Source organism: Galendromus occidentalis, unplaced genomic scaffold (assembly GCF_000255335.2).
Source record: "Galendromus occidentalis unplaced genomic scaffold, Mocc_1.1 scf7180000077446, whole genome shotgun sequence".
Classification (NCBI taxonomy): Eukaryota; Metazoa; Arthropoda; class Arachnida; order Mesostigmata; family Phytoseiidae; genus Galendromus; species Galendromus occidentalis.
In genome coordinates this window covers 1,036,262-1,108,193 of record NW_003805434.1, presented here as the reverse complement: position 1 = coordinate 1,108,193, position 71,932 = coordinate 1,036,262, and the positions used below count along the sequence as shown (strand labels likewise).

The window sequence follows — 71,932 nt, the reverse complement described above, 5'->3', positions numbered from 1 at the left end:
TTCGGCAGAAGCCGCCGCCCAAGCTCACGATCTCGGAGCTCGTTCCGCATCGAGCCTCTGGAGAGATCATCGAGTGTGGAGGAAGTCATACGGTCAGAGCGACAAAAACACTTTACACCGGACCAGACTCGAAAGAATGTTGACTCATTAGTAGTAAGAAGGTGGTGGTCGGAAGCTCTGTTTTTGCTCTCGTGAACCTTGAACTTGGATTGGAAACCCTGTCTACGATCTGTCTGAGCCTTTGAATGTTTGTTTGGGTGCTCTTGTTTGTCGCCTAATCTATCCATCAGTCCACCGCGAATAAGACCGTGTGGTTCGAGTGCGTTCGAGCGCCGGCCGATGGGGACTGCTTGTCTTCTCCTCGAGGTGGGTGACAAGTATCCCGCTCGACGAGCGATCATGCAGCCAGTCGAACATCAGCTGCTCTACTGGTTGTCGCTGTTTCGTCGTGGTCGTCGTCGTCGACGCCGCTGCTGCTGCTGCTGCTCAAGGAGTTCCCCGCACCGCGCGCGTGATGTGCTTACTGCTGATTCTACACCTGTTTTTACTCTCTTTGTAGTAATGGCTCCGCCTGTCCACTCATCCATCCATTCATTCATTCTCTTCTCTCATTCGTAGGTCCAGACGATCTGGGCGTCAATTACACACCGCACACACGGGCCGGTACCCCAGACACGGAATCGCGCAGGTTGTGTTTACCGCGGTAATTCTCAAATTTGCTCCATCTGAGCCTTCTGGACAGGCGGCAGCAAATTTGAAAGCGGACACCCGAACCGTTATGTCATTGACTCGACACAGGCCTTCCTCGGGATTGTCGCTATCGGCTCCAGGAGTACCGGAGTCGATGGACAAGATGCCCGTCGGCTCGCCGGCCTGCCTGCCCGAGCGCCTGCCGATCGAAGCTCCCGATTCTTTGCCTCCGGATGTCAATCACCCGGACGATGCCAGGCTCGGACTTCCCTCGGAGCTCTCAACCTCGGAATGATGATCGTCCGCTAAGTTGATCCATTCTCGCGATTCGGAAATTCTGTCCTGGCCGCGGTGATTTCTTGTTTTCCGTAATTCGATTGGCCGCCGTGAATATTTCCCGTCGACCCCCCTCGCAAATCTTCAAGGTAAGAGTTCATCGGGATTTGTGCAACTCGGAACGAGTGAAGCAACGTTGGACAACACGCAGGGGAGGAAGATAGTCAAGCGAGCCGCACCGTCGTTGCCAGGACAGTTGTTGCTGCACCAAAGCTAAGCTATGAACGCATTTTTCAGTCGAACCAGCGGGTCGGCGGCAACAACTTCAGTTGAGTTGCCTGCCGGTATCTCCTCCTATTCAGTTGCTCAGCGTCGCTTCGTTTCAGAGCAACGAAAGGCAAGTTAGCGGTAAGCCAAAGGCAACTTGGTCGTTTGGCAAGCGGACGAAGGAGCGAGCGAGCGAGGAGAATATCTTCTATCGTCTTCTGCACCAGCAGCGAGCAACCCGCAAGGCAGCAGCAGGCAGGGACTTCATCATCATCTTCGTCGTTGTCGGAAAGAACGTCCGTCCGACGGCGTTCGCTGACTTGACAGCGGCGAGCTTCTTGGCCAACCGGTTGCCATAGGGACGACGGCGGCGGCGTTCTTCGCCGTTCGGTTCTGCTGCCGTCACCGCCGTTGTTGTTGGCGTTGTTGCAGCCGTAGCCCACGTGATATGGAAGATACGAGCAGCCGAGCGACCGACCGACCGTCCGTCCAACAAGTTGGCCAGCCAGCCAGCCGGCCTGCCTCCCGACCGTCCGTCCGTCCGAGAGAGGGGTAGACGAAGACAACCAAAGCGAACCGAATACCAACCGAAGCGGCCGGAGCAGCGGCAAGCAGACCGATGGATCGGCGGACACACGGACAGACGGACGAACGGACCACGTCGGACAAACCGACGGTCGGCTTGGGCCGCTCGCTGCCACGCCGTTGCCTTCGTTTTCCCGTCGCGGCAAGCGACCAAGCAAGCCAGCGAGCTACCGGCCGGTCGGCCGACAATCCAAGAAACCAAGCAACGTTGCTTTCGTTTCCTCCATCGTCTTGCGGGAATTGTTCCGCGTAGTCATTGCGAGCTAGCGGACTGACTCAGTGGACTGACGGATGGACCGATGGCAAAGCGGACGGTGGCAACCTGCCTCAGCCGCCTCTCTCGCAGGTATTCCTCGCTCCGGTTGGAAGGTGGCTCGGAGTGAGCCAGGTCGGTCGGTCGCTCGCCCTGTTTAGGGGCAGGCGGGCAGAAGGGCAACCACGCGGGCAGGCAAAGCAAAACGATGCAAGTCGCCATCCGACATGAAAGCAAGCCGGAGCGATTCAAGGTTTCGCCGCTTTATCCATATACAGCAGGCGACCGCTGTTGCAGCAGCAGCTCCGGCACAAGGTTGAGCACGAATGCTCGCTCCTTCGGTCGGCCAGTCAGTCAGTCAGTCAGCCGGACCGTTCGCTTGGTACGTCGGGCAGTCGTGCTGCGTCAATCATCGAACACGCACACAAACCCACCAGCGGCTGATCAATCAACGGTCTCTCGTTCGGCCGCGCGAACCGACAACAATGAAAATGCCGCAATCTTTTTTTTTTTTGTCGGCCATACAGTTCAGTCAGCGACGAGTGGAACGCGTTTACATCATCATCCCAATCCGGTGGGATTTATGCTCTGGCACTCATTTATCCCTACCGGTATCTCCCTGTCATATCCATGAGCTGGATCTATCCGGTTCGGGGTGCCGGGGAATTTTTGGAAAAATCTAGAATTTTTTCCGGCTGATCGCCCCTACGAGCCGGAATCTGAGGAATATTCTAAAGAAGTGGTCGCCATGATGTTTATCGAGGTGGGAGGATGAACGTAGCGATGGAGAAATGATTAAGTGATTGATGTAGCCACACGATCGGAAGTAGTGGAGATTATAATCGTCATCGGAAAGAAAGTCGGAGGGAAGTAAAATCGAAGCAAACCAGAAGCAGGATAAGCACGGGGAGGGCAAGAGAACTCGGAAGAGGAAGATGGGGTTCGGTCGACGCCGAAGACGAAGAAGCGCGCCGGCCGGTCGGGGCCCTTTTGGCCCTTTGCCGCTACCGCTGGTAGCGGACGAACGAACAGACCGACCGACCGAGGGACCGACGGTTGGACGAACGAACGAACCATCGGAGAGACAGACAGAAGCACCGACAGACAGATCGACAGAGTGGCAGACAGACAGACCGACCGACAGACGTACGAACGAACGGGCTGAGTTACAGCGGGGTAGCGATGGAGCAGAGTGGAGCAACCAGACAGGGAGAGCGAGTCCCCCCTCCCTGCCCCCCACCTCCCCCCGCTTCGTCCTCCACTCACTCGGCTGCTAGCCTGCCTGCCTGCCGACTGGCTGGCTCGGTCGCGAGCTCGCTTGGTCGGTCGTTCGGTGGAGCAGCGAAGGCACACGGACCGACATAGGAGCCGAGCGACCGACCGAGGGACCGACCGACTGACTGACGACCGAAAGACCGACCGTCAGACCGTCTCTCGGTCGCTTGGGCGGTCGTTACGTCTCTCTTCCTCTCGCTCGATCTCTCTCTCTCTCTCTGCTATGTACCCTCCACATTCTCCTGTCTCTAAGGAAGAGGAACGAAGTACGCAGCCAGCCAGGCTGGACGACGGCGCCAAAGGGCCTGAGTGAGGGCCTGCTGGCGAACCGGAATAGCGACGGTGGGAGGCTTACGAAACCCGCGAACGTCGCGCCCTCTAGCAGCCGGATCAATGCGAATGGAAAGGCTCCCTCGACGGCAGGACGGCAAGCAGGCAGGCGAGAGCCAGCCAGGACGACAGGCCGGCAGGGTGGGTGGGTGTATTGTATGAGGATGTGTGGAGCGAGTGTATGGCGGAAGGCAGAGCCGTGTGCTGCCGCTGTCGAGTGGAAAGGGGCTCCAGCACTCTTTGAGTCCCCTCGTGGGGGTCTCGTTTTGAGCGCCTGCTCATTCGTTCGCCCACTCGCCCGCCTGCCCGCCCGCCTGAGCTAGCTGGCAGGCAGGCTGCCGGCAAGCGAGCGGAGCCTGCCGGCACGCTTGCTCATCCGCTCTCCATACCATCTAGGAAATTACTATGGAACCGAGTGAGCCAGCGAACGAACGAGCGAGCTCTGCGAACAGCCGACCGAGGAGGCAAAGAAGCAGATGAAAGCATGCTTGTGGGGAAAGCCGGCAAGAAACGAAGGAGAGTGCAACCGGCGGTCCTCAACCCCAACGCCACCAACTTCGGTGGCGGGAAAAAGAGTCAGCACCGACTCGGTCGGACAGACTCAGCATCGCGGCTCCAGAAGAACCAGGGCGCAGAGCCCGAGCCGAATAGGTATACGAGCGACCGAGGCATCTGAGCCGCCTGTACCGCGGCCTCGGTGAGAATCTTACGCGGACAGCCTCGGGGACCCGTGGCCCGAGCCGGGTATCCGCGAAAAACGCCGGCGTATCGCGCCGAGATTCGCTCCGCCGAAACTTGTTGAAGAGCCAATCCCGGAAACGTCGGGAAGCGGTCGATTCATTGATGGATACGTAGTCGGTCCGGGAAAGGTTCCGGATAGGGTCGGATTTTCCCATTCCTTTGTTTTGTCGACGCCTATCCACTATGTGGACGAGAAGCCGCCTTCGTTCCCCTAGTCGTTCATCGCGACCGAGGTCCATCAGAGGAATAGAGCGCGGGAGCGCCAACAGAAGTCTACAGATTGACAGCCTGTTGAATCCTCATCCGCGCTGCTCCATCGAATGAAGATGCTCATCCCGTTCACCTTAGGTCTCTTTCCTGAAGATAGCCTCTTTCCCTCCTCACAGTATATTTCCGCCGAACAAGCGAACCTAAGCAGACCACAGTGAGCTGCTGATTGCGAGCCATGGCTCGCCATATGACGAAGACAACAACATTGGAGCACGTGGCGAGCCGAGCGAGTCAGTGAGGCAGGCAGTCACTCACTCACTCAGGCAGTCAGATAGCGCGGCGGAATCGCGGGGAAAGCCCAACCAGCCACTTTCCCGATAGCTGCCCTTCTCTTCATCCACTCCGCACTGTAGGAACGCACTCTACGGAAGAAAGAATTGTCGTCACTCAAATGCTGACGTATGAAGAAAGCCCTTCCTTCTTCCCTGCCGCCGCTACTCTGTGACTTCGACTCGAGCGCTACCGGATTCGTATTAGTTTGTTGCCCGCCACGTCCTTGCTCCGAAACCCTCCCACCGGACTCCCGACCCCGATAGTCCGAGCCGCAAGCGTTTTCTTCGGTATCTAGAATTCTGAAACATCTCGGCGACTAGGATACGAGCATCATTCGATGGGCATATTCCCCCTCGACGTTAATCCCGGCTGGGCTCCTCGAACAAATTAAGGAAAAATTATGTTTTCCTCTCCGGAACTTATGAAGGCTCAACGACCTCGACCAGGGCGAGCTCCAATCGCTCCACGTAAGGTTCAAATGCTCTGAGGGCCAGCATTGTTGCGGGTGGCCGACAGCCTGCCTGCCCGCCCACCCACAACAGGAGCAGACAACAGACCGAAAGGCAGGCGGCGCGTGGGCCACGCGGTTGTACTCTTCCTCCTCGTCTCCCTCATCCTTCAGCTTCTCCTTCGCTTGTGTTGTTCTCCTGTTGGCGGGAGTTTCAGCCATGTGCTCCGGAGCCTGTCCACCTGAATATTCTAAGCCGCCAACGCGCGCGTTCGGATTCTATACCAAGTCCGGAAAGGCTTAAGTTTTCGATTCCCTCTTCCGTCCAATCCAATTGATTGAATGATGTATGGCACCTGCGGAGAGGATGGTCAGAGAAATCTGCCAGAATCAGGTACAATTATTCGGGGAACTCCAGAGAGTGGATCCGATCCGGGGACCGGTGGGAGTTCGATCGGGCGTTCACTTTTCTCTATTTGATCGGATAGAATACTCTCATAGTCGACTCCGCATCATTGCTCAACGAGACCGGATAAACAAACTCAGAAACGGGAACGATTGTACGGAATAGGGCCACGACATCATCTACGACGAAGACCACTGCGAGGCCGCAGGAACTCAGTTGGAGCGGCTACGTTCGTTATCGATCGATGTCTCGAAACTCGCACAGCCCTACTCGTGCCAGTCGGCCTATCTGCGCGATTCAGGTCTAGGGTGGATTCAGACGACCGTGATCATCCGGATTTTCGCGTGGAGTGCGTTTCAGGCCTGCGCATCATTAGGCGCGGTCGAGGCGGAAGATGTCATATGACGAGCTCGATTTGAAAAATTGTATTATTTCGGGATCCTCATCGTCGTCGCTCGGACCCATCGAATATCCGACGCTGGTCTGCTCGGGATACTTCGAGTACGGAGCTGTGAAAATCAGAAGCTTCCATTGTCTTTTCCCCGCCGATAAATGTGCCGATCTGGCTCACCGGGAACTTCAACTATCAGACATAAGGAAACGCGAATGGGGAATTGGGGTCAACCAAACCCGAGAGACCGACCCGAAGGAAATATCCGGGAACGCTACTACCTTCTTCCATCTCCACCTATAATGGGGATCCTCACCGGGGCTCTCGGGAAAACTGAGAGAAGTCTCATCTCCGTAGAAAATACCAACATCAGATACGACTCAAGAATTCCGGTGAGCCCAGTGCGAGATGGGGCTGTGGAATCAATTCATTCAACGACAGGATGCCGTCGTGAATGCAAATCCAGCCACGCTCTTCCGTAATTCCGTCGGAAGAACGGAAAGCCGGCTGGTTGTTTTGTCTCATTGCTTCGTCTTCGTCATCTGCCGGAGTCTACTCAAAACGTTCGATCCGTTCTCCGAGAGTCGTCCTGCTCCAGGAGTTGTCGAACGAGTAGTGGAAGAGGCAGACAAGCTCGCTCGTCTGCCTGGCGATGGAGGAAAGAAGGACGACAGGCAGGCAGGAAGGGAAAAGGAAACTGCTCGTCGCTGTGTGTGAATCCACCGACAGACCAACGAACGAACGAACCAAGCAACCATTCCTCTAGCGAGCGAGCCCACCGAGCAACGAGATAGAGAGTTCCCTTCTCCTCTGGAGCGTCAGCCATGCAGGATGGGAGGCTCGGGTACGAGAGCGGTTTTTCTCCCCGCCTGCCCGTCTGTCTGCCTGCCTGCCCGAAAGTCCCCGTTCCTCTGCTTCGAGGAGAAGTTGCTCCCTTCCTATCAGCCTCCACTCTCCGAGTCTCGCTTTTCGTCTCTTCCCTTATCCTCCGCTCCTCTTCCAGTCGTGAGTAAGCGGAGTTCTGCGCGGGGCCCAAGCTCTCGATTGGGGTTGAGACCGCAGTTCCGCACAGAGCCGAGGGAGAGGGATCGGAGAGGAGTTTTCGAGGGAAGTGCGTCGGCGGTTCGTTCTATGAAAATGGCTGTAAGGGGACCAGGCTCGTCGGTGCAAGCGGCGGCGGTACCACCAGCAGCCGAGCTTCCCTCCTCTGCCCCCCGGGGAACCCACGCCCCCCCTCGTCCTGGCGCCACAGAGAGGGGCGCTCTATCTCCATGCCTTTATATATTAGAGTGCTCCCTGCCTAGCTCTCCGCCCGTCCCTTACTCACTCGCTCGTCCGTCCGCCCGCGCGCCCGCTCGATCCCTCGCTCGGTCGCTTCCCCGGCACTGCAGCTTCCCTCGTCTTTCCCCCCAACGCCCCCCAGCCTGCTCTTCTTCCTCGTCGTCGTCGTCGTCGTATTGAGCTCTCTACCCGGCTGGGCACAGGCAGACGGGCTCGAGCGCTGAAGGCAGCCGCTCTGGCAGTTCGCCATCCAAGCAACCCCTCCCGAGCGACCGACGAAAGCCTCAGGAAACGAACGAGCCGGTCTTCGTTCAGGGTTCCGTTCAGGACAGCTCTTTTCCGATTTCCCTTCTCCTCCGCTCAGGCTGTTTGCCTCGGAGGAAGCAACGCCACCATCCAACCGACCGACCGGCGGGCCCACCAACCATCACTTCCACCACCGACTACCAGTACGACTACGACTACAACGAGGACACGGCTCTTGCTCGCTGCAGCCGACCGAGCGGCGGGCAGTTTCGTTCTCCTGTTCCCCGTTGAACGAAGCGACGAGAACGGTGGCGGTAGCGGCGAGGACAAATGTCGGGGTCTCCTTGAATTGCGCAGCATGTCTTGCGCGCTGGCTAGCGGGCGAACGGGCGCCCGCCCGCCCGGTAAACATCGACCAGACGACATTCAGCTGCAAACTGCGCCGGCCCGCGAAAATTGGTCTCGCATGAGCAAGGAGAGTATGAGACGACCGACAAATAGTAAACACATCAACAAAGCGGGTACTCCCGCCGGACGAACTCGAGGTATAAACATCTGCTGGAACAACTCCCGTCTGTCGGGGGAACTTCCAGTTCCGTCTGAAGGTCCCAATGAAGGAATTAGACCGAGGTTGGCACGGGGGTGATTTTTTCCCATGAAAGCTCTACAATCTAGATATTCGAGTCGAAAGAAGCGGTAAGCGGCCGAGATGATTCCAGATGATATCTGGCCTTTGCTCGCCCTGCGGAAGCGTGGCCAGGGTCCCGTGAATGCCATCCGTGTGCCTAGCCCCGAGCTCGGACGACGGAACATCCGCTTCCCCCCCGACATCATTCCTCCACTCGAGGACGTCGACGGTACCGTGATAGCAAAATACGAATTCCTCGATCGACCTTCCTGAGTTTGAGACAACAATGTACCCGCACAGGTGGTTGTCGGAGGATGAGCTCAGCTGACTTAGAAGGGAGGGGGGGGAGCGGCTGGTTCCATATGATTTTTGTGCACTGCAACATTTCGTCTCATTCATTTCTCACGTCATTGATAACATCTGTTCTCGCATCATTCCAAAGGTCAACCTTGGGTAAACGACCTGTAGGTGCGAAACTAAAGTACTCTTTTAATTATTCACCGCCGAAAAGTTTTGGGAAAACAGCTGATCGACCATTCCCGGCGCGTCGTCGTATCTCGTCTGCTTCAAAAAGAGCGGCGCTTTCTCCTCCAAGCAGCAGCGAGTACGCCTGCGAGAGCAAAACCTACCGGAGTCTTTGGGCACTATCGACAGGGACAATCATCTCCAGAAACAATTTTTCGCTGAAACTCTCCTGCTTCCCTTCGACTCCGCACCGGAACTCATTGCAGAGCCGAATATTCCCCGAAATCAATTTTATCAAACCAAAGCGAGAAAATCTCTTTCGTAGAAATTCATGGAAAAAACCAAGTCCAGTCGGGTGAAATCCCAACACGCATGCGCAACACCGACGTTCTTCGTGTCTACGCTACGAGCCAGCAGCCCGTGTGTTCAACGAGGGGAGCTCTCGGAGATTCCAGATATGCACCGGCGTTCTACGATACAACCAGCTGATCGAGCCGGTCCGAGCAGGGACCGTCTTGCCATGGCGATTATATGACCCATACAATTTTTTGCAAATCCTCAACGGAACCTATTCGATATGGTATTCATAATGAACGGCACGCGTAAGGGAGCGAGTGCAACAGTCGGAAGGTCGTCGTCTCTCTATTCGAGTTCGCGCCGTGATGTTGTTGAGGAGTGCAAGCAATCGCCGTGCTTTTCGCGGAGAACAGCTAAGCAGACGGTCTGACAGCAAGCCGAGCGGTGTGTTGTGGCAGCAGCAAAAGTTTCCCGCCGCGCTCTCTTCGGTGCCCGCTCCACCCTCAACGTCGTCCCGTTCAAATCCGCCCATCACACACACAGAGCAGTGGCGGCGGCCGTCGGTGCAGCAGCCAGCCAGGGTATAGCAGGCGGCAGCAGCAGGGTATGAGGTGCTGCCGCTACAGCCGCTAGCTGACTCGTTCGTTGGTTCGCCGCTTACTAAGAATTGAGTTCTTTGAAAGAGGCCGTCCGATCGAGCAGTCGAGACAGACGGTTAGGAGGTTGCTTGCTCGCTCGGAGAATTCTTCTCGTGTATTTTCAATATGAGAGGGCCTCCTCACCACTGTCGAGCTCGTCGTCGTCGTCGTCGAAAGAAGAAGACCTCTGCTGGCCGGCCGGTCGAGCGAGCGAGCAAGGAGACTGTGTTAGCTTGTCGTCCGCCTCATGCGCGAAGCTGACTGACTACCACTGTCTGACTGCCAGACGGAGACTGCCTGAGCCGGTTGGTAAGCGAGCGAGTGTGCGACCGAGCGAGCTCTATGTATACCCTCGGCTCCGCCAGAATCGAGCGAGCGGGATCGTTTCGCGCCAAACTTTCGAAAAACATCAGCTGATAGACACGAAAGAAAAACATTCCGCGCTCTCTCGGCGCTCTCTGAAAGACTTCGGTGAAGTCGCGCGGTGTGTTTTCGGCGGCGGGGACTCCCCCGCCCCCGCGTCTTAACGAGCAAAAAGCGGTATATTCAGAGGGATGGACTCTTTTTCCGGCGCCGGACGGCGTGTGTCGTCCGAGTGGAATTCGAATGTCGGACGGACCGATATGCCGACTCAGACGCACGCACAGATTTGCGCCAGCCGCAGAAGACGCCAAAGCAGTTCGCGCGCGTGTGCTGGCGGTGTGTAACTATACGGACGACTGTGTGTTGCTTGCTGTTGGCTGCGCAAGAGCTTCGCAGTCAGCAAAATAGAACGTGGCCTATTTCGACGACTACGGCAGCAGCAGCAGCAACAACGACGACGGCTGTGGAGCAGCAGCGTCAACGAACGTCGCTAGCCAGCAAGCGACTGGCAAATTCAGCTGACTGAGTGACTGACAGCTGCTTGCTTGCGGCGGCCCGCTCGCCCGGCGTTCGGGCAGGCAGCGGTATCCGTCAGGCCGCGCGCTGCCTTGCTTTCCGAACAGCAGCACCATCGCCAGCCACTACAGCGTGGCTGCCGCTATAGCGGCAACGCACGGCCCTGACGCTGCGGAACGAGTGCGTTCAAGAACCGTCGTATCGTCCCACGGTTGAAACGACTGCAGCGCCCCCTCTCCACTTTGTTAGCCAACTTGGTTCCTTGGCAAGCAGGCAGGCAGGACGGCTCGCTGGTAGGTTGGCTGGCTGGCTGGTTGCCGCTGCTGCTGGCTCACCACTGCTGCCGGCAGAGACCGAGCGAGCAAGCGACCGACCGACCACAGCAACCAGCAAGCAGCGACGACTGCCTTCCGTAGTCAGCCGAGTAATAGAAGACCGGCTGCACCACTGGTTCGTGGGCCTGTTGGTTTGCTCACTGGCACTAGCGAACTGGATTTTAGCCGTGGGCCCTTCCCGTAGAGGACGTCGGTTACGCGGCGGCGAGGCCTGTCGGAGCGCATTGACTGCCGCTGCTGCCGGATGCCGACGACAACAGCAAAGCAGAGCACAGTGGCCGATGGAATCGATGAATGAACGCGTTTTCAGCATAAATAAGCCGCTAATATCACGTTTGCTCGACCGTCTGCTCGCGCAGATCCGATCAAATATATCACGGGGCATTCTTGAGATCGACCAAGAAATCGATCGGATCCATGAGTGAGAGTCGTCTTTTGAATATGGACGGGGGTCATCGGATACACAGGATCTCGATGAAGCATAGTTCCGGAAAATAACCGCTCCGGAGTTCAACCGAAGGCGCTGGAGGCGGCATATTTTTCCCGGAAGGGATTTTCATTTGACGTAGGTATTATCCTTGGCCTATCCTTGAATTTCGAATATCTCGGCTCCGAGAGCGCACAAGATCGTCTCGATCCCACGGGATTCAGACCGCTCTTCGCCTCTGGATGGAAACTCTCTTCATGCTTCTGGTTCCGTTAGAAATCAGTTTGAGCATGCGTGAGACTTCGATGATCCGCGCGTTTTCTCTGACACGATCGCGCGAGAATCAGCGGATCAATCGAGGAATCATCGCTCTACGCGGATATTTATGCCCGGTCCAAATCCACCTCCATTGATAGGAGAAAGCCTCATGAGCTTGATCGCATGGCATGTAATCTTCTCTATCTTGAGCCAAGACTTTAGAATGGAGCGATTTGAATTTTCGCGCCTCAGCGCTCATCTAAGGCGAACATTGAGCGCCGATTTTATATGTAGCTCGCTGTAGTAGTACCTCAAACGGGCTAGATAGCGCGGATCCCTGGCGAAATCGACACCGAGGACTCCGAATAAACACAACATAACGGAGGGGTGCGCGGCCGCGGCGAATCGGAATGCCTTTCCTCAATCGAGAGCCGTTGGTCGTCTTTATTAATTCATACTTACGGACCTGAATGGGGTAATCAGCGGCGCGGCGCTCACTCCTCTCGCTCGGGTGTCTCGGATACACACCAGACATGCGGACTCGTGAACAGATGGATCCATGGATGTGGTTAACAGGTTGTCGTCGTGATTACTGTCGTCGTGTACTACTACCCGTTTTTGTTGTTATTGTGGTAGAGCTGTCGGAGGCGGCGATCGAGACGACGATTATAAATTTCGGGGAGGGTATCATCATTAGCTTTGTCGGCTTCCGCGCGACTCGATTCGAATTTCATCGGCCTTTCCTAATGGGCTTCTCTCCCGCCATTCTTCACTCGCGCTCGACACGCTTTTCCCCCTTGTTTGTAGTACTTCATTTCTACACCCTTGTTCCGCGCGGGCATATATACCACAAATCTCCGCGGTGTCCGAGCGGTGGGTGAGTGAGATAAGATTGTTAGAGATTGTTAGGGTGTCGATTTGTTTTGAAACGCTTTGCGCTCTGCGCTCATTAACAACCAGTTGATCTACGGCCGAGCGGATGAACACCGGAGAGTTTCTCGAGGGGACGGGCCAGAGGTGTCGCGCGCCCTCAATTTGTTTTGTGTGAACAGCGTTCCATTGAGCGATCGCAACTTGTCGTCGGATGACCGGTGCATGATAGACAGTGAAAATCATTCATCGGTTATGAAATCACGACAGCGAGCTCCGGAAACTCCGTCGATCCCACATCGGAGAGGGATGCTCGGCATCGTCAGGTCAGGCGGCAGGAATCGAAATGGACGGGGGGGGGGGGAATTACTCCCCCTTCGTGAATTACTCGCAGAGCCTTCACGACGTCCGTATCAGTTGAAAGCCGCGCGTTCGAAATCAACGTCTGGAATGCCAACCTCGAAAGGCCATGCGCAAGTGTTGGCCAGCTGTGTCAAGCAAGCGACTACCATCCAACAACAAGAAGCAAGCGAGCGAGCGCGCAAGAATCTAGGCAAGGGACCAATGACGAAGGTTATCCGGAGGGAAGCTTGTGTACGCCGAACGCAGAAGAGAAATACGCGTTTTGAACGAGTAAACAGGAAAATGTCAGTCTGCTGAACGGAGAATTGGGCTGGATTCCCCTGGATTCCGTGTTGGACCGACGGCGCATTCCTAGATTAAAACTCAAAGGTTTGAGTGACCGATGACTTGATATTCCGTTGTGGATCGCTTTCTGGCGGCGGCACTGACTGTGGCAGTGGCACCACTGTAAGTACCGTCGCCAGTGGTGGTTCTTGCCACTGCAACGGTAACGTCGCCGATGGCGGATAACCTTCGGCGAGCGGCTGTTCAAACTGTGACTCTGTGGAATCGTCCTCTATCACTAGCGGTTTGACTGGCGAGCGACCGGACCCATAGACGGACGCATCACCGAATCGATTTGACGTCGGGATTTTTCCCAACGATGGCTTTTCCCGATCCTCGGGGCCGGGCTTGGGTATTGTCGAGATTCAGAAAACTGGGAACGGAGCCCGGGCGAAGCAGGAACGAGCCACGGTCCGACTGGATGGGGGTCTTACCTCCCCGACCGGGCAGGCAGGCTCCCCGAGCGGCAGGCAGAAAGCTCTCATACCCTGGTCCCCAGGCCGTCTAGCGATGGAGGTGGGGAACGCGGGGTCCGGTGGTACCGAGTTACCCTGAGCTCCCTATTTTCTCTACCCCAGCGTTTCTCGCTTCTCTCCTCCGCCTCTCCCGCTTACCATCCGAGCAGGATAGTGGATGGGAAGGCGACCCGCCATACAGTCACCTCGAACCACCCCTTGTCTGAAGAAGGAATAGGTTCTCGGCGGAGGTTCGAGTCTCGGATTGTCTGATAGAGTTATTTCCCGTCCGTAGAGATACACGATCTTCCTCCTAGAACCGAACGACCGTCCTCTGTCGGGAGAACCAGGTACGTCGAAGCGCTTCTCTCTTCGAGCGTATACCGACTTTTTCGGGGGAAGGAGGAGCGAAGGAATACGCTTCTGAGCGACCACGCTCATCCATGGACAGTCGCAATGTGACGTCACGTGACGGATTTCTCTAGGCATTCCCCGAATGGCACGGCTCGGGGGCAGGGGCGACGGACGCGATTTTCGTCGCGAATGTTGGCGTTTCGCTGAACCCTGGGCCTGAGTCTTTGTGTGGAGGAACCAGCTTCGGACTTACTTCGCGCGAGAAGCGAAAACTTATGACGATGGCAGTGCTCCTGGAATGGAGAGCTCCCGACGAGATTGAAGTCGTCGAATGTTCCAAACGGGATTCCTCTGAACTAATTCCTGGTGTCCCTACAACACGAATCCAGGTGAGACAGAGTATTGTATGAGCGTCATCATTTTTCCGGCAGGAATCGATGTCGTTTCTGCGGCAAACCCGATGTTTTCCTTGTTTTTCAAAACCGAGAGGAACGGACGGAAAGTCGTAGAACTCCAGAAGAGTTTCGACGAAGTGGAAATCAGCCGCCTTCTGAGATTCTATCGATTCCTCGACTTCACTTCTTGCACGAACGGACAAGGTCACGTATTTGCGAGGTGCCTGAGTATCACGAGGTATCTGGATCTCATAATTCCTCTTGCCATTGCAGGGCAGGAATCTGCGGTTGGACTTCGATGAGACAAGCTCGAACGATGCTCGATCTTATACGGTCAACACGGAAGTCCACGGCGCAACCCGGGAACCTTCGATCGAAAACCCCACCGAAGCCGCGACTCCAGCGTCACAGGACATCCAACTATGAAATATGAAGTGGTATTGGGTGGGATGGTTTCTAGGAGGTCATTCTTGAGCGATTTCCTCTGTCTGATGACGAGTCTGTGCCTCTCCAGAACTCTGGTACTACAATCGAGATAGCCTCGTATTAGCGAGTCGCCATATATCGTAGAGACGGTCATCGATCTCGATATATTCCGGTCTCCTCTCTCGGAGACCCCTCACGCTTATCCCCTCCGCTGTTCCCGGCACCGATTTGCGTCTGCCTTCGTCGTTGACGTAGTTGTTAGCGCTGTTCTCCTTGTCGCTAACGCTGGTCGATCAGCAGAAGCGAACAACACCAGCAGACGCAGCTACAACATCATGCGAATCGAAGTTGTTGTTGTTCGTTGCTTGCCGTCAGACAGCCAGCCAAGCAACCAACAGCGAGTAGCGGTGGTGGTAGCTGTAGCCGCCGTCGTCGAAGCCGCCGCGAGTTTTCTCTGGCTGACTGTGCCGTGGCGGTCGTCGTCGACGGTCGGTCGGCAGTAGCTGCGGCTGATGCTAGCTAGCCAGCCAGCCAACCAAGCAGCCAGTCGAACGAGCAGCTTGCTATCCTTGTGGCGCCGAGCGAACGCTCGCTCGCTCGCCTTGTTGCTGCCGCGAAAGCCATTCCACCAAGCCAGCTCTGCCGCTGAGCCAGCCAGTCAGTCAGCCAAGCAGCGAGCGAACGAACGAGCTGCCAGGCAGGCAGTCAGTCAGTCAGCTAGCTCAACAGCCGCTGCCGTCGACCGACGCGGCGGCAATGGCAGAAATAGACCGAACGAACGACAGACCGACCGACAGACAGACAGATAGACAGCGGCCCAACACACAGACAGTCAGTCAGTCGGACGGACATACGCTCACACACACACAGCCGAGCGAGCGAGCGCTGGTTGGCAACGGACGGCAAACGCCAACAATCTACGGAAGGAATATCCATCCATCTAGTCAGCCAGCCAGCTTGCCTGCTTGCCAGTCACCTTGCTTGCTTACCGCGTGGCTTGCCAGCGGATCAGCCAAGCAAGCCGGCCGGCCGTCTGCCCGGAGAAGAAGTGAACGAGCGGGCAGTCGACTGCTGGATATCTCGGAAGGAGCGCGAATCCACGGGATGACGTAGGGATCGGAGGAAATCGGTACAACCTATGGACTTCAGCAAGCCCCTTGGAGGAGGGAACTGGAACCCCTTCATGGAGCACTCTTTCAGCGTTCTCTCCGGTTGAGACCGTGCGACCGTTTCTCTCATGTATCCTGCCGTTTTTATCGCTGAGTCATTCCCGACCGAAGGACATGAGGGGGAATAAATCTTGACCGTGTCCAGGATGCCGCAGGAGGACCCGCAGGAACTCTCGACGACCCCACAAGGTACTTTGGGGACTGAGTGAGTCAAGTCGACCCGGGGAATCTACGGTGCTGTCGAATGATTCGCTGATTTGCTTGAGAGCTCTCCGCTCATGTCTTCGGAGTTCCGCAGGACGTCGGCGGAGGTCTGGCTCGGACTCTGGCTGCCCGCTAGTCTGTTCAAATTGAACTTCTTCTGCTGTCAGTCTGCGGGAACGGAAACAACAACGAAGACGACGACGTCAACGTATTCTATAAGGGAGAGAGGTTCTCCACGAAGGAAGGAATCGCGTCGACGAGGACGAGGAATACAACGACAGATGAGCCGGCCACCGAGCAGCGACCGTGCGAGCTCGTAGCCGGCGAGTGAATACAGCGAGGAAGACGACACAGTCGTCGTCTCTGCTCGGCTCTGCTCGACTATGCTCGCTGCCTTCGTTCCTTTGGTCGGTCGCTTTGGTAGGGCGGTCGGTCGGTCTTTCGCTTGAGGCGCACCAGCGTCGTCGGCTGCACCACGAAGAGCACCATGAAAACGACGACGACGACGACGACGACGAATCTCTTTCCTCTCAAGATCTGTCCGTCTATCCGAATCTCTGTCTGTCCGTCGGTCGGTCGGTCGGTCAGTCTGTCTCTTCGTCTGTCTGTCCGTCTATCAGTCCGTCTGTCGTATCCATGGCCGGTTCCAGTCACCAAGGCGAGAGGACGAGCCGAACGAGAGAGAGAGAAGAAAAAGAATAAGAGGAACGACGGCGAGTCTGCCAGAGAAGCAGGGGGTACCTTTTGGGGCTCTCTTTCACTCGCTGCTTGCCAGCGCGAGTCAGCGAGCTAGCTCAGCTGGGATGTTCGTTGCTTGCTGGCTGGCGGTTCTTTCATAGCCTTTCTGAGCCTGCAGCGGCTATGCCGAGCCAGAGGGAGAAAGCGGCAGGGTGAGCAGGCAGGCAGGCAGCCAGCCTGCTGTCGTTGCTGGGGGTTCGATGCTGCCGTAGTTGGGGTGTTCTTCTATGTGTGCCTTCGTTGGGCTGCTCGCTCTGTCTCTTGGTGGGACGGTTGGCCGATCGGTCGGTCGCTCGCTCGGTCGAAGAGGCAGCCGCGAGCTACCACTCGGTCGAGACTCGTCGTTCGTTTCGGACTCGACCCAGCCTTGGGGTTCCGAAGAGATGTGGCGGTGCGAACCCCTCGGATGCCGAACGCGAACTGAACTTTTGCTGGCAGGCAGCATTGCTCCAAACTTCGGGCGCTGCTAGCTGCTTCCGACTTAGCGCCCGCTCAATGGACTTTCAGTAGTTCAGGAGTGAGCGAGCTAGCAAGATGATTTGGCTATTTCTAATGGTAGTCACAGCAGCCGCGATGGCGAGGGAGTCGTCGTCGGTGTTATTGGCATTTAGTTCCAATGAGATGATCCAACCTGCTGACGACGACGACGACAACAGCAGCTCCACGACCGGCCACACCGCGGCGATGATCGTCGTCGTCGTCGTTTTCTTAACGAGTAGTAAAGTATTGCGCGCTCTCCGCTTACACTTGTTGATAGTCGTCGTGATCGGCGGTGGTGCTGTGACCGCCGCCGCCGCCGCTTCAACTGTCGTCAACCAGGCAGCAATTAATCAACAGGTTAGGCGGTCTTTGAGTCTGTTCGTCCTCCGGACAGTCAGCCGGCGGACAGACGGGCGGACAAACAGATTTGTGGAGCGACGGGCCATCAATCTATGATGACGATAAGGTATCAATCAGCGGGTCACTCGATCCGCTCAATAAAACGGTATGGATAACAACTTTATCGTTGGGCGCGAGCGGACGATTAAACTCGCGCGGCTGATCGTTTGTTTAAAGTACGAAGCGACAACTTTGTCGACGCTGTCAGCTTACACACAAGCGGATCGGGAAGTGTGGACAGAACAATTACACGATAATACTACGATTGACGAGCCGTGACCATCGTTCTCTCGAGATTCTCAATTGCTTCCGATTCGCGCCGGGTAAGAAGTCGACACCATTGGGAGATCACCCTACACTTCTGCACCGCCGATGCGCTATGAAATTCCGTCTCGAGCGATTCGCTCCTCTTTCTCCTCCGGAACATTGATTTTTCCTCAATTTTCCAGTGAAGCCCCCTGGCGTGGAGGAAACAAGTGCGCGGTGATACGTGAACTCGCATGAGGAGCCGCGCATGCGAATGCTCCGTGGAATGTTTGCAGGGGCTCTAGACACACGATGAAGTACCGATATTCTGTACTGAACGTCGATGTAGTGGTCAGCGCTGCCGTCTTCGCAGCCGACGTTGTTGTCGCTGTTGCCGTCGTTGCGGCTCTTGCTGCGGTCAACGTTTGCAACGACGCCACAGCGTCCTTAGTGGTAGCCTTGTGCTTCTGTCCGGTTGTTGCCGCCGCCGCCGCCATCGACGTCGACAGCGGCTGGGATCGATTCTAATCATAGTGGCTGTCTGCCTATTTTCGTTCTGCTCGAAATAAATCCACGCAATCGCACACACATACACACACGCGAGCACGCGGAAAATACGCACGTTAAGAAAATTCAGCACGCGGGGCTCACTTCCCCCGGGGAAATTGCCGCTGAACACATGCCGACCGCGGAAGTGGGTCCTAGAGTTTTTCTCGAGAACGAATCGTCAAGCGGGAATTCTTATGGCAGACAGAGATTGCAGCTTGGATTTTGAGCGAGGGAAAGGTTCGAAACGAATCCTGATATATACCTATGGGCGATCAGGTGGTCGGTACGGTGTCCGTCCTTCGGACTCGCTCCTCATTCCGTGTTTGTATCATAACGAATCTATGTGACGGGAATAGTATTCAAATAAAAATCTCTGCCCTCTAACGTGCCGTCTTCTTGAGTAATCCGCGAGACCGCGACCGAGCGACCGTACGACGCTGCCTGATCGACGCTCGAGTTCCCTAGATTCGGAGCTCGCATCGAACCCAGAACAACTCAAGTCCAAACTGTAAGCTCCGCTCTTCAGCGTCAACCATCACGTCTTCCTCGAGAGACAGAACTCTATTTTCACTTCCGAACGACATTACGATTCTCCCGCACTCGATCTTTACACATGTACGTACTAGCAGAAATCACAGCGGCGGAGTATGGCTCGAGCCGGACTCGGTCTGCTGATCGGGAATTCGGCGCGAAATGACAGTGACATGTGTTTTGAAACGGCATAAATCGAACACTGGGACCCCTTTCACACCGAGTACCGTTTTCGAGGCAGACCTGATACGCGTGTTTCAGAAGAAGATCAACAAAAACATTCTCTCACCGGCGCTCTCTCACTCACGCAGGCGACACTTCGTTGACCTTTGTAATCCACCCACCGAGTCGAACGCATAGTTCGCGCGCTTAACTCGTGCGTTGACATCTCACTCTGATATCGAACGCCTTATGTGATCCCCGGAATGGATGTACCATTGCTATATCCGAGAGATGAAATCACGACCCCCAAGCTCATGATGAGGTATCGAAGTGTTTTCCATCCTAGCCGTGAACCTATCGATAGATGGTATAATGTTCCAAAACTAGAATCCTAGACGAGTAAGCGATGGCTCCGATCAGGCACCGCTTGGCGAAACCGCCGAATTCCGGTCCATTCCCCGATCCTAATTGCCTTCACTGCGAAGTACAGTACCATCGTCGACGAGCGGGAAGAAATCGCCGTCGGATAATTCTCCAAATTCAGAATCAGAAAACCCATCGAAGCATATGAGGAGATCTTGGATTTCCTGTTGGCAACGCTAAGTGGTGAGAGTCTCGCCGGAGCCATCTTCGAGGCGCAAAAGTCTTATTTGTAAACAAACCCGGAACGGGCTCGACAGTTGCCGTCACTCACTCGTTCGGATTCGAAAAGCAGGTACTCACTTTTGCGTTGGGTGAAAGTTTGTTATCATTCGATATGATGAGAAGCCCCATTGGTGCAGGGATGGGATCAGTTGAGAAGCAACCGACCTGTGGCACACACAGATCGACGTCAATCCGAACTGACCGAACTCATCATCATGCTCATTCCACGTTAAGGTCCGATTGGCAAACACCGGGTCGGAGCACGGCTACTCGAGCCTCCGGTCGCTTTAACAGTCTGCCTTTTCAAGCAGTCCGATTCACTGGAGTTTGTTCACTTGCACTCTAACTGTAATGCTGTGTTGGAAAACGCTTTCCACGGCTGTGCGCGCGTCGACTACGATCGGCACCAATGTGCAGCACGCGAGGTTGTCTTCAGAGAATCGACCCGCTGCAAGCTCCCTACTCAAAGGCTCAACACAGACTGAACCACGTTCGCCATAATGGCCAAGGCTCCGCTCGTCGCTGCGAAAACAACAATTTCCCTTTCCGAATAGCGATTCTCGCGCGCTGGTGTCTTTCTGGCGCGTCGTCTGCTAGCGAATTCGAGGGAAAGGGTAAGACCGCCGCTGCCGCCGCCATCCACAAGGAGCACATAGTCGTCGTCTCTTTTCTGTGTGTGCTTTCGCTTGCCGCCGCCGCGCCGCGCGGCTGGCTAACTGGCTTTGCCGTAGCGACGGTGGTGGTGGCGGCGCTAGTGGCGTATTTTAGATTTTATAGAAGAGCGAAGGCAGCCAGCACAACTCGCTGGCAGAGTTCGCTGGCTGCCCCCGACGATCAATATGACTCCGGGATTTACGCTGAAGATGGAAAAATCTTCGGGCGACACCAATATTAATTACTTGAGATCGTATTCAGTCGTTCGTCCTCTGACTGTCCTCTCGGTCGTCTACCTCCCGTCTCTCTATCTCTATCGCGTCGATTCCGTGGACGGGACGGCATCGAATCGAATGTTGCGATCGCTCCCGCTGATACCCCATCCATGGTCGTAGAGACGTCAGGATTCTTGCACGAATTTCAGTGAATAAATTCTCGAGGATCGAGACCATCCGGGCCAAATCTGCTCTTTCCCGGCGAAGTACAGAGCGCGTATCCGCTCGTTCCTGTCCGACAGCAGACCGCTTCGGAAAAGTCCGAGCGCTTCTCTTCGGTGGTACCGTGTGTGTGGTGGTGGTGTCTGGCGGCTCGGCGCTGTCTAAGCCTAAAACGGATCGTCGATACAGGCTACCAAACAAAACCATCGAGACACACGGAGGAAAGGAATTTCCTCGAGACCTTTTGCAATAATGATCAGAAGTGGGTCGTGATCACTCATGACCAGTGTCTCTCCAGGTCGAGCGACTGGTGCAGCGCAATCCGGGAAACTTTACATGATCAAACGCGCGATTCTAAGTGTTGTGTAGCATAGAAATATTTGGCTGGCGCCCTGTAGCAGACGACAGGAATACATTAAGCAACGAATCGGTCCGAAGTGCTGAATAATGTTGTGACGTCAGGACCCACGTGCTCCGGCCGACCAATGGCAGAGCACGGTATATGTATGTTCGGCCAGCGACTGTTTTGGGGTCGAAGAGGAGGGACCAGTAGTGGCCGTTCATGTAGAGGACACGGCGACTTCTCAATTGTGGGAAATACCAGCCACCGCTGCTTTTTCCTATCGCTCTGTATCACAGACGAGGAACAAACCGTAGCGAGCAGCAGCCGTAGTGCGAGTGAGCAACCTTGCAGCACATCGTCGACCGACGTCCGGAAATGCTCAAGGAACAGGTGATCCACCTCTCAGCCGCTCCGGTACTTAGAGATGAAGGATTTGAGGCCGTTCTCCACCTTCAGTTCTGAATTCCTGGGGCTAGAAGTTGATAATAAGTATTCACTGGATCGTTTGCGGTAGCCTGATTGGTACCGCTTCGAGGTGATCCATGTCTCACGTCGGCGAGTCTCCCTCGAATGACAAGACCGCGAGATTCCTCATTCCTCTGACTGTGACATCTCCATCAGTGAGATCCCGCGGAATGCAGGAAACGCAATGGATACCCGGAATATGCAGAACTTCTGTCCGTTCATTTTTTTCCGAGCTTTATCCTTCGTCGAAATCTTGACCTCTTGACAGAACTAATAGACAAACTCTCGCTAGCTGGACCCCCGAAATCAGAGTAAACGGGGGGACCCACGAAATTTGGTTCCAGAGACGGATCGGCTCACAGCGAGCGTTGGAGTGGTCATCATCGATAACTTGATGGGAAATTCCATAATTGACAGCGTTTCGCGGAGCCGCTGCAGAGATATGGATGTCGACATCGCCCGACGTCGAACTCGATAGAGTCGTCTTCCCCCAACTCAATGGAAGAGTCATCCGGAGACTTGCTCGAATCAATAATTCAATCAATTGACGGAGCGACGATTTTATCGTCAACTCAATGGAGAAATTTCGGGGCAGAGACCCTTCCAGGAAGAAGAGTCGAGTCGAAAGCTCAAGAACTTCGGACAAAGGTCTTCCATATAGTTCGCTTCTGGAGCCGCCGCCACCGCTGGAGAGCTGGTGGTCTCTAGCAGAGCAGTGCGTCATGTGCTGACGTCAAAGTATTGATCTTAGCATTTGTCTTTTTTTCTACTGAGCAAGCACCGTACTTCCTCTCCCGAACTGGGTTCCTATCCCCAAACCCTCCATGAGAGTTCAACAGGTTTTCGTCGCTGATCCCATTCTGATCGAGTTCGAATACCCGGCCCGAGTTCGTAAATCAGACAGCGAGTTGTCAAACGTGAAACACACGTTGGATTTTCCCGCCGCCTCGGGCACTTATTGTTCTCGCCGTACCCTCTTCGCAGCACCGATCTAACACACACAGAGACGACGGTGGTGGTGGTGGTGGTGTGGTGGTGGTGGTGCTGCTGCTGCCAATGTTGAAGGCAGCGGCGTAGCAGCCAGCCTGCTGGCTCGTTCGCTCGTTCGTTCGTTCGCTGCTGCCGGGCTGGCGGGCTGGCTGACTCGCCGGCTCAAAGCAATCCGCTGTATATTTCCACATCGGACGGAGGAGCGCTAGCTGGCTGACTGCCTCGTTCGTTCGTTCGCTAGCTGGCGGCATGACTGGATGGCTGGCTCACTATTCGCTTGCTCGCTGCCGGCTGCTGCTGACTGGCTCCGTCGTCGTAGCTACGAACGGACGAACGAACGAAAGAACCACTGCCACCGAGCAACCAGCCGAGCAACCGAGCAACGGAGGAAACAACCGACTTGGTTGCCGCTTGCCTTGCGCCGGTTGAAATGCATGTAGTACACTGCGAGCTAGTGCTCAGACCGGTAGCAGACGAACGGTACTCCTACTTCTAAGGCTAATGCTCTCTGACTCCGGAACCACCAGTAGCTCCTCGTCAGACCGAATCAATAATCGATCGACTCCCGCTGAAGGTTTTGCTTTGATTTTGAAATTCACTGACGGAAACGGAATGGAGGATTTGACAAAATGATTGCGATATACTCCACCGGTCGTGTCGGAACGATTTCCAGATAGTCGAGGGGGTTTCTCTGAAATTAGCCGAGGGATCGAATCAATTGTCTCATGGAGGTATCACGACGGTATTCAAGATCGGGAAACCGTGGTCAAAGAAAATCATACTCCGCGCATTTTTGCATAAGTATTTAGCGAGAATCGAGCGCAAAGAGTATTCATAGCGTTGTTCCGACTTGATGCATACATCGAACATCGAATATCTTCGTCGCGCGCTGAGGCCTGATTCGCACATCCTCTTCGAGGATATATATTCGGAATTTCGATACATCTATAGTATTCTCGAAGATTAATCAGCATGGCCATAGTGGTGCTCCTGTGATATTGAGTCGGGTTAGAAATGAAGGGGAAATGATTATTTCCGCAAGAGGGCGCGGCGGAAAATCTCGCGTGATTTTTCATTTTCTTTGCGGAAAATTTCTTAAGGAAAGCCATTCTGTCCGAGGACATCGAGCCTGACCGGATCTGAGCCCGACAGAAGTCGACCGGCAAGCCTACGAAAGGGAGACTTGACATGAGATCCTCAGTTCAACTCCCACTCGATGATCTCCTCGCCGAGCGAGAAAATCGAACGAATGCAAGCAAGCCCCTCGAATCTCCCAGGAACCCACGATCCTCGACAGCTCTAGAAACAGCAAGGCAAACGATTATGAGCTTTCCGAGTCGGAAATTGTACAGCCCACGATAGCGGCATCCGAGAGCAGCTGGACATGATCGGGAGAGCTGGAAGAAAATCCCTCCGGATGGCAGAATTTAGGAATGAGTCCCTCTCATTCGCTGATAGGTAACCTCACCCGAATAATCACGGCCATACACCAGGATGGGAAGAGGCTGCTTTCAAAACGCTGCGCATGTAATTCATTCTTCGCGTAGACATCGGGATTAGTTCAGTTTTCTAGGAGACGAAGCAGGATTCACGCTGTCCTACGAAGCCTGGCTCAGAATTGCCCATCCCTGCAGTCCGCGTCCGCTCCTCGATATCTGAATCTCACTCGGAGAGATCTAGCGGCGGAATGCGCGGGATGCGCTGCTCTAACGAGAGCCGCCGAGCAAAACAACCCCTCAACTCTACGAACCGTCCGAAGACAGAACCCCCACGACAAGCTCGTTTACTTGTTTCTCTGTATCGCATTCTAACGATCTCTCATCGTCATACACCGAACCGACTCAGTGAAATTCCATTTCAAAGGTCCACCAGCGGTCTGCTCGACTTCGCCACTTCTTCGGAGTCTCGCTCGCGGGATTCCTCTATAGGACAATGGTGATTGATAATGATAGGCGTTTTCCTCCTAGGTTGCGTGATTCAAAATATATACCGATCCCAATAGCGGCAACATGGAACTCGAGAGATGGTTCCGGTGACTGGTTATCGAAAAGTGCTCTCTAAGGGACCTCGCTCTGAGACTTTGGCGAAATCTCCCTCCGGAGACGAATGGCTCCAAATAATTATTCCCCTCGACTGGAGGGGAAACGCTCCGCGTGCGTCCGATGAAATCGAGGACGGACGCGGTGGGTCCGAGATCTGGAATTCGGAAATCTGATTATCCGAGATTCGGGATCCACTGGAAGTAAATGATTCGATGATCAGAGACGCATCGCACGCGATCGACTTCGGATGTTAAGTTTTGTTGTTGCGTTTGTTGTGGGATCTGCCGTTGTGAGTGTCGCTCTTGCTGGTGGCTGTTAGAAAGATGTGTGGGCTTCGTTCTATTCCCCTGACGGCACAGCGCCAGATGAACAAACCGTGTTGGTCAACTTCTCTGGGGGAGGACAACGTTGCCCAAGCGAAAGGAGCGGAAGAGAGAAAAAGAACGAAAATAAAATTATTACTATGAGGTGAGCAATATTCTAGCTTGTAGACCCTGTAGCTTCGAGTGGAGACTCGATCGAGCAGAGAACGAGCCGACGCAGACTCGACCGTGCCTGGGATATGGCGATAGAGTCGGCTGGATGTGACTCGCAAGCTACGCTCAGTGGCTGGCAGCAAACGGACAGACGGAATGACGGACGGACGAACGCCTGGCGACACGTCACTCGCAAGCAACTCCAAGGCCTGTCTTTCTATCTGCGTTTGGACGGCAAACATCGCGCTCCCTTGTAGAGTGCCGTTCACAGCCTCGCAGGGAAAACCACGCGAACCTTTATGGAACACTGGCCTTCATCCGGTTTTATTTTCGTTTTCCATATTAAAGGCGAAACTGAACACTTCCATCGGAGTCTTTCGACTGTGACGCCCCGAGCTCCTTCGGTTTCAGAGCCTCCATTGGAAGAGTGAGGAATACTGCCGTAAATGATCCGGCGTCTTAAGTTCGCCGTATCCATATCGAGAATATCCTCTTTCGTACATCGATTTCAGAGTCTCCGCAGATCTTCGACAAAGTTGGGACCCCGAATCCCATCCGTATGATATGACTTCGGTCAAGATTCGGTTCGCCTAGGAAGACAATCGCAACGCTGATGCTGGGGACCGTTAGGTCGCATCGCAAACGTCGCTGCGACCGCAGATCCGGCGGTGGTTGCGTCCGTGATTTATACTCTAATACTATGTTGTGAGCGTACAGTTTATTCATTCGATGTGGATGAGGTCAATAAATCCTTTCAGGCATTCAAAGATCTCCTACTGAATCCGTCTTCCTCACAAGGCGGTCGTGTCCGGCCGATCGACTTTTGACACCTTGGCGATATTCGGGAAGGTCCGGCTTATTGCGGAACGGCTTGAGATTCTAGTCATTTTCGGCGATTTCCCGAATCACTCAATCTGTGGTGTTACGGCGACAGTCTCATGAGCGTCGGAGAAATTGATGACAGCGGCTTACGCTCCTGAATTGGAGTAACGTCGATTGAAGTGTTGTCGCCGGCCGCCATCGCATCTGAGGTTGATAGCGACAACTGGGAACATCGATATTCCTCCCGAGCGCAAGCACTCAATCAGCAGAATCGCCGTTCGAAGTATACTCGACATCATCATCGCGACAAACATTAGCGTGAAAAGCGTGAGCGGCTGTGGCAAGAGCGGCGGCAGGGATGTTAGCAGAAGTAATAAAAGGGGGATACTCAACACGGGAGCTACTCGTCGCTAATAGCCGATTCTCAATCACTTCGCCTACGGATCTGATCCGCATGTAAAATTCATCCCTTTTGACTTCGATGCTTCAGCTGGCAACTATTTGATTGATTTCAACGATAGATCAGATTTCTGTTACAAGTGTCTTTCCGAAAGCATTAATTATCGCTCGATTGTATCATGTGTTAATTTGCTATACCGAGCGGCTCGCGACTGGGTCCCCGGCCGATTTGTGATCGGTTCAATTTTCCGGTGCCGACGAAACTCTGCCAATTAACCGTTTTTCCGCTCACCACCCCGGCAGAGATGAAAGTTGAAGAACTTTACACGCGGTCTTCGGGCGATCACGTGGGAACTTTTAGACGCGACTAACGGATTTATTTGATGCCTCCTTGATGAAAGAATTATCAGCTGCGGCGACGGGTGTGAAGACCACGGCTTACGATAGCTTTTCTCGGAAGCACGATTCTGTGAAGATTACGATTACGAGCAATTGACGGCACAAATTAGATCTTCATCCATTCATTGATCTGGTTTGGCGAAGGCGATGAGACATTCGACGTGAGGCCGATTGACTTCGGAAGGGTTTTCCTGTGGAAACGATTCTCATTTTTTTCAGGAAGGTCGACGAGAAATTCATTTCAAGTCCTGATGAGAGCAGTTGAGCTTCTTCATCAGAACTTGACTCTTGAGTCATCGAGGACTCCTGCCGCGATCACCGCGCTCATCGATTTCGATGTCTTTGAGAGTTCATCCGACACTGAACGATTGAAGTCTCTTCCGATGATCATCGAGCAACGCAGAGATTGATACTTGTGTAGGTAGGTGTCCGGAGCTTAAGTGTGAGCTAAGACGGAAAATGTCCTCTTATATCGTATTCAGGAGAAAAACTGCGAGATCGTTTCGAACTTGAGACCAGCGTATGCGCGTTGCATTGTCTGCCTCGACCGATCTCTCGGAATTATAACTTTCTCACCGAGAAGGAGTCAAGTATACGAGAGCGAGCCTAAGACCGCGCTCGACATCACAGACTGGACACCGATCCGATCATACATGCTTCGTGGACAAGTTCGTTCCAACCGGTTAGTAAACTGGTGGAAATTTCTCAGCACTCTCACATCAGCTGGTAACTCTCCGCCATCTCCTAATCCTATCACGTTTCCAGAATTTTCCTCTCCATGGAGCTCTCGACTTTTCGTTTATGGCTAATACGGTGCGAACGATAGCCTGCGGCAAGCGATGGATTCATTCTAAGGTCGCACGCCCTAGAGGAGCAGAATGCTTTTCTGTCTCTGATTTCTCGAATTCCCGTTTTTTTGCATTGATATCGACTAGGAGAAGAATCTTCCCCCACACGTGCAAGCGATCTCTGTCTTATTATTGCTCGGTGAGAGTTGTCCCCGAATCAGTGGAAAACGGAAAAAATAATTTTGATTTTTCCGTTGCTTCGGAACGCTGCTGCAATGCGGTTGCAACCCGGTATTCTTCTATCTGGTTTGAAATCGTCTTGCCGTTCGGCATTGTGCTGGTCGCTCCGTTGACTCGTTGCTTCGTCGGCCGGGTCCGTCGCTTGCTTGATGTTCTTTCGGGCCCTTTCCATGAACTCCTCGCCGTCAACGTCGACGTAGCTGTTGTCGCTGCTGTCGATGTTCTTGTTGTCGCCGTGGACAGCTCTGTGGCTGGACAAGTCAAGATGCGATGGAGGAACGTGGTTTCATCCTTAAAAGGACCTCTGCCGCACAAAAATTAGGCTTCAATATCGACGAGCCAAGAGAGCGAGAGAGGAGGAGTCACTTTCACAGATGAGTCTCGCGTATTGCTCCCGAAAACCGCGGGGCGGAAAACTTGGGGGTCCCTCCGGAATTCCCTCCGATTTCCTGGGAAAGACGCAAGTCCCCACGCTTGTCTTGAACCACGTTCTTTCCCTACGACCCGCGTTAAAGCGCTCGAGAAATCGTCTCTCGATCTTTTCGCACAAGCCATGTCGCACCTGTTGAAAAATTCAATGCTTATGATGGGTATCCATTGAATCTCTTTCTTCCGGTAGAATCTCTCCGACCCGAGCCTAGCAACCCACGAACCCTCCCGCGCTCGGGGACCGCGTAGAGCGAGACCTTTCGTTGCGGGGCGCCATTTCGAGGATCGGGTTCGAATCCACGCTGAAGACAGGGTTCTGCCGAACGAGGTCTTGCAGTCGTCGTAGTCGGGGACTGGAATCCCACAACCTCGATCCCTGAAAGCGATCTGTTTGGGTGTGATCAAGAGTATCTCGATCGCATGAGTTTCATGCGCAATCGGGATGATCGGGAAACGTTCTCTGGGGCTGACTTCGATACCGTGTCTTTGATTATACTACGTTGAGGGTTTCGAGAACTTCACGATTTTCTCTAAACTCCGTCTCTTGGCGAAGACCGCGAGCTTCGAGACGCTACTTCTCAACAGGCTCGTACGTTCGCGTAATCTTCCAAAGGTCCATGCCGAGGTTGACTCCACCCAGAACTGAGTCGGCGTGGGTCTCGAAAATTCTTCGATTATTCCAGTCGCCCCTGAGACGAGGGTTTTCGTCAGTGCGAAGTCAAGGTTATTATTCGAATAATGTCAGAGAATAATATCAGAGCTCCAGCTCGGATCATTTGTTTGCTCCGCAGAGAGCTTGAACGAAATCCTCAGAGCTCGATGCTCTCAGGAAAATACCGGTGACTTCTGCTCCGGCTCATCATTCGCCACGACGAATTGAGGGGTCTCCGGATCGAGTCGTGTTCCGAGAGAGACTTTAGGGGGGGGTCGCTTCCAGAAGAAGCAAAGAAAAATCTCGCTCTGTAGATCCTGATTGAGCAGATCACGGAGTCGAATGGACACCTCCGAGCCTCCGAGACTGCACGCGAGAGACTCCCTCGTTGGCTCCTCCATCCAGGAATATCATACGTATTATTGATGAAAAAATCGGAATCCAGGGTCGCGTTGCTCCAGCTCGGCAGAATCGGAATCAACAGTCGCTCGTTTCAGACGAAATCCAACACTCTCGTCATTCGGAGTCGCGATTTCTGAATTTGAGAGGTATTTCCGCGAACGATATCATTACGATCATATGAGAACTCCCGATGCGGAACGTATGGGGTGCGAATCTCTTGACCACAAAGTTGATTTCGGCCGCGCCCACCGATGATTGGAGCCGTTTGCCAGAAACATATCAAAGAACTGCCATTCGTGGCGAGTTGCAAACAGCTTAATTAGTTGACGACTGCGACTCTGATTCCCTTCAGAGGAGGGAAACTCCAATCTAGACCCCACTCGTCGCGCGAGCGAGGAAAACAGAGAGCCAGCCTGCCACAGAGACAGAGTAAACGATCGGAACAGAGTTTCAAAAGCGGACGGTCGGACCGACCGACGGATTGAGCTCGTATGCGAGGAATCCCTCATTCGAGACTCAGCATGTCAACAAGTCTATTACCGCCAAAGCCATCGATTGAAACTCGAAAGTGTGTCGACGGAATCCCACAAGTTGTTCATCACCCACCGCTCGTGGATTGTTGCGTCAACAGCGGACTAAACGGAAGCTCATGATGTCAGTTGTATGACGGATACACACCGGGGACCGGTCCGTTAAAAACCGTTCCCCTTGGACGTGGAAGTTGAGGTTGAATTCGGAGAGCGTACGAGGTCGTCTCCCGAAGGAGGGGGTTGAAGTACTTCCATACGGAACCCAATCCGGATCACGGAGTAGGAAATCGCAGCCTTCTCTGAGGGTACGTAAGATTCTCCCGTGTCCGTGTGACACTGCCTGCTCGGTCATCGACAACCGACCGCCTATTCCGTGGTAAAACGCTGCGATGAGGTGCGAAGTCCGAATCCCGACAGATGTTCATGGGTCGTCGCTCCTAGGCTAGCTCTTAGTAGAAGAGGAAATGCGGTACCGACTCCGTCGTTCCTAGTTGAATTCTCGAACAACAACCACAAAATTATGCGCGTGAAGGTGATAATTATGGGACTCTCTATGATCAACGCTTCTGGCGATGAAGTTCAGACTTTTCGTAACCTGACTCATTCGTCGAATATCTGGAAAAGCTCTGGGAAAATCCCTGTCGGAGATCTCTGTGCTCGATACTACAGTAGCGGAAACGTTCGCGTGCACCGAAAATGTTAGTCATCCAGAGACCTTTTCCATCAGCTTCTAGCTGAGTTCGCCGCAAATCTCCCGTTGACAACAAGTAGATCAGCTGCAACGGCCGGCCGTATCATCATCACGATCGTCAAAACGAAAAGAATCGAGAGACGTATCCAAGTACGTAAACATCATCGAGCAGCAGCGGAGGCAGTAGCAAGTCGTCATGAGGGCTCAGCGACCCCGACGACTTCTCCTCTGAATTTGCAGAGGTCTCTCTGAGATACGCTTCTTCCAGAGATTCTTGTAGATTCGAAAATTCAACGAAGCATCGAAAATCCGATGAGAAAATGACCGAAGTGACGATTTACCTACAATGAATAAAAATAATGAAATTAACATATGATCCGCTCCGGTATCTGTCGTTGTATTGATGTAGAATAGGAAATGTACTCCAGATTTTTTTGGCTTCGAGTCAGTGTACCTGTCTCGTGCGACACGTTTTTAATTAGGCGGAATCGAAAACCTCGAGTTCCCATAGGCGAGCTCCTGTCACATTGGGTGGAGGTTGTGGTACTTGTGTCTAGCTTGGTAGTTTCCGAATCCGTGCCTGCCTGCTTGCGAGCGAACGAACGCAAACCAGTCGCCGTGACGGCCGCCGCTGAGGCGCGCGGTCTCGACGGAACTCGACCCGCGATCGCTACCGGGCTATGGTGTGGTCACGTAGATAAAATTGCCTCCCACCGCAGCGTGTCTCCAGCTGGCTGGCCGGCTGGCTGCCCAGTCTGACTGAGTTAGCCGGCTAGGCCCTCTCTCTCTGATTAAAAGCGTGCGCAGTAATATCGTCATTCAGTGCACTCCGAGCGCAAAAAAATGATTTTTGCGCTTGAGGGAGCTTCTACGGAAATTCAGTCTGCGTTGCAAATCCATGGGAATTCCTCTCGATTCCACGAGCCCCTCTGGAGAATTATTTCCGGAATCGCTCATCATGTTATACGAGATGGAATAAACTCATGTTTGATTTGATGGAAACAAATCGTGACGAGCGATTCACTTTGGATTTAGAAATGTGATGAACGGGTCCCGGAGGGAAATAACGGTTGTCAAAAATCACGTGTCCGAGCGGCTAGAAACGGAATTGTGATTGAGACAAGTTGCAGCCGCGAATTTTGTGAAATAGCTCGTCGCTAAGGCACTGAGGGAGCTCCAATCGTTCCCCTTACATATCCTCGATGAGCGTTCGGCTCATCCCTGATGAAGAATCCGATCGAATGGTCGAGAGAGGTTTAGGAAAGTCATGCTAACAGGAAACTAACTCCTCTGAGTACCGTATCGAAAACGATACTTTCGGTCTTGTCTGACAACTGCTCAGTGGGGTAGTGATTGCCTTATTCATCCATTCTCGCCAGATACGCTGAGAACTGGAGTTACAATTCCACTATAGCTTCCGCCGACCTTTCGAAATCGGGTAGCCCTCGAGTCCGACATTTCCCTTCCCCCGAGCTCTAACACCAATCTCTCAGCTGTAGCAAACTCCGACAAAAATCCGAGCTCACTTGTGGCGTTCCAAATGCAGAGCACGGCGAGAGAACCCTGCTCTGTCGATCGGCGTCTTGTCCGCGACCAAGATCAGCGAAGCGTCCGCTGTAGTTCCCGTGTCGAGTCCTGCTCCCGGGATCATTTTTCCCAACGAAAAGGGGACACAATAGTCGTGTCTCTATAAGTCGGTAGATATGGAACACCGAATCGTGGTAGGGGCCTAATTGAAAGTATTTGCTCCCGCTGTCGTTTCAGTGCAGCGCGAGCTAATCATGAGAGCCGTCCCGATTTAGCCTCGAGGGCTTCGGGGCTGCTCCCCGGGGGAGCGCGAATCAATATTCACAATGCATGTGCGATCTGTACAGCCAACGGCACGCGGACTACGTTGCACGCCGACGTTTTGCGTATTTCCTGCCGGATACTCTCTCCCTCATGTCACGAAATTTCCCTGCTCCGCAGACCTTTCCGGGACTGAGAGGGAACTTCGGACAGAGGCGATCCTTATGACTGGTGACGATCGAACAAACTGGCACATGAACGAACATGAAGTCCCCACCTCGTCTCAATCTCTCGGGAGTCTCCCGATTCGTCGGCTGCTCCAGGAATCGTCCTTATTACGGAATCGTTCGAGCAGCAGATGAATAACGAGCATTCAACGGAATGATTTTAGAGCGCAGAGAGCGCGACATCAGCCATTTTCTCTACCCCTTCCCCCCGAATTATTCACTACCACATTTGCTGGGGAGGAAGTGTTCTCGGGAAAGTATCTTCCAATGTAGAATTCGAATCCCTGTTTGTTGACCAAGCTCTAGGTAATCACATCGTCCTTTACCCCATTATCAGGTTATGTCAAGAAGCGATGTCGAAACCGTCGCGACGTGTCCTTTCTGTCTCCTTTCTTCTCACTCAAGGAAAGTCGAAGAACCCAATCACGATCACATTCAATGAAGTTCACGCGGAAGGGCTCCGGTGGTCTTCCTCTTCCTGCCGATTCTTGGATCCGATACTCGTGGAAGAGAGTCTGAAGTGTGTTGGGAAAAAAGTTTCGAGATCAGGTAGATATCTGGATGGAGAGTCAAGTTCATATTCTTTCTCATTGCGAAATATCGTGACTTATTTACGGTGGGTAGAGATTCCATCGTGGAACCTCCGGGCCGCGTGTTATTCATCATCGCTCCCTTTGTGAGGTAAGACCTTGAGGGCGATCGATGCAGAGCTCGCTCCCGTTGGACTAGTACGACGTGCCACAAGTCGCGGTTTACGGACTTTTTGAGCGAGGCGGAAAATCGTGGATCAATGACGGAAACTGGAATGTATAATTCATATTAATGCCATTGATTGGAGATATGAACTCTCCAGCTTTTGACCGAAAGAAGATCCGAGGGACGCAGTGTGTCCCGAATCTTGACTCGGTTCATCCTCATGGGAATGATCGAATTGGAAATCAAGGGTTAGATAAGACAGCCGAACATCTATTCGAAACGGAATCTCGGACTCCGACCCATAAGTTACCTGGATCTTTCCGAGCACGAATCGTTTATCGACATCAGACCTCAGGCGGGCTAAGACGCTGAAATCTTTCTCGGTTTTCGAGCCATCGGGCTCTATCGACTTGCAAGATCCCCATCTGCGACGAAATGACTGTATTCCTTGAGCATGATACTCTTTCGGTGATTCGGGCTCTCGCGAATCTCTACTCCTTTCAATAAACGTATATTGTCGTGGAGCAACCTGACAGACATTTTGGATTCGCCACCCTGTGAGTCGGTCAAGGACACCGAGTGCGGATGTGGTCAAGATGAGGTATGAGTGTGAGACACCACGGCAGAGCGTGATTCTACAGTGAGGGTATCTCGCGGAAGACGATATGAATGAATGGGTTCTCTCTTCTAAATGGACTCTGTGATCTGCATCTACCTGATGCGAACGGCCATGCGCTGAACAGCTAAGAACACAGCTCGGGCTGGGGTCGACCACGGCAGCAAGTCCTTCGATTTCCCAGAGATTATCGTTGTGCCCGAAGAATTCGATTCTTTCCCACGTCTGAGCTCGGATTCAGGCGTCGGAGCTGCACACCCTAATTCAGATGAAGCACTCCTTCAGCAGCGCTCTCTGTACACTCGCATGGGCCGGGAGCTCATTTCGCCGGACACGCACAATCTCTTGTCCTTTGTTGTTCCTCCTTCAAGTTGACCAAGTCAACTAAATTATCAACAGAATTGTTTCACAACTTGTAATGAAACAAAATTACACTCATTAGGAGAGCTTTGCAGAGATTCGGAGAGCTAATCGCGTGCATGCTTAGCGTGGGTGTCATCTAGGCAGCATCGCGACCTGGACATTGAATGCGAGCGCTGCCTTGACGCGGTTCTCCTGATCGATCTCGGGACTACACTTTTTGTGAATCTCCCGGTGCCGAGCACCCCGGAGCTCGCGGATGCACTCTGTTTGCACAAGTCTGGCTAGGGATGGCCACGTGAAAACGGTGGTCTCGATTCTCGATGGTTATCCCTTTTCCGTCTCCGACCATTCCGACGGGACGCTTCCGAATACGCTTAGGGGCTCCCACGAACAGGGACCGTGGTCTGAGTCTGGGTTTTGACCTCTCACAATTGATCTCGGATTGATTCAATCATCCTGAAGTTCGTCGTTGCCCTCCCGTCCTGCCTCTCGGTTGACGCAACCTTAAAGGATCGATTCCGATGCATAATTGCCATGGAATCTCGAATGAAAATTGAATCTCCATCCGAGATCGCCTTCTTGAACCCAGAAGAACTGCTCTCTAGATCAGGGGCTCTTTACCTTTTTTGCCCTGCGGAACTCTGTCGCGTCCTGCCCGATCTCTGAGATGGGAGCATGAAAGGTTTCTCCGAAACTGACGCAATCCCAGACCTGCTCCCAGCAAAGCGAGAAGAAACTGTGTCCCAAGTGTGCCCCGGCGAGAATCGTGTGTTTCGAGCACTTGAATGAAATTCTATTGAACTAATTGACTGCTGAGCTCATTTCAGAAGATCGATTCCTGAAATCTGAGCAGTCTCGTCCGACTCCCAGTGGGGTGGTTGATGCGGCATCTGGGGCTATACCGCGGCACACACCCATTGACGCCTCGACCGGAACCGCATCCGAGTTGCGGTGGTGCGGCTTCCTCCAACTTCTGATATCAGGAGCTCGAGAAATCCGTCGGAAGAGGATCTGGGATAGAAGTAGAGATTTTCCCGGGTAATAATAGGGGTCTAAATTAAGGCAAACGCGCGTCTGCAGCAGGAGCTCCGTGAATCGATCACGGTGACGTCCGCAGAGCTTCTGGTTCTCCACGATGCAGTGTTTTCAGCACCTTGGTGGCCGGAATCCCGGGATGCTAACGGAGTTCTGGTGCATTCTCTCCCCGCGATTATCGCGAAAGAGTCAGGAAAATATGATTCATATAAGTTATGTACGCTCAGCCATACTTTGGTGCGTAGCATCCTCGCCGTAGGTATGTACCTTTATCGAGAATTTTTTTTGTTCAAACACTGCGATCCGAAACTCGTTTGGACGTTCCTTCTTCATGATTCACGATAGATTTTCCTGCTTCTCATCGCTCGCGGCACGTCTGTTGCGAACAAACACCAACAGTACCCGCCACGTCCTCCTGCGGAACTGATGATGTTCTGATCTCTTTTGCTTCTCCGATACTTTCCGGTGCAGATCTTTTCTCGAAGGTACAATCCGACGAATGAGCGAAGTATCTGCGGATAGAAGGGCTAGCTATATTGGTAGTCGCTCTCCTAGCGGCGATTGTCCGATTACTGATTTTCAGCTGCATCGTCTACTCGCATTTCACGACCCGAGAAACAGACATCGAGTCCCGGTGAATGAGTGTTGACGTCTCTTTCATTAGCGCCTGTCCTGCGCAAATAAAAAACAATGTCGCATAATGCAGGATGTACCGATTTTTCGCGCGATGCTTCAGACTTTCTCCAGAGCATTTCCCTCGAAAGGCCTTCTGTAGAAGTATGGATCCCTCGGTGACTCTTCGGTCACGAAGAGATCACGAAGAAATTTACCCGGAGCCATCGGTGGATCAAGGTGAGGACAGGTTTAAGAAGCCACGTGGAAACTCTGGAGGGACGAAGCGACGCACGAGGATGCGAATCTTCCCCGCAACGCTACGAAATTGGAATGAGAACTCATCGGAACGCTCTTACCCCTGCTAGCAGTAGATCCCCCATCTGGTTTGTCGGCTTGAACCCTCTGGAGCTCGTGGTGACCTCAAAAGGGGTACAATAGGGGGTCAGCAGAGAGTTCTATTCCATTTGGAGAAAGTTTCTCCATCTCCATCGTTGTGATCTTCTAATGATCTAGAGAGCGAGTGGTCGGGGTGAGCCTTCCCTGAAAGCTACAGTATCGGATAGACTCTATGTCGCTCATCAATCGGCTCGTCGACCTCTTGCAGAAAGATTCACATACAGCTCTTCAGTGTTTTTTCCTCTCACAGTCGAACTGTTAACTCTGGTGTAATATCTATATCTGAGGCAAATTAGAATGGTTCCCCGGAAATTATTGTTCCTGAGACATGAGAAGGGATCACATCAGTCATCGATCAACTCAGATTTTCAGCAGAGCGATGGATTCGATCGATGACTTTGGCCGGACTATGATTTGACCTGACGCGGCGAGAGCGAGCGAGGCTGAAGTCGATGGGACCGTAGGATGCGACCATGTTTGCGACCGGCTGCCCGAAGGCGGAAGCATTGGCCGTTTCCCCGAAAGTCGGGGAATCTTCAATTTTTCACGAAGCACGATCCAGTGAATTCTCGGACTACCGCACTTATTCTCGGCGAATTTAACCGGATTATTAGCTGACGTATTCAAAAATGAGGAAAATTTTCGCGCATGCCCGTTCTGATACTTCCCGCTCCGGATGTTCCTCTCTCCTCCATTTTCGGACCGCACCGTTTTTGTTTTTCCTCCTCGTACTTGCGTACAGGTCTCTGACATCCATCTGGCTAATCCAAAAACGCTACGTTTCTGCAGCGCTCACGGACCACCGTTTTCCAAGAGCGGAAGCGAACCGATCCGGCTCGCGCCAAGTTTTTCCAGTTCTAGTCTCTTCCAGTTTTCCGTCGCTCTTCCGTCAGTTAAGCTTTCCCCCTCCTTAGTTCGGTGCTTCTTCTTCCTTTGCCGCCGCTGCCATTGCTAGCTGTGTGCGACGACTGTGTGTGTGAGTGCAGCACAAGAGAGAGCAGCTCCCATCCCCCTCTCGTTTCCCCTCCAGCCCCGCTGTCTTTCCCCGCTCGTTTCCCTTCTTCGGTCACCGGCTCCCTCCAGCCGGGAACAGAGAGGCTGGCAGGCCGGCAGGCTTCCCGCTCGTGAACTCATCGCACTCTGCTCCTCTGCCAATCCCCCCTGTTCGCCCTTGCTTATCCCCAGCCTCGTCTGTCTGTCCGCCTTTCCAGCGAGTCCCCATACCGTTCGCATCCCTTTACTCCCCATGCCCGACTCGACAGCGAGCGAGGCAGCCAAAGAGCCAGTCAGCAATCCCAGCTCCGCTCTTCTTGGGGTCCTTCGGCAAAGGAACCCAGGGTGGGTTGCGAACCGAGGGGAGAGCAGACTGAGGAGGGGGGGAGGGCAGGCAGGCGGTGGTGGCGGCGGCGGCGGCCGAGCGCTAGGAAGCTCGCCGGCTCCCCAACTGAGCTGGGAGACTATTCTCAGGGGGTAGAGCGGAAGGGGCGTAATATAGGGTATGGGGATGGAACGGGGAAGCACAGAAGAAGGAGCCCGGCAGGGCCAACACCGGTCCCTCCTTCGGTTACCCCTACATCTGTCCCCTACGTCGACGGTGGTAAATATAGCGACTGAAGCTCACTCTAGCTAGAAACGAAAGTCTCTCCTCGTTTGTATCACTTTCTGACAAGTTGCGCGGCTGACCTTCCCGTCGTTTTGCGTCTTTCTGTAAATCAACCTTCGCTTCTCGACCTTCCGGCATACCCGCCTGACGGATTTCAGATAATTCCAGGATGTGGACCTCTCAAATTCCGAAAATGCGGGGGAAGGGGTGGACGAAGAAATTAGGTATCGCCCTCTTCCGTGAGCTGCATTTCGGAAAATCAGCCGTGGGCCAGCAGGAATCGAAGGCCCGATGGAGTTCATCTCGGCCGCGACGGCGCGCAGCCTCTAAGGCGAGGAAATTATTACTGATCTCGGAGCTCATGTTTTATGGAAGAAATGATCATCTCTAATACCCGTATGAGCAATCTTACTGGCCGGGGCTCCTGATTGCGGGTCGCGGCTCACATATTCCGAGTTTCTCCGTGAGTATGAGACTAACTTCAACCATTCTCACCGCCAATACATAAGATTCGAGGACGCATTATAGTGACTGAGCCTTCATGTATGCGATCATGTCCGAATTCCCCGGCAGCACGAGCTATTGGAACTCTCTGTCAAAATCCTCACGGAAACTTTTGAGGAATCGTTTCGGAGTGTCGAAGTCACTGTGCTGAACGCACGCTCTGCACACAGATAGGCAAGCCGAGCCAACCACTTGATCACTTTGGCGGTCGATTGCGCGCCACTGGGAGCTTCGATACGACCTTCCAGTAGACTAATAGTGAGCCAATGGAGGCGTTCAAGTCCCAACGGGAGCTAGGTGTGAATCTAGACTCCGGAACTGCTGAACACAATCGGTAGCCCTAGCGGGGAAATTCCATTGGCCCTTCTTGACTTGAGTGTCTTCCGACCACTCCCGGACCGACTCGGGAGGTTCCGGAAGTATTTCTCTGATCATCCGTGGAGCCTAGTATCCTCTGTCGACAACGTCGAGAAGGGTTTCAATAATGGAGCATAAGCGTTCCTATTGGAGCGCTGAGTAACTAAACAAAAAAGTGGCAAGCGTATCCGAGGCTGGAGCGACTGTCACGAGGCCGCGCGCGTCGAGCCCCCGCCTCTCAGGAGGGAAAGACACATGAATATTATTTTCCTTTTATTTATCATATTTATTTATTTCATTTGTAGGTGGTGCGAGTCCACCGAAAATCACCAAAGTCGATCGAGGTCATTCATTTGAGTGTGTTGATGGCTTTCGTAGAATTTGTCTCCTGTCTCCGAGTCTCTCCGATGCCAATGCACAAATTTTCAATGATGTTTCCCGTGTCGTCGAAGAGATAGATCGAAGAGGTGAAGGGATAGCGTCATGATGCATCGAGTGAACGAATGAAAATCCGAAAAGTTCATGGATCGATAATATTCGGGGATTCGGAGATCGAGCTGAGGTGAGGGATCAATCGGTATGGTTGCTTGCTTAGACTAAACTCCGAGATTACGTTAAGTTTAACAGCCGAGACGGCCGCAAAGTGTCTAGAAAGATCGCCAGAGCTAAGGATTGAACTTTGTCGAAGCCGCTTTTCATACTCACATACACATGCGACTCGCTAGATTCGTCGTGACGATTGAAAAACACGTGAATTCCTCCTCATGGTTGTTGTTCCAAAGTAATACCTAGCGACCTCTTGATAATAATTAATCTACCTAAATTCTTGTATTGAGTACTGAATATATTATTGTTGTTTCTGTCGTCGGTCGTTTTGTTTGTTGGTTCAACTTTGGTTTCTACTAGCCGAGGAACCGCCATATCCCCCGGCTAAGCAGTAGTGTTTTCACTGAGTGACTTACTTATTAATTCGACCCCTATTCTCAATCCCAAGTGTTTGTTTTTAGATTTACCTACGCCCGACGGTCAAGTCGGATACCTATTTTGATGGTTTAGGTTCGAAAGTAGAACGCGCGTCTCTCGACGCCGTTCACTTATCGGGTTTGATTTTCATCTCTGATTTCCGACTGTTGTCGCTCTCCGTAGAAACTCTCTCACACACATTGCACGCGGCCTTAGCTTAGGCTCGCAATCTTAGTCGTCTTCATTCATCATTCCATTTGGTACAAAAGCTTACATTTTTATACAGAATTCCACCGCAGTCCAACGTAGGACTCATGGCTCCGTCGACCTGACATGGCCTCCGAACGAGCGAGTCGGCCAGCCGATCCACCATTTGGTCCGGGGATTTGGCGGCCAGCGCTCAAGTTCGGAGGACACGAGGACGACCAATGTTCGGAGGTGCGGCTCGACAGACGGCGACTCTCTCGGAGTCGCGTAGACCTTGCCTCCAATCATCGTTTGACTCTCTGTCTCCAATGATGGCCTCCCTGCACCCACAGAACGCATAGGGCAACCGACGTAACGGGTAGCCTCTTCGGCTCCCAACCGGCGCAGCTCGCCGTAGTTCTGACTAGTCAGATTGATAGTTAGATAGATAGATAGACAGACCGACAAGCAGATTCATCGATTGGGTAAGCATCGATCCTTATGCTGATGATCACTCTCTCGTAGTGATTGTATTTTTGTTTCACACGATCTGAGCACCGATCTCCGGGCAATAATCCTTCCGAGCGGAGTGAGATTGTTAATGATCTGGTTCCCTTCGCGCAGGCGGATTCCCTCCGAAAATTCCGCGCATCGGAGTCCGAGCTTCGATTTGTGGACAAAAGTTGGGTTTCCTCGATAGGGATGAGCCCGGAGATCGACGGCTCTGCTCATAGTATTGAGAATAGTTTTTCCAACGCAGGATAACGATTGAGCAAACAGCGAACATAAACTCAAGTTTGTGTACCTAGAACTTGAAAGGATCTCGCGGCACAGCGCGATGATCGTTGTGAAGGTCGTTGAGATCTGGTCGCTGATATCGCCGTCGGGAACTCGATTAAAAAAATATAGATCAATCGGAGGAACAAAACGAAAACTTTCGGTCAGGGGAAACATAAAGGAGGACTTTATTGGAAGATTTCGGGATCGTAGGCGAAATTCAGAACTTACAAAAATAGAAAAATAAATCATGCTTTGTCACTAAAACTACAATAACGCAAGATCGTTTTGATCGCACTCATGCTCTCTGTTTCTGTTCGTTGTCGCATCAACGAATTTTATGTACAAGAGTGAAATTCGGTTCGCTCCGCGACGTTTCTTATCATGACCACGAGCACTGATACTCGTCCCGCGCGGTTAGCTGAGCCTGTCCTCGCAAAACAAATATATGCGAGGGAGCTGCTCCGTTGAGAATTTCGTGGTTTAGAATGGGACACAAACATTGGAGCGATTTCCGCCAGAACGAACCGGATTTCAAAGTAGCAGCTCGCACGGTTTGACACGGAAATGAGGTTAGAATAGATGTCAACTCAAAAATAACACAAGTGGACAAATGCAGCTGGCACAGAAAGGGGGAAAGATGAACGACGTAAAATAAATAGACGTTTTCTACTTACAGAAGAAAATGGCAGTCTACCATCAGCCTCCACGACGGGAGGGATGTGGAGAAATTTACAAGACGATCCCCACTCGAGAGGTCCGTCGAATGTACACTGCATTCTGTGATCTTCATTTGTGTTCAATCTAACGCTTCCGGAGTTAGGCTTTCTCGGCTCCTCATGTCTAACTTATTTCTTCTCTCTTCAACTTCCCGGCCCGGGGCCTCGGCAATGCCCGAGATGTTCATCTGCGGCGGATACGGAGGAAGGCTGACGACAAACTGTTCCTGCCGTCAGTCGAATCGCCTCGAGATCTGCTCCCGGACGCGGCTCGAAGTTAGGTTTGCTTCGGAATTAAATGTCTACGGCTTCACTTTCTATACAGTTATTGATACAATTGGTTTGTTCAGGCTGCCGCCAAGCGCCGTGAACTAACGGCAATGCAGTGAGCGTCTCCGTATTTTGTTCCGTTCGATATCTATATCTCTATAAGGATTCGCCTGTCTGTGTCTGTTTACTGTAGAACCGGGATCCGACCGAGGATCGCTGATTAGGGAATGGGTCCGAGCACTGCTCCGGGCCCCAATGAATTGTTCAAGCATTTCGTTGGCTCCTCGAGTCGGTCGTTAGCGGTGGTTCTCCCGTTTTGTTGATTGGTCTATCTTTCCTTGTTTTCGAATTACTGTTGCTCTTTTCCGTCGGGTGCCCCATTCTGCTGAGCGTAGATATCAGCCAACTTCTGGAACCTCGGACCCCAACCATTCAAGTAATCGAAGTCCTGTTCCTGGTCGTCGGTTCCTAGAAAAAAAATTACATTGAAAAAATCAATTTCGACGAGAATCCCCGGATGATGGAGTTCTGGACCTCTGATCATGAAAAATCTCATCCGAGTTCTCTTGGTTACCAGCTGAGGGACAGGGCACTCATGAATCGAACCGGAAGAGGGAAATGAGTCAGCCACAATTTTTCCCATATTCCCGAATTGAATCCCTATATTCGTGAGTCTTATGATATGAGGAGACTCAGGTTCTAGGAATTATGTAGGGTTCAATGGCAATTCTCACCAGCGGAGTTCAGAGAGCTAAGAGAGCCAGCGGTGGATCCGCTTCCTTCGTAAGCATAGGTGCGCACGTCATCGAATGGCGGCGCGTTGGGGTCGTTATCAACCTTGTCGAGGTGCTCCGTGATGAAATCGCATACATCCGAAAGCGGGCCTTCCTTGAGCGTCGGCAGCAAACCCGGCTTGGCGCCCAATTTCTTTAGGGTGCCGTTGTGCATGAGACCAGGCTGCATGAGGATGCTGCCGTTGAGCCCGTTCATGCCATTCGGTTCGATGGGAATCCTGAGTGGCGTAATGTCGTAGGCATTCATATCATCTTCACCTCCGCCTTCATCATCGTACGAGATGATATTCTCTCGAATGTCATCTTCGCACGGACCGCCGCCGAACTTCTGGTCCGGCCGACGGGATCGCGTATACGCCACGATCACCAACACTAGGACTGTGGAGGGAGAAGGGCGGGAAAAAGTTAGAGATCGTCCACAAAGGTCTCGAGGGATTTTTCGAGGATCGAAATGAGATCGGACTATTTGTCACTTTGACGATTTGCACGATTTGCCTCCTCGCCAGATACTCACTGAGGATGTTCAGAAGACAAACCAAGATAGCTGCAAGTGCAGCCATGCTAAGCCTCATGATTTTTTCCTGTCGGAGTGCTCCGCAAAGCTCCCCGCCGAAACCTTCGGGGCAGATACAGTAGAAACCTTCGCCGTTTCTACGATTCACGCAAGTGCCCCCGTTGAGACAAGGTTCGGCGAGGCATTCGTCCAGGTCAGTGCAATTCTTTCCGTCTTCGGTTATGGTAAAACCAGGTGAGCATCGACATTCGTGGAGCATCCACAAGTCTACGCAGACGAAGGGCCTGGGACAAGATATGCCGTGGCACGGATTGTTCGAGGGGCAGCCGTCGATGAGGTTACGGAATTCCAGTACGGCAGCGCTCTCCGACCCACTTTCCATGGGCAGGGTGCGGCCGTCTATTCTGATGTCGTTCATACAGCCTTCCTGGAAATCGTTGTCAACGACGGTAACCCCCGGCCCGACGTACTGGACGTCACCTCCTGCGAGCACCTGTTGCTTTTCAACAGCTAGCAATTGATGAGGCGAAGTGAAATCGAGTAGCTCATTGAACCGCTTGCCCCAACCGCCATCCAAGGCGATTGTAGCAATGGCACCGAAGCGCATGACTTTAACCGTATGCCATTGCCCGTCGTTGACAGATACGTAAGGTAGCCATAGTTCCTTCTCTTCAGATGTTCGATGCCTATCTAGGTTGAAGCGGAACCTCAGTTTCTTGTCACGGATCTCAAGAATGGCGTACTCTCTGCCGTGTTTACTGCTAAGTCGGAGTAGCTCTCCGTTCTTCTGGCGAGTTCTGAACTGAAGTTGTAGGTCCGTACGGAACGGATGAGGGTCGAACGACAGCGCGTATTTGATGTAAGAGGATTGCTGGAACATTTTCGAGCTTGTTTCCCTATCGCAGTTCGGTCCGGAGTATCCCGGATCGCAAACGCAGTCGGCGTTCCGGTACGAGCCTTCGCAGTGTCTGTGGAGGAGAGAAATCGATCGATCATTGGACGAGAGCCGCGTGAAGGAGGATGGGAGCCTCCCCGCGATAAGGGGGGATGAGGGGGGAATCGATGTTATGATTCGGGGGGAAATGAGTCTCATTGAGGGTATAGATCGATTGATTGACTTCATACGACATTTGATTTAGTTTGGCATCGCTTACCCGTGTCCGCAGCTGTGCGCGTGCCCGGACTCGGAGCAGGACGTTTCCGCGGGTGGACATCCGGGAACGGAATTGAAACTGCTGCCGGGACTGGCGAGGTCGTACATTTCACTGTTATGGATAACGTTCTTGATGCAGCCGTTGAAGCCATCCACCATGTTCGGTCTGTATGCCCAATCGTAGGCCTGCGTGAGTTCTTTCGTTACATGCACACCGCCCAGTTGTAGCGGACTGTTCACATTCAAGAACTCGTTGAATGGGGGAATGGGGTTTTCCAGTGTGGTGACATTTTCACAGCGGCTACGGTCTCCTCCGTTAGCGTCGAGGTATCTGCTCTGCATACAGTGATTGAGGGTGATTCGCGCGGTTTGTCTATCCCAGTACAGGTCGATTCTCTGCCAGGAGCCGTCGTGGACTGGATCTTCTGGCGTGACAGTGAGCTCCACGGTCCCGGAGCCGAAGTCTAGCAGGAGACGGGGTTTTCCGTCGACGAGCTCGAGACTCACGAAATCCTGCACGACGAACTCGTCGGCGTCGGGCATCGCAATAGGTCCGTTGTATAGCAGCAGGCCATGAGGAGAAGTTGTCATGAACTCCAGGGACATGTGGCTGCTCTCGCATTGCTGCAGAGGAGGGAACCACGCGAAGCCTTTGCCGTTGAAGAATCGAGTCGTCTGTTGGCATTGAGGCCCGTGGAAGCCTGGAGTGCACTTGCATTGAATTCCGGTATGGGTGTCGAAGCAACGACCTCCGTTGAAGCACGGGTAGGGCTTGCTGCGGCAGGTTCGTTCGCGTTGGCTTTCCGGGGAGTAATCGCGCGCCAAGCACTCGCACACCGAGCGCACGAAAGCGTTCACTCCCACGAACGATGTCCTATTCGCATTCACCATGACCGGGTTCTTTTCCACGACGAGCTCGTTGCTGCAGCTGCCTTCGCAGTTGACGTTCTCGTACATGCACTCGTCGATGCCGACCTGAGTGATGTTTATGCCGACCTTGCGCTCGATCAGCTGGCGGTTCAAAGCCACCAGCCCGTTGAGCATCGACGCCTTGTAGTAGGGCGAGCCGTGTGCGGCGAAGCGCACGTCTGTGATCGGTGGTCGTTCCTGTTTCAGGATGACGGAGAAAATGTCGACGTTTTCCGGCTTGGTCTTGACGAGTTCCGATATAATGTCGCGGAAATCCTCCATTTTCGACTTGACCTGTTGCTTCTTCTGCCAGTCCCACACTCGAATGAAATCCTCATCGCTCAATCCCGCGATTCGTATCGAGCCCGAGTTGTGGATCGCCTCCTCGGGGATCTCTTTCACCGTGACGGTGACGTTCGCCGTCGCTTCCTGGGTGTGCATACGGTCGTAGACGAGGAATCTCAACTCGTAGAGTCCGCCCCCGGTGACGTTCTTCATCGTGATCATGCCCGTGTCCGTGTCCAGTTCGAAGTTCTCGTGTTCTTTGTTGTTTTCCCAGAAGAACGTTTTGTCGGGAAGATCCCAATCGTCGAAATCTTCGACGTGAACGCGACCGATTTTCGTCGGGGGGTTTTCGCCCTTGAAATTATATACAAATATGTTTTTCGCACCGGGATGCATACGATTATCGTTGGTATCGCCGATGATTACGGTGAGGGTGGATGTCCCTGTCAGGCTGGGACTGCCAGAGTCCTTTATCAAGATGGGGACAAGGAATTCTTTGCGAACTTCTCGATCGAACTGCTCCTTCGAATGTACCACTGCCATTCCGTCGCCGTTAGCGCCGGTAGGATCGTGTTCGACTCGGAACAAATCTTTGATTTCTTCGGGTGCATTGGGATCCATTCGGAAAGTGAAGGGCGGCCCGTTGTTCTTGGATCTGTCGTCGTCATCGGTCGCCAGGATCTCCTGGACTTTCATGGGCGGGGCTCTCTCGGGAATTACCGGTCTGTAGTCGTACTGGAACCTCGGTGGGTTGTCGTTGATGTCCGAAACCACCACGGTCAGCGTGGCCGTGGCGGTGCGGGCCGGGGTTCCGTCGTCGATGGCCAAGATTTTAACCTGGTGTCTGGGGGTTTCCTCCCGATCCAGGGGCCGTTGGATCTTGACCACGCCACTGTTGTTGATGGTGAACTGGCGTCGTTTGTCGGAGCTACGGTCGATTTGGTAACTGACCTTCGACTTGCCTCCCTGGTCAGCATCGGTGGCTCTGAATGTCGCGAGGCTGGATCCGATCGTCGAGTTCTCCGGCACCGAAACCTCGATGTTGGGCTTTTCGAATTCCGGTCGGTTGTCGTTGATGTCGCGGAGTCTCACACGAACCTTGGCATAGTCCAAATGATATGGATCAGCACTTTCACCGCCGTTGTCGCTGACCTGAATGGTCACGTTGAAACCGTACCTCTGCTGCAGGTCTTCGTAGTCGAGAGGCTGGAAACGTCAACAGTTCCGCGGTTAGCGGTCTTACGTCAAACGGTTCGTCACTCGGGGACGGTGCACGGTCATCGTCGCGGAGTGCACCATGCTCTGTACCACGGGCCGCGCGTAGAGACAAATATTCCATAATAAGGTTTCGGAGCAAGGAACTGAAGGTTTTCCTTCCGCACAAGCGGGGGAAAATCAGGGTTTTCCTCAGAAAGAGTATCATAACGTTTTTTTCCCCTTTGCTCACCTTGGCAATTTTGAGCGATCCTGTCCCGTCAGAGTTTGTGACCATCGTGAAACGATCGGCCCCAAACGAGTTGTTCATGACTTTGTAAGAGAATCTGTTGGTCTCCAGCAGATCACCGTCGTTGACTGAAACCACCAAGATGGGCGCTTCTGGGATGTTATCGGCCTCCGTCTCATCCACCTCGACATACCATTCCTTCTTGGTGAATTCGGGGGGCATATCGTTTATGTCCTTTATTTTGATGGTGGCGGTCCCCGCTCCTTTATTACCACCACCGTCAACCGCCACTACCTGTAAATTCACCACGAGAGACGACAAAACCACAGTTAGAGAAACCAATCTGCTGCTAACGAGCAGCACCGCGCACAGCAGACGGCGGCGGCGGCGGTGACGACGATCCATGGTCTGGGTGGACGACCCATATAAACTTCCTTCCGTAACGTAACCGCCTCCTCGCCGAAAATCGTGCTCGGGCATACTGTGTCAACATTAGCCGCTCGAGCATTGAGTGAGTGAGTGGAAGAGAAACAAAGAACTCAACACTTAAACAGTGACGCCACCACTCAGTCAGTCAGAGAGAATCCTCCGCCGAAGCGTTGACATCTATGCACACACTCGAGCTAGCAGAGCTTTCGGATGGATCCGTTTTTTTATCTTCCGGGAATGGTAAGGCGAGCTCGTCGCGTCTACGCACCTTGATGGTATACTCGGGATTCGTCTCCCGGTCCAGACAGCAAACCGCTGTGGAGATCACACCGGTCTCCTCATCGATGGCGAATATGAGTTCGCCATTCTCGTTTACTTGGTTCTGCTCAATTGAATAGGTCAGTTTGGCGTTCGTGCCCTCCATAGGGTCGTCGTAATCAGTGGCCGTCATCGTCATAACGGTCATCCCGGCTGTTCCGTTCTCTGTTACGTTGCCGGAGAAGACACCTCCCGCGAAGAAAGGCGGGTTGTCATTGATGTCTGCAAGAAATTTCCATGTTCGCTAGAATTCATCGTTTTCTGCACGGATCGGAGGTTCCGAAAGGATCGCCCCACAGGTAGGGCGTGTCACGATCAAGATTCGTCCGTCTAGTTTCCAGGTTGTTCAAAGGCCATCTTGAATTCCAATGAATTGTCCCGAGTACTCTGGTAACTGGCTCCCGGCGATGCTTACCTTTCAGATTGACGAGCACGTCAGCAAATCCTACAAGACCATTGCCGCCTTCGTCTTCTGCAAATACTGTGAATCGCCACTGAGATCGTCCGTGCGGTAAATCTCTATCCAGGGGCTTGAGCACATATATTTCTCCGGTCGTTTGATTGATGGCGAACTTGTTATTTTCGGAATCGGTGTTGTCTACCCCTTGACCAGTCAAGAAATAGACGATATCAGACTCGCGGTCTCGATCTCCGTCCGTGGCAGTTACCTGATTCGCAATATAAGAAATTAGTCATGTCAGTCGTCCAGAGATCCTAGATTAGGGACATTCCATCCGGCTTGTTCCTGTCTAGGATTCCTGCTGCCAATGTCTAAAATTAGTCCCGGTATCGACGTCCACTATTTGGCCGTTTCGAGGACGTCGCAGGCTCAGTCTGGCGATTCGGGGAATCGATTCTCCCGCAGAACGTAGGATGAATAAGAAGACGCATAGGAAATGATTGCGCGAACCGTTCTCGGTTTGACATTATGGAGTGTGAGGAATAAGGAACCAATCAATCGAGTAGGTAGGTAGGTAATTGCAGGACGAAGGGGAAAGGATTCGGTGGAAACTCAATGAGAATAAATCTGACGAAGCTTTCCACTGGAGTCGAAATGCAGGAGGAAGGGTGGTGACTGGGGGAAAATCATCAGGCAAATGGCGGGAAACAAAACAAAATAAAACGCAAGCAAACCTGCAGGATCTTCTTCGGGAGGTCGGTATCGTCTTCTTCGGGAATGGTCGCTTCGTAAGAAGGACGGTCGAATTTCGGGGGGAGATCATTGATGTCTTTGACTTTGATTTTGACGACGGTGTGGTTCTCGTGGTACGTATCCGAAGCCACAAGGGTCAAGTTGTACTGTAAATCAACTCACCGTAAGGATTTTCTGTGGAAGATTGCGATCGTTTTCCTCCACGATCTGAGCATCATACGTAGGTCGGTCAAAAATGGGCGCGTTGTCATTAACGTCCTTGACACGAATCAACACTGTCGTATGGTTCTCGTTGAGGTTGTCCGACGCTACCAGTCGCAGTCGGTACTGTATTATCCGAGCCGCGTGCGTTCGCGTAAAATGTTAGTTCAACCATGCATACGGTTAGTTGTTAGGGATCGGATAAGCGGACCCTTGGCCGTCACCTCGTCCGACATCAGTGCGGTCATAAATTTTGTTTCGGTTGTTCTCACGTCACGATACCGACCTCTTTTCGTGTTTCATAATCCAGCGGGCCTGCCACGAAAATTGCCCCGGTTTCGTTTTTGACCGCAAAGGCGCCTCCTATGTTCCCTTGGGTTATCTCGTATCGGATGCGGGAAGCTGTAATGAGGATGGGGATTCTTTATTCCAGCACGAGATGTCTCGACCGAACGTTAAGCTACCTTAGAACCGCAAGGTGAATTCTCGTCGATTCGAGATTCCGATAGGAGCTCCAATTCAGAAATTCCCCGAAGGTGAGGCCCCAGCAATACAATGGGGACAGGAGTCGAGGAAATCCTCTCTGCATGAACCGTATGGTCTAATTTCGAGACGATTTCCCACGTTGAAAAAAGGAGAAATCAAGAAGGATTACGAACAAAGGCAAGAATAAACATCCCGGCTCCGGACAAAGACGCTCGTCGGCTGGCTCCTTTCACAGAAACCTCAAAGCGACCGGGGGGAAGAAAATCAGGAGGGTCCTGAGTAAGGAGAACTAACGACAGATGGGGCGAACGCGGAATAAAAAGAGGAAAGAGAGCGCCAGCGGGAGAAATCCGAGCCGAGCTTTGTCCCTCGTGTCACTGCGGAGATTCCTTTCGCTCAGTTGCAGTTCCGAAATCAGAGTAGAGGAGAAAAGAATGTTCGCAGGGAAGCTAAAAATACCGCCGCGGATATTTTAGAGGCTCCGAATCGGTGCGGTAGGACTCGCTATCGGCACGAAATCCTCAGTCGCGGTCGGAGGCTTAATATATGCATAATGTGGCTGGTGATGTTCCCATTATCAAGGTCCGGAGTATCTCGGCGATTCCAATGGGTACTCTTTCGACGACTATGAAGTTCCATCTTCTTGTCAGCTCCTCTCTACCTCGACCCTAGCTCAAAATGAGAGGTATACTCACACTCGTCTTTATCTTTCGCAGTGACAGTGATCACGGTGTGTTGTACATCTTCGTCTTCGTTGACTTCCGCCTCGTACAACGCTTGTGAGAAGTAAGGGGGGTTGTCGTTTTTGTCTCCGATGCCGATACGGATGTATTTGGTGACCGCGTTCGGTTGATTGCCTCGGATGTGTGGCCGAGCGGACGCCGCACCGTCCTCTGCGCGAACCTGGATGGCATACGCCAGCTTCTCCTCTCGGTCGAATTCAACCTTGGTGTATATGTCGCCAGTCTCCCGATCAATGGTGAAATATTTATCGCCTTGATCCTTGGACTCGATTGCGTAGTACACCTTGTTGTTAGGGTAAGTGCCATCCTTGTCCACGGCTTGCACTTGGGTGACCTTGGTTCCCGAAGGCATTCCTTCGAGTACAGTTTCCTGCTCTCGCTCAATGAATAGAGGAATTTCGTCGTTCACGTCTTCCAGAACAATGTACACTGTCGCCTCACTGGCCAGTTGCTGGATGCCGTTGTTCTCGACGCGAATCGTCAGGTTGTACTGTTGGATCTTTTCGTAGTCGAGCGGATAGTTCACGAACAGCTCGGCCCAAGTGTGCCCGCCGTCGTTTCGCTGGTTCAGATAGAACGTGTCCTTCTTGTTCGTCTGTTCGGTGCTGCCCTTCATGAGCGTGTAGAACACATCAGGATTGTCAGGAATCCCAGAGCGAGCTTTGATCGAGATCACCTTCGAACCCACTTCGAGGTTCTCTTTGATGAAAATAGGTCCGTAAACGGGCTGGTCCCAGATCGGGGGATTGTTTGCTCGGTCGACGACGTCGATGACGACTTCCACTGTGGCGGAATGCTGCGGCGTGCCTTTGTCCGTCGCGATGGCACGCAGATGATACGAGTCTCGGTCGAGAGGTTTTCGCAGCTGGATCCATCCGCTCTCTGGGTTGATCGAGAAATAGTGTAGATCGGCGGGATCGTACGGGGCGGTGAGGTTGTAGACGATGACGCCGTTCAGGTCGGCGTCCTCGTCGCTGGCAGACACCCGCAGGATCGGGTTCCCTATCTGGGTGTCTTGTTTTACGTTTTCCCGGTACTCCTGTCGATCGAAGAGCGGGGGATTGTCGTTGACGTCGGTGATTTCAACTTTGAACGAGCACACGCCCTCGAGGGGTGGACTACCTCGGTCGGTGGCTTTCACCGTCACCGAAACGAAGCGTCCGTCGTCACCCTCTCTGTCGAATACTTTGTTGGTGCGGATTTCTCCGGTCACTTCGTCGACGCTGAATTTGGTTCCTTTCTGGTTGGGCTGTTGCACCATCGAGTAGCGAACCTGTCCGTTGTGGCCTTTGTCGTTGTCTTTGGCCCGGACTCGGATGACCGATGTGCCGCTCTGAGCTCCTTCTTCAACCTTCGGTGCGTAGCTACTGCAATCCTCGAAGATGGGCTTATTGTCGTTAACGTCCGTGATGAACACGACCACGAGGGCCGTTGAGGTATGGGGCGTAAGGGCGCCGTTCTTGCAGCAGGCGCCGTCGTCCCTGGCCGTCACGTTCAGCTCGTACTTATCTCTGCGGATAAGGGAGAAGAACGTTACACACGTCGCAACAATGTGTCACGCATGCGGCGGATTGCATGTGACTTTATTCGATGAGCTCCCCGCATACGCTTGTCCTCCCCCGGTGCGCATATCTTGAAATAGGTCAAATATTCCGACGGAGCGCAGGGACCTGGGAGGATCGGGAGTTTTTCCCGGCCTTAAAAAGCTCTGCCTCAGCCGGGAGACTCAAACGGAGGGAGAAATCTGCTCACCTGTCCAGGTTAATTTTTCCGGTGTCTATAAGCCGGATCACTCCGGTTCTTTCCTCGATTTGGAACATTCCACTCGTTGTGCCTGAGTTGACGAATCCAAAGAGGACGTTGTCACCATCTTTGTCTGAGGCGACTACTGTTGTGACCAAGGTTCCTGTGGATGGAAACGAAGGTTAGAGTCCACTTCGGCGTCTCGACGGAGAAACTCACAGAAATCTCAGGAAACGGGGTGATTCGGTTCGTGAACTAGCTCCCCCGAAATCGCGATTGAATATCATGACGGCGGAAGAGCAAACCCCCAACGATATCGATCGATAATTTCGCATCGTCATCCCGAGACGACCCACACAGGGCACTTAGCGGGCTGTCCCGCAGGCGAGGTCTGTCCGCGAGACTCTCGTGTCGTACTGTTCTGATATTTTGATTGGTTCAAGCGATTCCCTCCGAGCGATTTCGCTAGTTGAACAAGAGAATCTTCGAACGAGTCGTCAAACTCGTCTCGTATTTGAGGCCATGAAAATTTCGTCAATGCCTCGGATCGACGGCGAAACCGTGCTCCCGAGGTCTCGGTAGCATCGTCTGAAACACCAGTGATCCTCGCGGAGAAATCTCGCATCGAAGGAGAAGCATCTATGGAAATTGAAGCATTTTTCGGGATTCAGAGAAGATTGTTACCGCTCGCAAGGCTCGCTTTCTCACCGGTATCTCATTTTTTTTTCAATTGGATTCGCGAAAGATAAATGGCGCAAAATGAATTCCTCAATTCTGGATGGCCCGAAGACTCATTTTCTTCGACAGTCCAGTTCCCACGGTCCTTCCAAAAATGAACAACGCGTGAAATATTTTCATTTTTTCTTTCAACTCTCTTGCATTTTTGCATCCAGCAGTCTCGACCATCATTCAGATGCCCGGATGATGTCCCGGGCGCGGACGCCAAAGGCTCCATGGGGAGATTATCTCTCCGAAGTTCTTTACTGCTCGCCGCTAATTTTACGAGAGGCCATTAGACCGGCCATTGAAGTCAGATGTTCGCCAAGGCACCGCGACTTTCGGAAAGTGAACCTCGCCTTGGCTCTTGTCTGACCAGGGTGACTCGCTTTCTTCACCGAGGACCTTCGAAATTGAGTTTTACCACGTTCGATCAACCCTACGGTCAGGCTGTGGCTTTCCAAGGGGGGATCCCCCGAATGAGGAGACGAAAAACTCACCTGGACCGGCGTTTTCGTCCACGTTCGGAGTGTAGACGTCCTGGGAGAATTTTGGAGCTTCGTCGTTCTTATTTTCTGTGTATATCCGGACGGTTGCGGTTCCGGTCAAAGGCGGTTCACCTCTATCGGTCGCTTTAACAGTCAGAACATAGGTGTTATTCACATCCGCGTCGAGCCGTTTGTTCGAGTAGATGTTTCCTTTCGAGTCGATGGTGAAATCTTCTTTGTCCAGCGAGTAAGTGATCTCGGCGTTTCGGCCTGTGTCCATATCGGTGGCTTTGACTTTGAGGATCGACGTCCCGATCGGGACATCTTCGTCGATATTGTGCGCCTGGTAGTCGGGGAGCTCGAACCGAGGCGCATTATCGTTGACGTCTGTCACTTTAATAACGAGGTCGACCGAAGTGGAAAATCCTCCAGAGTCTTCGGTCGCGGTGACCACGAGCTGATAGCTTTTCGGCTGGCGAAGATCTTCGTAATCGAGCTCTTTGGCAAGCTTGACAATTCCGGAGGTTGGGCCGATGTTGAATGTTCCCGCTCCTTTTCCCTGAGCCCTCAGCGTGTAGCGAATCTCTCGATCGGCGAACGATTTGGCTTTGACTTCGATGATGCTGGAAGAAGACAACAGCAGGCTTAGATTGTGGTCCTGAAAGTTCCGACCATGCGGAGCGTCCGACCTGACTATCTATTTGCATGAACAACTGACGATCAATTAACAAGGCATGCGGTTCCTGGGTCGAAACGCGCTCTGGAGAGTTTCTGCGGAGTCTTTCCTCCGCTTTACGCAATCAGCGGTTCGGCGTACGCGAACGAGGGAGGCCTCAGAGGACCGGTTGAGGCTCTTCGCGTTCAGAAGTATATCGGCACATGAGCCAGCCCACCGAGGTGTCACGTCACGCTAAAGTCACGGACATTTTCCGTATATGGATATTCCAGGAAGTCGCCCAATTTTCGAGGGGGAAAAGGCTCTGTCACCCTTATACACTTCCATGCGGTACACCTCCGCGTTGGATGAATCCACTGCTCCGAAAGCAGAGCGATGGTTCAGATGAATGTATTACATCGGATTATCAACAGGACGTCAAGAGACTTGAATGTTTCATCAATGTCGTCCCACCGCTCGCTGACTGGAATAATGTGACCGACTCGACCCGAGAACGAGTATTGTCTGTTCTCCCGCTCCAGACAGCGCAGCAAAGCTTCAGTTTCACGCACAACGTCTTTTCTGGATTCGGGTCGGCGACCGCTCACAATACCGGTGATGTTGGCAAAATGGCCGTTCGGCCGGCCGGCTCTCCGCAGGGCAAAGGGAACACCAGCGCGTTCAGAATAAGACGCCGCAGAGTAGGGGAGCTTGCCCATTCCATCGACCACCTCAATCGTGACTCCGAAGATCAAGATGTGGATAAAACGGCAATCTCATAGTTTTTTACATTCTTTGTTTCTACCAGAACATTTCCGCCGATTTTACGAAGCCCACTGGAGCTCGGGTGCTCATCGTTGTTGGTTCTTTAATTGCTCAGCTTTCGTGGAAGGGTAGAGAAATATTTGCCGGAATTCGGTTGGAGCCCTCCGATGGAAGCAGCTCCACCGGGGATGAGGAGTCGAGAAATTCGAAGCGATGTAGTCGATGAATGTGGGAGCTGGAATGTTGAATCGACCTGAGCATGCATGGTTGCGGGCTAAACTTACTCGGAATCCTTCTTCTGGCTTTCGGGAATCGTCGCCTCGTATTGAGGCACGTAGAACTGTGGAGGGCGCTTTCCTCCGACAATGGACAGCCGTTCTTCTTTCGTGCTCTGATACTGTCGTTCTCCCTCAGGTCCGCTGAGATCTTCGGCTTTGACATAGAGCACGTATTCCTTGTCCAGCATAAAAGGAGCATTGCCCACAGTGATGATTTCGCCAGAGAGGGCATCCACTTCGAAGCGTTGGCCACCTGCAAGATACGTCACACGATCAGACCATTCCATAAATATCGCCGTTCAAGAGAGTGCTCTCGGAATAGGAAGATTCCCCCCGAGCTCCGTCCGACGCCGAACTTGTGCTCGCGTTTGCTCGTGCTCCACAAAAAGAATTTCCGGCTCGTTTACGCACAGGCGGAAGGTCAAACGACGGCACCGCGACACGCACCGAGGCTGGAAGACTAGGGCTACGACTAACGCGAGCGGGAATTATCCCATGGTGGAGGGAGCCATAGGCGGCTAACGGAGTTTGTTCCTTTCGGCTCCTGATGAACTTCACCCATAAAGAGCCTGCTATTTTTCGTTTCCATCGGCGATTGTCTGTGCCGACAAAGGTATTGAAAACTGCGGAACCTTCTTACTCAGAGTCGAGCCGACAATACTGAGGGAGTGAAAGAAGAAAAAACCCAGTTTTTGTCGGAGAACTTGAGCCGAGCCAGATGTATAACGTTCGATCACTGCCAGCCGACGGGACCACTCCCTCCACGTTTGCTTACTGAACGTATTTAGCCGGCAGATTGCAGTCATTTACAACTTACAACTAGCCTAATTGAAGTACAGGCACAAAGGGTATTGTCGCCGAACGGAGAGGCAAGAGCAGTATTCGCCTTGCTACGGTTTCGCAGCCTCGAGGGGCATGCCAAGATTCCTCGGCGGGGTCGTTTTTGCGAAAGATTTTCGATGGCGGAAAATGGATGATGGGAGCTTCCATCTACCACGCCTACTCTAAACTTTTGCGTTTCTCCAATGCCAGAAAACTCAGCCGAATCCGTCCCCTTGTGGGACGAGAGTTCCAGATTATCGAGACTGAGATATAGAGCCCTAAAATGGGACATTTAGGCAGTGAAAACAGTGGATTACTTCCCCAGACCCAGGCGCCGGCCAGACGAGCCACTCCATTCGCTCAATTTGCAGCTTGGTTCACCCGTAATTTAATCCTGTCCAGGACAGAAATAGACTGAGCGGGTAGTTCGTGAAGTCCAACGAAGGACCGAGGAGAGCTCACCAAGGCGCGTTGTCTATCGTCTATCTTCCCATGTGGTCGGTACTTTTTCCTTTTCCCATGAGCTCCATCGACTTAGACTTCCAGGTGGAAGTCTACTAGTTCCTTCCTCCATGGATTTCCGTCGTCAATTTTCGCCCCGCTTGTGGCCTAAGCGAAGCCAACAAAGAATGGGAAGCCAAAGTTCCCCTTTTTCCGGCCGGGAGACGGTAGTTGGATAGCACTTTTGCTATGGACAAATGCCCTGAGCGAAATCGGGTCGAGAATATATCGGCTTGGCTGAGAGAGCGACGGGGACCCAACTCGACTACGAAACGTCAATCCATAAGGGGAACTCATTCGCTTCTAAATATCGTAATGAGTCCATTCGCAAACAGTAGAGCGGAGCGGGGCGGCGCTGCGGCCGGCACCGTCAAGAATACCGTCGTGGAAAAGAAGGGGAAACCAATCGAACGGAAGAAGAAAACGTATCGAAGAAATCGGACTCACTTCTGTCCCGCACGATCGTGTATCGGATATTGTGGTCGCTGTCGGGGTCGCGAGCTTGCAGCTTGAAGACGGGAGTGCTGGGCGGGGCGTTTAGCTGTACGACGGCTTGCATCGGTAGCGGTCTGTTGATGAAATAAGGCCTCTCATCATTGACATCCGTGATGTGAATGATAATGCGCTGCCGTTCCTTGTCGGGTCGATTCTGCTGCTTCACCAAAACCCAGAAGTCAATGGTCTTCTCCTTGTCCAGCTGCTCGTAGTCCCACTTCTCCTTGACTTTGACCTCTCCGTTCGCTAGGATCGTAACCCACCTGCAACGGAGAAAATAAATTATGCATTCAGCCCCTTTTGACACAGTCATCGATAAACAGTCGACTTGAATTCTTCATTTGCCTCCCCTCCTATTCGACGCGAAGTCCTTTGAGATCATCCTTCCGTTCAAAACCCTTACTGAAAGATTGGGTTCTTGAACACCCGTTATCAGCACCGATCACTCATTCAGTCAATCAGGCTGCCAGCTGGTTAGTCAGGAGCCCACTGATTTCACATCGGTCCACCGAGCGTTCAATGGCTGGTCTCCAGACTCAGGCATGTCTGCCTGAGGTAGACATTCTACGGACATCTGTCGCTCGATTCTGCATTCCGGGGTGTTAGTGAACGATGATCAAATATCACTGAATACGAGGCAATCCGGACCGACCGATAATCAGCGTTAATCAACTGGGCTTCGTAGACGAAGCTGGAAGTAAGTGACCGAAGGGAAACGAACGTATCCGAGCTTCGTGTCCCGTCTACATGAAGACCCGAAAAGTGAAGAAATGGAAAACTTCGTCTTCGGCTGAGTGAACGACCCAATCATTAAACGAAGCACGTTCTCTGGCGAACATTCCAATGCGCGACTGAGACGCATGGGAGAAAAATCTCTTTGAAAACTAAGAGCTGCTTTTGAAACCAGAAGAGCTGAATACCATTCCGCTCGGCCGGTAACTTGACCGCCTAGCCGATATCTTTATAAGTCGTTCCCGATAAATTCATATTCATGCTGATCGATTCCTGAGGAGGTCCTCGATTCAACCATTGAGAGACTTTTGAAGACGACAGGACTGACGCAGGACTTCGTCATGAATCATGATGAATTGTGGAGAAAGGAACTATTTCGCATAAATAAAGGCTTTATTTAAGGATGGACGATTTTTTTTCGGAGCAAAGAAATCAACGACTCATCTGTACAAGGGTTGGGTATCGAATACCTCTGGATGAACTGCTCTCGATATGTTCGTTCTTCGAGCAAGGTCAAAGACTTCGATGTACGTACGCAACCTCTGAATTCAGATTCACAATCGAGCCATGTAGATAGATTGATGTGGCGGACCCTAGTTCTGTGGGGCATTGGGCTGCCATTCGTTAAGGAACGCAGCTCCTGCCGAATCATCAGATGACAGCAGAAAGCTCCTCGAGATCGAGCGAAAGACTAGACGCGGTTTCCTCTAACGAAAATTGCAACAGGGCTGCTACTCGAAGTCCTCTACGGTCCCATAGTCGAAGCCCATCTCGGCGGACATCATCTGGGACGCACTCAAGTGAGGATCGTCTTCTTCTTCGAACTCTATTTCCTCGACGTCCTCTTCTATGAATTCGTGCGGATCGGCCTTCATTTCGTGGACGCTATCTTTCATTGTCTTCACGATTGAATGAATCTTCATGAGGTCCTCCTTCATCTCGCGTTTGGCCAGCTCGTCTTTGGGCCTGAGCTTCTTCGAGGGTGGACCCGACGCCGCCGTCGGAATGTCAAAATTGCTCTCGAGATTGGCGAGTATATCGTAGTTGATCTTTCCGGACGACTTTCGCGTGAGCACATCGTCGAGGAGCTTTTGAGGGTTGCGTTTCGGCGGGGCTTCCCGCTTCCTCGTTCTAGTCTTCTCCACGTCGAGTCGTTTGGGTCTGTCTCTGAATTCTCGGAGATACTGCATGTTCTCCTTGACCCATTTCTTCGTTTTGCGTACGATCTCGTCCTCGCGTAGCAAATATTCCTGGATCTCGTCATCATCGATGTCTGAGAAATTATCGTTCGCCACGCTTTCCGGGACCACGTAGTCTCCGACCCGGTCCTCGTCCGTGGACGCGGACGACGCCATCGCGTCCTGCTGCTGCTCCCGCTCGCCGTTCTCGTCCAGTATACCCATCGGAGCGGACGTAATCTGCTCAGAGAGTATATCCATCTCTTCTTTGGTCAATTCGAATTTTTTCAAAACATCTTCATCCTTGATAGAACTAGCGAATCTTAGGGCGACTTCGAGCTGCCGCTGTTCTATGACTCGCTCGAGCTGCAACTGGAAGTCCCTCGTCTCCTGAATGAGATCCTCGTCGATGGATTGCTCCTCGACTCTCTTGTGATGTTTGCTTATCGGCGGAAGGAGCTCGTCCGCAATGTCCTTATCGTCCGCGTCCAGAAAGTCCGAGAGACACATTTTGCCCGCCGGAGTGTCCGCAAACTCCTTCAGGCGGAGTTTGAGCGTCGATGTCGATATGCAGACGAGCTCAGCGAATTCTGAGAAGCTCCGATTGAAGCCATGATAGCGACAAGCTGCCAAAAGAGCGGAGCCACAGAGTCCCGCTGGCCGGCGGCCGATATGCATCCAGTCCCGGTTCATTCGTTGACAGATCCGAACCGCGGTGTTCATCACTTTTTGGCACTGGTCTCCGAGCTCGAGTTTCTGCGAGAACCTCACAATTAGCAGCGAGGGGTCCTGCAGCGGGATCGTGAGGAACAATCCACGACAGATTTTATTGTAGACATGACCTAGCTCCCATACGTTCACCTGAACGATATCTGACAGATCGAGTAGCATGATCGGCATGTTGATCAATCTTGCCACGATGTAAACGCAAGCTGACAGCGTTTTCGCCCATTTGACACCGAGGGTGAGCTTCCTATTCAGAGCCTGGTCATAAAAATTCGTTGCCTGGCTGATGGCATCCTCGGAGAAACTCAGAGATGATGCAATGCGTCGGATTTCCTCTCGGGCACGATGCAGCAGATGACGGCGCCTTTCAACTGCACTAGAAGCGCCCTGGATTCCACCGACACTCGAGACGCCACCCGGACCGACACGGGTCCCGAGGGCGCGGATACCTCCTCCCGATGTTTCTTCGAATTGGAGCTCTGACACGATGAAACTACTCTCCACTACCACACCACAGTCCCGGCACACCGCATGGCCCTGTTGTCGGTCTTCGATAATGCTCGAAGACCCACAGTCGGCACACGCGGTCATTACACTGCTCGGACGGACGGAACAAGTGGTGGATTTCGCTGCCAGCACGAGGTGCCACGATTTCAATTTTCGCCAATTTACCGCTCCTCCGTGGTGTCTCTCGTCCAAAGTTTCACGACGACGACAGCGACCGGCCGGCGGCGGCGATCGAATGTTTAGGAATAGTGAGCAGACGCCGCGCCGTAATCGAAACGCCCGCTACTTCCACACCACCACTACCAATGTCAGAACGGTAACGACAGATGCGCCGGCAATAGCAACGCGAACGTAATTTGGATGGCGATACTTTTGTTATCTTTGCGTGAAGATGAGCTCTTCCTAAAAGAGATAATGAACGACCACTTCTTCGCTCTGGACGCAACCTGTGACACAATGGTCGGTGGTCGTCCGATCGACGGCAGTATCCGTAGTCGACTTTTTGCTTTCTGCCCCTGACCGGTCGAATGCGCGGATCCCGACACTTTCTTTCTTCAGGATTCCCGGAACTTCGTGGTGGTTCTTCGAAATTAAATCATTTTCGTTCATCCCCCTGATGACGAGGAAGTGTCGCCAGTGACACAATGAGCGGTAGCCACCGCAATCATCCGACTTTTCTCGAAGGAAGCGCTCACCGAGCGCTCTGACGAATGTCAGTCATCGTCGCAAACTCAAAAATTACCATCGGGAGCTCAGTCGGTCGTCCAAAGCAAGCGAGGCAGACCTCGACAAAGCAGAAAGTCAGCGTCGCGAATCATCAGCTGCGATTAGCTTCCCCGACTCTATAGTGCACCAAATGACATCAGCTGCAGTGAAGTTTGAAATGACGGCAAGTACTCGAAACCGGGACTGCAACGCCGAGGGACGGGAACTGCTTCCCCAGGGTCATATCCAGAGCGTCCAAGATTCTCAATCCGCTCGACTTTGAGAGCGTATCCCCGACGCCAATGCCTTTCTCAATCGTTGATCAAAACAACCGAAGCGTTCGCCACACCCTAAGACCAACCGAGACGCCTCCTAAAAGGCAAACTATGCGGAGTGCGAGGCGAGATGACAGAGGAAAAGAAAAACGGAGACAAAATAGAAGGCGATGACTGTGAAACATGTTTGTAGCTTTCTATATTGCATTCTCGAACCGTTTACCAGAAATAAGTAATTGCGACAAATTGATGACATCAACGTAACGACATACCGTTGCCAGGACGGCGACTCGGGCCACGCCGACCACCGACCGGACGAATATGGACGTTCGTCTCCGGGTCGCGTCTACCTCGTGGAAATCTATTATGCAGAGCCAGTAAAGGACCACATTGACGTCTGGTTCGTCGAAGACGACAGCATTGACGCGTCCATTTCGTCGAAAGAGGACATTATCGCTTCCATAAAATCATCCCGCTTCGGCCGTTACCTGAAGGGAGTCGATACGGTTCACGCCAATCGACAAGGGTCCGTAATTCTGTGACGAAATACTGTTAGGTTCGAGCGGTCGGAACGAGATGAGATCGTGGCTCGATCAGCCGCTCATTGTGCGGGTCAAGTCAAGCAGCAAGCTCGCGACAACGACCGACTTCAATTAGTCATGAGCGACGAAGGATAATCTCAGAAGGGAGTACCGTTCTCACAAGCTCCACTGCCTAATGGTCGTCCTCGAGACGTATATGGTCGTTGATCCGAGATATCCGACCGCTGGAGAACGACGCGCGTTGTCATCTGGAGTTTCTCGCCAGAGGGATGAGACAGTCGGGAGAGGAATTGAATTTTAACGTGTTCATGCAGGGGAAGAAGTCCGACGTTTTCCTGCTCGCTCGACGCTTCATGCGTCTCAGCTCTGTGTGTTGGTTCGCGCCCGAGGTTAGAGCACATGTTTTATGCAGAGCTCGGTTGCGGACGGACCGGTCAGTCATTCATTGAGGAAACGTCAGATAGAACCGACGCGAGTATACACGCTACTCGTTGATAAGTCATGCCGCGATACTCAAGTTAGGAATCAGGACCATCGACGAACTTGAGAGCTCCACAAAGCGTTAGGATCTTCACGTTCCGTTCATCCAGAGTCATTTTGTTCTGTGACCCTTGTTGCAAACCATGTTGAATCGAAATCGAGATACGAGTCGCAATCGGAACCCCAAGCTCAGCGGCCCACCGATCGCAGCATAATATTCTACGTTTCCAGGCTTCTAATCCGACCCTAAGCGGTTAGTATCTGACGTGGAGTCGATTATTCATTATTATTAGGGGGGCGAACTCGGAACTCGGATGAACAAGTCCTCTCGGATCCGGAACGCTGGTATCGGCGGCAATTCTTCCCCTCTGAATACAGTCGTCCAAGTATTCGGCGGTTTCGCCTTGGAATTCTTTGAATTCTACGCCCGAATGCGAGAGGGACCACGAATAATCAAATGGAGGAATTCGAGTCAGAGCAGGAGTTGGGGTAGCTGAAGGAGCGGAATCCCGCACGGACGTCAGGATGAATGACTATGGAAGTGCAATGCAGAATAAACGCCACTAAAATATATGAATAAGCGAATAATGGAAAGGTAGAGTAAATGGATCAATGAGCGACCCTTGTGGCCCAAGAGGAATGTAGTGCGCTCGGCGTCAACGCTTTTTTATCCGTCACTTCAGTCGGTCGCAGCAAACATTTAGTTTGACGAAACCTCCCCTTAGTGGACGCTTCAGTTATTCCTCTAATATCCCGGAAAACCTGCTTCTCAGGGCCCAGACTATAACTTCTGGTGACCTATGAACTCCCAAGAAAGATGCGGGTCAAACCGCAGCCGCCGTCATCGCAGCGAGCGCAATTTTGTTTCCAACAGAATTTTACAACTTCCAGGGCTCGGAAGCGGAACTTGGCGTGGAACTTCCAGGCTCCGAGGACTTGGAAATATGCATGTGTGCATATTTATGGAGTTGACGCGACAGTGACATTCTACCGGGGTCGCGCGTTGAACACAACAAACAAGTCATCGTAGCCTGTTCTGAAGGGACGGAGTTCGACGCAGCCGTCGGATGATGACGGAGGAGGTCGGGGAGCAGTTCCTCCTTTGAATTTGTGAAATCAGCAAATGAATGGATCCGACCGACCGTCCGCCTGCCAGAGCCACTCTCAAAACCGGATCGAGCTCTGCAGAATTGAACTCGATGAACTTCGGAATTCGTTCCAAAGCGCTTTTCAGATTTATCATTGAATTTTGATTAGGCGCACATTCCAACGAACAGACTCGCCGGGGGGCACGGCCTCTGAGCCACTTTTAGTGGTTAAACCGACTGTCGGCTAACCCTTAGATTAAGCTCGACCGGCTCGTCTCAAAACACCGCTCTCGATGGGAATTCAACAAGAAGACTCATTCAGAGAGCTCAGAGGAGCGAATGTTGCTCTAATTATTCGGAAGGATGATCGGAAGTTTCTCTCTTCGTTCGACCCACGATTTCAGAATCGTTCGGGTTTCCAAGTCGCTGTCAGGAGAGAGGATATAAATAGTGAATCGAGAACTAACCTGTTGGGGGCTTCTAGCTCGAAGGATTCTCCGGTGTATTTTTTATCCAAAGTGAAGACGGTTTTATTGGGAGTGCTTCCGTCCGTCTCCTTGAACTTATAACTTTTTGTGGGTCGAATGGATCCGAGAGGAGTCGAACGTCGACTTCGATGTTTCGACTCCTCGTCTTCACGCTTTCCGTCGCGATTGTCCTCGATGTATCTCATGAAGCTGTCGATTCCTGGATCTGGCGAGAGCCGTCCCTCGGGCGGAATGATGTGAATCTTGACGGGTACCGGAGCACTAGCGAAAGACATTCGGTTGAAGGGTCGCGTATCGTTGAGGATTGCCTTCAGGTCGAGCGTGACGACGTAGAGATCTTCAGTCGCTCTCTCGCTGTTCTGGGGGCTCGGTTTCTTTCCCTCCACGTTGTCGACGGTATTTTCCAGGTTTTTGAGATCGCTTTCCAGATCCGAAGGTTCAAGGATATCCTCCTTGGCGAGCGTCTTGAGCTGGGAGTTACGCTCCCATTCCTCGAGGGGTTTACGGGTGAGCACCAATTGACCGGTTTTGGGCACCATGGCAATTAATGGATTTCTCTCTACCAGTTTGTAGATGATCTGATCGCCGTCAGCGTCCTTGCCCTCGACCTGACCGATAACGGTCTGCGGTTCAGCATCGGCTCGCACACGGAACTCATAGGAGTTTTGCAGAGGAATCGGTGGGTTGTCGTTCTCGTCCTTCACTCTGACGGTGACGTTGACATAGGCCACCTCAGGTCCTGCTTGAGCTTTGATGACAAGGTTCCGGATCTCTTTCTCTTCTCGGTCCAGCCGACTTTGGCTAGCGATCTTCACCCGTCTCCTCGTGTACTTGACGAGTTTGAAGGTGCCGTTTTCGTTACCTTCAACGATACTGAAGTTCGCCCCCTTGTTTGTGGTGAGTATGAGATCTCCCATGTCCTCCGCGAGGACCATGAAGCCGGGGTCACGGTTTTCTGGCAAGATACCGATTTTATTCCCTCTGGAAAACGTGAGACGATGCTTGTGCGGTACGATATGCACCATCGCTTGGTACGTGGGATTGAACGTGCCGTTGACGTTCTCGCCCACGACCAATGGGGTGCTCGTCAGAGCACCCTTCTGGTCTTCGTCTTCTTCGTCCCCGTTGAAGAAGCTCGCGTCGGGCTCATTGTAGTCCAAGCCGACGAGGGACGATTGAGAGCTTTGAGGAACCATGCGTGACGCCAGCCACTTGAGGGGACCGCAAACCATGAGGTGGCCGCCGTCGCTGAGAGCGAACGTATTTGACTCCTTCAGGCTGCTTTCCTGCAGATTGTAATCATTCTGGACGACCGGCAAACCCTGAAGCACTTGGAATGCCTGTCCATAGTAACTCAAAAGACGGAGGATGTAGCCTGGATAGGCCGCATCGGTGAGAACGATATGCTCGGGCCGCCAGTCCACAGGACCGCTCGGCTGCGTTGAGGCTTGAGATCTGTCTATGAATGACATGAGTAAAATAGCGGCTAGAAGTGCCTTCCCTAAGTACCGGCTCCCGTCACATCTCCGAGACGGTCTTCCCGTCGTCCGTGGACTATCATCGGACTTTTTGCTATGTACATGATGCTGGATACGGTGGCGGCTCCGCATCCGGCACGGGTTGGTTGATTCCGTATGCTCATTAGGGAGCGCTAATCGGCTCCTCAGCAGGCTGTCCCAACATGGGAGAGACGCCATTTTTTTTGGCAGATCACGTCGACCACGTGCTTCGATGCTGGGTCCTTAGCAGTTCAGGCTGTCGCTACAGAGCGACCCACCTCCAGCAGTGGATGGTGCCGACTGAGCACTGGACATGGCCCCGTCTGGAAGGAGAAGAGAATAGAGCTCGTTAATTTTCCGTCGCAATTCAGGATTAGCATTTTCCTCGGGAGATTTCGCGCCCTAGGAAGATCATCGGATATAGAATCGATAATTCAATCGTCTCTGCGGCGCAGTGTTTCGTGTTTCTCAAGGGGTCGCGCGGGGATTTCTACCGCTTCCCCTCTACGCAAAGAGAGTTTCGAGCCTTTGTCTCAGACCGCTGAGCCGGAAGCTCAGAAAATCCCCGCGTATTCTATGTTGCAAATATCCCGTGACGGATGAGAAACTCAGGGTACCTACGCGGGATTCTCGGTTTTTCTTGACACAGTGAACGTTTCCCGTGGCAGTCCGGCCATTCTAAATAGAGCAAAACAAAAGCTGAATGCATGGGACGAAGACAAAAGCGGGGTTCATCGAAAGTTGTCAACGTCATCATCCCAGGAAGTGACAGAATGTTCCAACTCTTGTCACCCGGTGTTCATTCGAATCCGAGGCGCGCAGGTAGACCGGAGGAGAAAGGGAAAACTACCGAGACGAGAAGCATCTCTGCGACCGATTTTGTCTTGACCCGAGACTTCGAAGGTCGTCCATGTACCATGTATTTACGTATGTATATTTGAACACGGGTGAGACGAATGCGTCCGAAGGTACTTCCTCACAAACTTAGTATTTCTTCGAATCGGCGCTGACCACTCGATAAAAGAAATATCCACACGGCTATTGTTCGTTCCACAAGGTCGGGTGGGGCGTTCGACAGTTCGAAGGAGCCTCCCGCAGCGAGAAAAACGGGACAACCCTTCGACTCCTGCTGGCGTTTTGAAGAGCTGTCCGACGATCGAAGAAACGTTGAATAAAATCTCGACAGACATTCGAACGCATTCGCTTATTCGGTATCTGGCGGTTTTGAGCGACATTTCAAAAGCACCAGCGCTCGGTAGCGATGTGGATCGTGTGGCTGCAACGCTGTTTAAAACTTTCTCAGGGAATTTCAAGAAACGGGTGCGCCAGAATACCAAGCTTGCTCTTATCGGACGCAAAATCCGACCGAGAAGAGAGTCTTTCCTTTCGACGCTGTCTCGATTCCTTTCTGGAGGCAGTCTCCGCGCGGGATGCAACTAAAACTTGCTCCGGTCCCCATCCATGAAGACGCGATGTTTGGTTTTCATTCAGCCGTGACTTCTCGGGCATGATCATCATTGTCGGATCGGGAGGATTGATAGTATTTTTTCAGTACGGTTTGTCATCTCATTCAGGGTTCCCCTGTTCAAGACGACGTACCTGACGCTGGGCTTGCCGAGCACGTCAACAAGCAACAACGTAACAACGCCGTTGTCTCCGTACGGGACAGTAGCAGCAGCCTCCAATATACCACTTCCGCTAACTCAGTCAGCGGAATTCCAGTCGACGGAGCGCACATCCGCCTCGCCCCCTCTTGACGACCCTCCATTCGTTCGGCTGAGCTCTGCCTGGTTGGAATGAGGCGTAGTACGGAACATCACTCACAAATCAAGCGAGCAGTCGGATCTGCAGAGGCTGTATATCCCGAGCCGAATGTTCCTTTCCGAGGGAGAGCAAGCCATTCAAATAACTTTTCCGATATGCGAGAAAAAATTCGATCACTTACGAAACCTCGATGCTTCGTATATTTAGACGGCAGAGATTCCGCAAATACTAATTGAAAATATTGGAATGATGGCTCGATTCATGATCATCATTGGTGCTTGGCTCATCCATCAATGCAAAGAGGGGAACGGTCATCCCGGCAGGTGCAGTTCTGTTTTTCCCCTCCTATCCGAAAACCACTGGCCGTGATCGATAAGTCAAGTAACGGGAATAAAAATCGAATGGGCGAAACCCCGTCAACGAGGATAGGGAGGGAAAATTGTTGCCTCAATAAGTTTCTGCCAGCTGCCTGCTTCTCCCGATCCCTGACAGAACCAGGAAGAGAACCGTCACATCCGTTCTCTTCCATGTGTTGTTGTCCGCTGCAGTTCAGCCTGACAGCTCGGACCGCCGTCGTTGCCGTCGCTGTTCTTAAGTGTCACTTTGATACAGATCGCAGACAAAGCTTCGCAAAACAATTAGTCTGACTGAGGAAGCCAGAGCTGGAAAAACAGCGAGCAGAAGAACATCTGATCCGAAAGAGGAAGAGAGCAGCGACAGCACCACGATTGGCGTTGACGACGATGAATGATCGGAATAGCGACATCCCCAACGAGGGAACTCCTGAACCCATACGGGAATAAGCTCTCCCATAACAGGAGGAATTATTCCGTCAAACTCCGCGGTTCGTCTTCCGATTTAGCTCCAGCGCACTGACGGCGAGAAGTGACAGATACGGAGTTTCTATTTCAACTCTCTCGCGAGATCTCACAGCCGAGGGGCTCCTGGACCCGACTCCATTATTTTGGTACCTAATTGTTTCCACGTTTTGACGTCTCTTCTGAGCGACGATCTTGCGGCTGTCACCTACGATCTGCGGTGCTTGTGTTGGTGGGAGTATCTTCTTGGAAACAATAAGGATTTCGAGAACAGCAGCGATGGAAACAAGGGCCGCCATCGCTCGCAGAGCGACCTCTTGTCGATACGCGTTGACATCACTCGAGACATTGACCTCCCGCTCACTCGATCGATCGATCTGTTAACCGTCCTCCTATCTCGCTCGGGGCGACCGTAATTTTCCCAAGCTAGGACATTTTAGAATATCTCGAAGTATCCAGCAGCAACAGGGAGCGAGCAGGCCTTCCTTCATCCATTCACGGCATCGAGATTCGTCCGAAGTTCACTCTCCGGAATGCGCATGCTTTACAATAATAATCGGAGCGAGCTCACGCGCGCCTAGTTGGACCCGAATTTCAAGCCCGTACACTGATCGTGTGGGTCGTGACAGAGTTGCAGACGTGCACGCGCTCGACTCGCGATGCCAACGGCTCCAGCAGAAAGCAGCGAACATTTTTTTCTGTTGCCTTCTCTTCGCTTCTCGGCTGTCTCTCTATCTTTCGGTTGGCTTGTGACAGACGGCGAGGCAACCGCCGACAACAACCCAGGTCGCTGCCGCTGCTCCCTTTATCAGTTGCCGCCGCTGCTCGTCAGGGGAGTGTCGTCGTTTCGATTTGAAATTTCGCGCTCGGTAGATCACAACGTGCTCCCCTAATGGAACCGTTCAACGACCACTCTGACTCTCCGTCGTTCCGCGGCTCGTCGAGTTGCCGCGCTGTCCTTGCTGATACCGGATCTGGAGCCGAAATTGATTGCGCTCATTTTCGGAGTCCCAATCAGATTATCACCAATTCATGGAGAAGAGCTGTTAAACCGGAGCCAAGGTTCCTCCCGTAGATTGCGGAAGGGAGAGCGGAATACCTTGCAAACACGACCAGCCTTACGAGCCAGGGCGAACCTCGGAGCTCGTTCGGTTCTCCGCGGATACATACGCGACGCGGGAACGGGCATCCCGACACCCATTGTTAGGCCACGGTTTGCCGCTGGAGCAGAGTTCGGGTTCGGAAGGAAGAAGCGCTGTAGTGTTGGTCTGCATAAGGTTCATGGAGCCGAACAGCTCGACCCCAAGCACATACCAATGAACACTAAAAGCGCAATATTTCAATTCTGCAATTTGCGGCGAAAAAAAGAGCTCTGCCCATTCTGGCGAGTGCGAGCTCGGGGCTCGGGGACGGGAGAGACGAGTCGCAGGGGAGTACACCCGAATGAAGAGTAAAAAAATATTTCCATTCTCCCCATCAAGATTCCTCGGGGAGCCACTAAGTCTCCAATTTGTGTAGGCTCTCCGCTGGACCAACACGTCGAATTCATGGAGAGAAATTCCGCGCTTTCTTGTAGCTCCCGCCGAAGATGCGCTTGTTCCCACCACCCCCGACTTAAACGGATACCGCTGCGAAGCATCTTACGGCATAAATCATGTTCCTCTGACGGCTGTGGCGGGCAACGGCGCTCGGAGCGGTCCGGACCGAGAAGCCAGACCACGACAACAGCGTCTCCGGCAAGAGCGGTTCAGCATTGTGGCTGCATCCAGAGCCAGAGAGGAAGAATACTTCTTCCTTCACACAGACTTTGCTCGCAATCGAGCGACCGAGGTCAGTGACTTCGCGCCGCCAGAGACTTCGTCGTGGTCTTCGTCCCGAACGACTGGCCGACTGGCCGACCGTCCGCTGGCATGCCCGCCCAACAGGTTGATTTTCGTTTTCCCTTTCACACGAGTTCTGTCGGAGCTCGCCTCGGTCCTTCCAGCTTTGTCGCTGAGTTTGCCACTCGGAAAACAAATCATCGAATGAGCACGCGATTCGGATGAAGAGACGGTTTCGCTCGAAAGATCTCCCGAAAACACTTTGAGAACACTCTCCTTCCTTCGGAAACTTTGAGGGACCAATAATAATGTGCCACGGGTCGTCCCTCCTCGGCCAGGCGACTCTGAGTTGGGATGGGCATCGCTTGATGGATTCGTCGCTGGTTTTCCTCCTCCTGCGGTCGACGTTCTCCATCAGCTAGGCGCGTTTGTCCGGCTGAGTGAAGAGCCCTCCGTGTCCATCAGTATCATTATCTGCGAGGGAAACGTGGTCTACCGCCGACTGTCAATTGAAACAAGAGCGTCAGGACAACACCCAACTGTTCTTGGCCGGCTCTCGCTATTCACACCATCTGTTGTCCCATCTCGAAGCGAGCCATTCCGATCGCGAAAGACACCAGCAATAGTCTTCGCCGCCGCCGCCGTTCATGAGCGTCGATGCAATACCCCGACGCCTCAGAATACCTTGATGATGATCCGAACGAGCTTTCGCGCAGCGACCGACGGTACATCATGCGTCCCCAGCTCGACAGATCGTTCATCTGGGTGATCATTGTGCGGCATTTATTAGCGACGTAGCGGCAGAACTCATCATGGGATCATCATCGCTGTCACCTTCTAGCGGGAAGAATGGACGACTCCCGAGCCGACCTTGCGGTCTCGGGTCATCATTGGAAAAGCAAACCCACGCAGATTCATGTACACGAACATTTACAACTGAAACCGTGGAAGATGGAAAAATGAAACCGTTGCTTCGCGCGCTTAGTCGTCTCCGGCGTCGACGCCGACTCCGTCATCGACTCCTTCTGCATTCTCTGAAGATTATTCGTCACCATCGCCGTCATCGTCGCTGTCATTGACATTCGGAAAGCGCCCGCTGTCTGACAGTTCTTTTTCTGTCGGAGCAATTGGATCGCAGCGGTCGTTGTTTGGATTTCGGCTTTATGATTTTATATGACGATTTTCACCCAACTCTCGCGGAGCCCGCGGACGCGTTATCAGCAAGACCCTCGTAAAGCACTTCAAGTCGGTGACGATTCTGATGGGACGATCAGCGTGAAGTCCCTCATTCGCTCAGGCTCTCTTTATCATTCGAGGAGTCACTCGCATCATTGCGTTCTGGAATAAGAACTGTTTCTGCCGCGTCAAGCTCCGGCCGCATTGTGAGCTCCCCTCGTGACATCTTCATTAGCGCTTAAAGCAGTGGTTCCACATCGTCAACTCATTCTCGCTCGCTATTTTCCGTTCTTCGGCGCATGAATTGCATGGAATCCGCCAGCGGGAGTTCACGAATCCGCTCGGGACCACTCGCTAACTTGGATTGGCAATCGTTTCGCCTATACGGCAGCCGACAGTTTCTGAATTGAAGTAGAATAGTTTTCAATTAATAGAATAATCCCTGTTTAACGGATGACGTAAGGGAAGCGACGAGTGAGTGAATCAATGTGTCAATGAACTGGCCGATCCTTGCGGCAGACGAATGGAATCTGCGGCTCAATGAGATGCTCAGTGGCCTAGAAAATGGTCAGAAAGCATCTTTCTTCCGCTAACGACGCAATGAGATCGTGTCGAGCTGGGCGCGCCGTTACACGTCCTAGGCCATTACAATGGATGCGTTGCGTGAACTACCACAAATATCAAACGAGTCGTTGCGCGCATTGTGCCACTGACGAGGAGCTCGGCGATCTCTGCGCGCCATACTTTGCATAACAAACCACCGGGCTCAGAACGGGAAATGGAGGTTTCCGAGAAGAGAGCCTTCGAAGACGTCAGGGGAATGAGTCGCTATTGCGCCTGCTCGACGTGAAGCGCCCACCCGAAGGGCATCGCACGGGACTCACGAGCTCCGACTCAAGGGAACTCGAAAAGAGCTTCTCTTCGCTGTGGAAGATTTTCATAGTCGACGAAGCGAGTCTGTACCTAGCTCACGCATGTAAGAGGGCATATCAATTAGCCTGAGTAATCACTGAGTTATGTATCTCCTTGTCCGCATTTCTGCCTCAGTTCTCCTCACAGCGGAGCCTCATGTCTCCTCCTTACATCCCTCTCTCTTCCGTCCCCCATCCTCGGAACCCTTCCCCTCCAGTGCTCGTCGCGATCTCTCGTATGCTGGACAAGCGCAGGAATGTGCTCCCTTCCGTAGCATGAGTTGTCGATTCTTCGAACTCGCAGTAAACAGAAATGAAAGGAAAATGTGGTAATACCACAGAGTGGGAGGGAGCAGGAACTACGAGAGGGATGTGTTATTAAGCGCACATTAAATGCCATTTCATGATCCAGTCTCGCCAAGCACGGCATTTATGCATACGAACACACATAGTTCTCTATTTGGTGGGATAGCCGCTTTCTTCGTGG

General features: G+C 52.7%; 1 protein-coding gene across 1 annotated transcript; it reads right to left on the bottom strand.

Moving 5' to 3' along the window:
* Nucleotides 1-42,192: 42,192 nt before the first annotated feature.
* On the bottom strand, nt 42,193-64,956 carry LOC100899187 (neural-cadherin). The gene is given in 16 exon segments (XM_029111506.1): nt 42,193-42,311; nt 42,578-43,015; nt 43,152-44,119; nt 44,306-46,704; nt 46,946-47,236; nt 47,640-47,911; nt 48,105-48,357; nt 48,824-49,003; nt 49,005-49,169; nt 49,330-49,445; nt 50,225-51,783; nt 52,025-52,178; nt 53,233-53,843; nt 54,925-55,171; nt 56,689-56,999; nt 63,437-64,956. Coding segments are annotated over 16 exon segments (9,576 nt in total). The 5' UTR covers nt 64,930-64,956.
* Nucleotides 64,957-71,932: the final 6,976 nt, after the last annotated feature.